The following is a 64024-nucleotide window of genomic DNA, read 5'->3' on the forward strand; positions in this document are numbered from 1 at the left end:
GTACCACTGTCTACCATAGATTAGTAGTCCTATCTCTGCACTGGATGTGATTTGCAAACCCAATAATTCCGATGTAGATTCTGGGCAATCCCCTACCTCTTGTTGTTCCTCTGCAGGTGCCACACATGCTTACCTCCTTCCATTCTGGAAGCACAGCTGAAAAAACACTGACTCAGCAACATGGGTCTGGACAGTAGAATGATAATCATGAATACGAATTAGGAAACCTTAACCTATAAACACTTGATGAAATGCATTCGGGTCTGGGGAAAGTGTGTGTGCAACTTTTGAGAAAAAAATAGTGGTTACAGGTGTTAAGCAGCAGACAATCCATTCTAAGGCTGCAATCCTATATCCACATATATTGGAATGTACCCAACTTAACTCAGTGGAACTTATTTTTGAAAAGACATCTCACTGTAATACCTCTCAAGAATGTACCCTAAAAGAACAGAGGTCAGATCACAAGCAACTAAGCCCAGCCAACTAGTTTAGGGTGCATGGTTTCAATGGGCTCCATAGCACATTTTTGTAGAGTATTGGGTTTAAGATTAAATATTTTGTAATTAGAGTGGCAGACCTTGGGGCCTCAAATTTCAGCCCCACATTTCATTCATCATAGTAGTGGCACCCCTGTGGCTCCGTGCCCAGTACAACGGAATCGGTCGTGCTCCCCTCAATCCACCTCTGTAATTAAGGTTGCCAATTTTTGTTGTTCATGAGTTTCTGCTTTTTTTTTTTTTTTTACTTCAACAGTACCATATTTGAAATTTAGCAGACATGAGAAACGCCACCACTCCCTGGTCCTTATTTCCATGCCCCAAAACCTGGTTTCTGTAGTGTAAATGTGCTGTTGAAAGCACACACGTTGGCCTTTTCTTTTTTGGCGGGTTAGATTTGCAACCAACTATGCAATTATATACTTCATATGTGTTGCATTTGAAGCGCTGGTGTGTGTGATTTACTTTTCAGCGCAATCCTAACCACGTCGACTCAAGAGGTAAATCCTATTGATATCCAATGGGACTTATTCCCGTGTGTGGAGCTAGAATCGCATCCTTAAACTTTTTTAATGTAAATCCTTAAAAAGACACCCTTTACTTTTCATTCCTAAATTTATATTTCAACCCCTTTGCTTTTTAGCGTCCATCAGGGGTGCGCAATCCTTCTGGAACCCCAAAACACAACCGCCTTAGTCCTCCAGTCGCTGAAGGAACAACTACGCATACTTCCCGCTCGGCTCTCTCGTTGCCGCTCTAGCCATTCGCTTCTCCTCATCTCCGAGGCTCGGCATCCTAGGCAACTTCTCTCTATGGTGCGGTGAGGTCATAGAATTGCGCCGGGGCGGATGCGACGCGCGGCGCTGAAACCATGGCGGCGGTGGACATACGAGGTAATGGAGACTGGATTCTTTTGCTTTACTGTATCTGCTTAGGCACCTTGTTTAAGGACAGGCCACTGACTCCCGGCTCCCTTCCCGCCCCGTGTGCCTCTATTTTGCCATCCATGTCCGCCAGGGCCCCTGAGGCAGATGCAGAAAGCAGGGTCGACAGGCGTCTGTCGTCTCCATAGGACTGGAAAGGAGGGAGTGGACGAAACCTTTGTGGGAGTCGCAGAATAAAAGTAATTCCAGTTATTTATTTATTTTTAAAGACTCAGTGGAATCAAGTGTCGTCGTTTTTTTAAATAAGACTCCCAATAAGTCCTGCGCCCAAAGACATTGTAACATTGCGCCGATCTGCGGCTGAGATTAGAAGCGATATTAGTGGCTTTGGGGCTTTTGAAATTATAAACATTATTCTGTTGTCGAGAGAGTAGACAAAAAAAGGAAAGGAAAGGAAAGGAAAGGAAAGACGCTAATAACATTACAACTCGGGATCACCTAATGAAATTGCCAGGAGGTTCAGGAGAAATTCAAAAGAATCAGGTCTTTCATAGCGAATAACGTGACTATTCCACACTGTGGCAATAGTCACCAGGTTCAGATGACTTCAAAAAAAGACTGAAACTGAATCAGAAAGGATTTCTGGGTTTGTACTCTTCTCAGTTTTATTTCATTACATGAGGACTATATATATCCTTGAGATTCTACCTAGAGTGGCATGTTGCCTGCAGTGTTATAAACTCAGATATATAAGTTAATTGCCGAATAGCACCTTAAACCTAGGTTATGGTTGCCGCAACAGAGTGTCTAGGTACCATTCCGCTCCGATGAGATTTATTGTTATTATTAATATCCATTTGCGACTAGTACGGGTCCAATTATGACCATGTGGAGATATCTGGATGCCAAGTTTGCAACTGACATCTCCATTTGACTGCCTCCCCTTTCTTACGCAGGTAATCAAAAGAGCTTATTTATTACATTTATATCCCACCTCCCCCCCCCGCCAAGGAATACATGGTTTCCCCTGCTCCTCAGTTAATACCTACAACAACCCTGTGAGGTAGGTTAAGAGGCTGTGACTGGCCCAAGGTCACCCAGTGAGCTTCATGACTGAGTGGGGCTTTGAACCCTGATCTCCCAGATCCTAGTCTAACACTCTAACCACAACACCACACTGGCTTCCTAGAGTGCTTCTGCTTTGGGGCAGGTATATAAATTAAGTAGGCAAACAAACATGGGGAAAGCAAAATGTCACTTAGAGAAGGATCTGAAATACTTTCCTTGAAGCTTGAATTTGTTTTTGTTCTGGATTTTTAAAAAGTGTTTTAGTGTGTTGTAAACTACTTTGAGATTTTTTTAAAAATATATAAAGCTGTATAGAAATGAATCATCATCATCTCCATGGGGGGCGGGGGATGGCACCTAGACATACCATTGTGGCAGTCGCAACTCGGGTTTAAGGTACCATTTGGCGATTAGCTTATGTATCTGATTTTCTAACACTGGGTGGGACACCAATGCGGTGGGATGGCATGTTCCCATTTTGCATCATTTTTTGTTATAAGAATAACCTGAAGTGCAGACAACTTTGAGGCATTAAGCTTAATGTTTATTTTTGAAATGATTAAAACTGAATTTCTGACACCTCAAAGAAGACGAGAATGATTACATTTGTACCTTGGAAGTCAAACAGAATCTTTTCCAGAAGTCTGTTCAACTTCCAAAATGACTGGAAACCAAGGTGCGGCTTCTGATTGGCTGCAGGAAGCTCCTGCATCCAGTCGGAAGCCATGGCAGACATTTGGGTTCCAAATAACATTTGCAAACCAGAAGATTCACTTCTGGATTTGAAGCGTTTGGGAGCCAAAACGTTCAACTTGCAAGGCGTTCCGGATCCAAGGTACGATTGTATTGATTACGATTTCTTAGTCATTTTGAGTTGGCTATACAGTGGTACCTCTGGATATGAACGGGATCCGTTCCGGAGCCCCGTTCACACCCTGAAGTAAATGTAAGATGCGACTGCGCATGCGCGGCTCACGTTTTTGCCGCCTCCATGCATGCGCGTGACGTCATTTTGAGCGTCTGCGCATACGCGAGTGACGAAATTCCGTTACTTCCGGGTCACCACGGAGCACAACCCGAAAATATTCATCCCGAAGCTACTTCAACCCAAGGTATGACTGTACAGTCATACCTCATGGTACGTTTGCTTCAGGTTGAGCGTTTACAGGTTGTATCCTGCGGCGACCCGGAAGTACTGAAAAGGGTTACTTCCAGGTTTCGGCGCTCGCGCATGCGCATATACGCAAAATGACATCATGCGCAGAAGCGGTGAATCATGACCCGCGTGTGTGCAGACGCGGGTTGCATTCTTTTCAGGTTGTGAACTGGCCTCCGAAATGGATCCCGTTGGCAACCAGAGGTACCACTGTAGTTACTTTAAGAAGTATTTAGAAATAGCAGCCAAAGCTAGTCTTTTCAAGTCATTCTGTTTGACACTGATTTTTGCAGGTGTCATGCTAATATGTTGCTGAACCTCTACTTCTGCGAAATCAGCATATGGCAGTGGCTTTGTGTCGTGCTGTATAGGTGGAGATTTTCCACTGCAGGCAGATTCCTACTTTATTAATTAATTTCACAGGAAAGGTTCCATTGTTTCCACTGATATTCCCTAATGTGGGAATGCTTTCCCCCGTCTTGTATTGCACTTGAAAATAAAGGAGTGACTTTTTGAAGTGTTCCTGTATTTTAGTTTGTACTACAGTGGTACCTCGGGTTACATACGCTTCAGGTTACATACGCTTCAGGTTACAGATTCCGCTAACCCAGAAATAGTGCTTCAGGCTAAGAACTTTGCTTCAGGATGAGAACAGAAATCGTGCTCCGGCGGCGCAGCAGCAGCAGGATTAGCTAAAGTGGTGCTTCAGGTTAAGAACAGTTTCAGGCTAAGTACATACCTCTGGAACGAATTAAGTACTTAACCCCCAGGTACCACTGTATGGGTAGAAGCCCACAGTGAACAGATATACTTAAAAAATATTGAGGATAGCTATTGCTGAATCTGTGGCATCTGTGGTTTCATTAATTCCCACATCTTAATCTGCTTTTATGAAAGAAGGTAAATTGCTGCATTGAGAGAAACCTTTCTCTATAGCAGTAGAATGGAGTAAGGCACATTTACATAATAATAAGACCATCTCTTTGCTTGCCTCTGCTTTATGCAAGAGTTTGAGCAGCACATTGTTGATGCAGCATATATATTATTCATAGCCCTATTTATGCTGCATTAATCATGGTTTCCTAGGCATCTAGATATGCTTTCTTTAAGATTGCTGAAAAAATGTAAAGTGGTACTTCGGTTTTCGAACGTCTCCGTTGACGAACATTTCGGTTTACGAACGCTGTACACCTGGAAGTAAATGCTTCAGTTTTCAAACACACCTCAGAAGTCGAACATGCCACACGGCTTCAGCTGAGTGCAAGATCCTGAGGCCTGGCTGTCAACTGTTGAGTCCTGAGCACCCACGCAACACGGAGGTGATATTTGGGCTTATTTGGTGACTGTGCAATCAATCTGTGCTCATCTCATCTCAGGAGCTCTCTTGCAACGAATTTGTTTTTGTGACTGTGCAATCAATCTGTGTTCACTCAAACTTCCTCTCCAGTCAGACATGCACCTTAGAATAGTTGCAGTGGAAGTCCTGGGTTTGCAAGTAGTATTGGTGGAAACATATTACTGTATGTTCCTGCATCATTTCTGACACTTCTGCATACCCTTTTATCTTGCACTATGGATACATTTCCTGCATTGGAAGCTGTGTTGGAAACTCCCATTGTTCTAGGTGCTTTTTGTGAAAAAGAATTTCATTAGAGCAAGCAGTTTCTGAGCTCTGGGTGCAGTACTGCACCTAATATTTCAGATGAAAACTGCACAGTGGAAGGAAAGAAGGACCTTTTTCTGCTTCCCCACTTGTAGACTACTCTCTGAAGACTGGAGAAGAGACCCTCTTAAGAATATTAGGAGGGCAGGCAGGGGAAGCATAGCTTTGTTTTTTGCAGCCTTCAGATGACACAATCTCTCACACTGATGAAGACTATTGCTATTGGAACTATACTTGTGCTAACCATTCATTTCCCTTTCTCCTCCAGATAACCTCTTGGGAATTTCCTGGGTTGATAGTGCTTGGATTCCAATATTAAACAGTGGAAGTGTGTTGGATTATTTCTCAGAGCGTAGCAACCCATTCTATGATCGAACGTGCAACAATGAAATGGTCAAAATGCAAAGGCTATCGCTGGATCACCTAAAGTAAGTTACTGCTAGACATTGGTAAAGTAATCCTATAAAACAGGAATAGGGAATGTTCAACCTACAGACCTGATTCATCCTAGCAGGTCTCCCTATTTGGTCCTATTTGTTTCAGGGACACCATGGCCAAGTGCTACAGCTCTCTTCATATATATGTTAGTTGGCATTGCCTGCGAGCCCTGATCTCAAGCAGTTTCCAGTTTCCTGACAACCAACTGGCTGATGCGTGATTGGAAACTGCTGTGTGAAGCATTTTGCTAGCTCTTTGCTTGGAGTGTGAGAAATGATGGCAAAGCTCCTAGTGCAGCTCTTTCCAAGTGCCCGACAGCCACCTGGTTGTCACGTGCTTTGGAAGCAGTATGCAAGGGACTTAAACACCCACCAGTCACCTGATGTAGTTATGACACCACATGGTTGACAGAAGGATAGTCCAGCCCACCTTTCACAACTGGCCCGCTGGAGTGGGGAAAGAGGAGGGTCTGGGCTGTTGAGACTAAAATTTTCCTCCTGCAGTTATAAAACAAGGTTTAGAATGGTAGTTGTCACCTGTGAAAAGTAAACACTACCAGCAATTGAAGTACTAAAGCCAGAGATGATAGAACTTTCCCCCTCTCTTTGTCCCTATTTTTCCTATTTTTTTCACCCAATTTGTCTTATGCTATGGATGAAATATGGGTTCAATGATTCTGGCTTATGTAAGATTAGAGAAATGCCTGTTAACTGGTGGTCTACTGAAAGTTTCTTATTCTGTTTTGAAATGGTAGATGTTGAATGACTAGGATACTGTGTGTCAAAAGTGATTAAAGCATTTACATTTGTAATCTATTTTGTTCCATGCATATGAGAAATTGACAACCTTTCTGTTGATTATAGAAAGCTCTGCAACATCCTATGGTGCTGTGGGTTAAACCACAGAGCCTAGGGCTTGCAGATCAGAAGATCGGCTGTTTGAATCCCCGCGACGGGGTGAGCTCCTGTTGCTCGGTCCCTGCTCCTGCCAACCTAGCAGTTCTGAAGCACGAAGTGCAAGTAGATAAATAGGTACCGCTCCGGCGGTAAGGTAAATGGTGTTTCCGTGCGCTGCTCTGGTTCACCAGAAGCGGCTTAGTCATGCTGGCCACATGACCCGGAAGCTGTACACTGGCTCCCTAGGCCAGTTAAGCGAGATGAGCGCCGCAACCCCAGTCATCCGCGACCGGACCTAACGGTCAGGGGTCCCTTTACCTATGGTGATGTTAAGCTATCGGTGAATTTGGTGGGAGTCCAGCTGGTGACAAATTTATTAAGGACAGCAGTATGAAACCCGATAGATTTAGAGCAAATAGATCCTTCAGGTGACTGTCAGAAAATTACTAGGATCTAGGACAAGTTATTACATGATTTGGTCCAAGAGGGGCACACTTGGAAGTGTGCACTAGATGACCCTTTGGGTCTCTCCTAATTCTGTAATACTATGATTCTGTAGGTGTGATCAGTCAGCGGGAGACTTGTACTTTCAGTTGGCTTCTTTAGCCTCTACAATAAATAGTAGTCTTATCTCCTTGTTCAGTCTTGTCTTTATTCTTTCAGTCAAATGGTTGGAGTGGAATATATCCTTTTACATGCACAAGAGCCAATTCTCTTCATTATTCGTAAGCAGCAAAGACAGAGTCCGACGCATGGTAAGGATTTGCACAGTATTTTGTGGAGGACAAGATGGAAACAAATAACAAAAAAAGAAAAAAGGATGGGTACGTTGCTTCCCTGTGCAGATGCAGTGCTCACATACAGAGGAATCTTCACAGGGCTAAGCAAATCTATGTTCTCCAACCTCCCCTCAGTGCACATACAGGAAGTGATTTGCTGTTTTTGAAGAACAAGAGGTCTCTGCATATCCCCATCCAGGCTTTCTGTTCTGCTTGATCAAGTGAAGCTCTCATATCTTGAGCAAATGGGGAGGAATCTGGGCATACAGAAGGTGCATATTCCACCTCCAGTTCCTCATATCAGCTTGTGGCTTTTTTGGGGGGCAGGGGGATGGACAGAAATGAGAATCCTGTGCCCACACAGGAAAGGATCATAGCCTATGCATACTTCCGAATGCTCCGCCTGCTTTTGTTTTCCTGTTCACAGAAGCATAGGTAGAAATGTTAGCTCCCACAATTCATGTTGCGGTTACATTTTCTTCCTGAATTTTGCTTTATGGTCTAATTTCCTTTTTGAAATAGTAAAGGAATGCCCTCTTGTGGCAAAAGGCAAATAGTGCTGGTAAAAACATGCCTATTTGCAGTATTATGTTTTTAGCAGTGTTGATGGCTTGTTATAACTATGCATTGCTTGTCATGTTTAACCTCTGTATGTAAAGAGGAGTAATTCCTCCCCACTGAGCAATAAGCCACTGTATAGTCAATCTTAACAACAAAACCTGCAGTATATAACTCAATATATAATTATAAATAAAAACCAGGTGATGTGACAACAAACAGAACAACTTCTGAATGCAGTTGTAAAATATCATTAATAATTTTTGGAAGAGTAAGTTCTCTTTCACTAATGCATTAGAGTTCTTTGAGCGTGTCAGCAAGCATATAGATAGATGTGATCCAGTTGACACAGTGCATTTGGACTTTCAAAACGTTTTAACAAAATACCTCACCAAAGACTCCTGAGTAGCTTAGCTCCCATGAAATAAGAGGAAAGGACTTCTTGTGGATCAGGAATTGGTTAAGGTGCAGGAAGCAGAGAAGAATGGACAGTTCTCTGAATGAAGACATCTAGAAAGTAGAGTCCCCAAGGATCAGTATTGGAATCTAAACTTCTTAAGTTGTTTATGAATGACCCAGATTTAGGGTGAGGCCAGGTTGCTGATGGTACAAAACAGCTTAAGGTCATTAAAACAAAAAGGGAATTCAGAGAGCTCCAAAAGGACCTCTCCAAGCTGAGCGAATGGGCAGTAAAATGGCAAATGCATTTCAGTGTAAACAAGTGCAGCCTGGAGAGCAGTACAGCAGCAATTTCCCATCTCATATACTGTGACTGAGTGAAAGTAAAAGCCAGATATAAAATAACATTAAAATTCATTTTACAAGTGCACACTCTCAGATATAAACAAACCTGAAGGTCTGTAGTCTGCAGGGATAAGATCCAGACACAGATGCAGGTTTCTTTTCCTTTTCCTAGTGAACATTTGCATGTTTCATTTAAAGACTCCCCAGGTGCTCAGAAAAATGTAAGAAAAGTAACAGGATTTTTTTTTAAAAAAAACTTACAATAAGGACTACATGCACACAAAGCAGTCCTGTAGGAACATAATGTTTGAAACCATTAAGCAGTCATTTCATTTTTTTCTATAGTTTTACAGCTTGTACCTTCTGTTTAAAAATTCTCTTAGGGCAGGGAATAGTGCAATCGCATAATAAAAGAAATAATAAAAATACCCATAAGTAACAAGGATAAAAGAACAAAAGCAAAATGCAGCATGGCAATATTGCCAAGAGCAGACTAAAAAAAGTAGATTTTTTAAAGGTCTAGGGAAAATAAAAAGGTATTTTAATAAAAAGGTAAAGGCATGAAAAGACACCATGTATCTTCACCATGTAGGAGATCTTGGAGACAATATTAACATGGACGGGTATGTGATGAAAGCATAGCAGGGGGCTACCGTAGGTGGATGTTTTCCCTTTTAAAAAATGGGAGGGACACACACACTAAACACAGGGAGGAATACTCCTCTCCCTTGTTCTCGATATACAGCTCAGGTTGAGGCTTGCCTGTACAGTCGTACCTTGTTTTGCAATCAGGATCCATTCCGGAGGCTCTGCCGCTAGCCAAAAAGATGCAAGGCAAAGCGCCGTGCCTGCGCACGTGCACAGAGCAGTTTGCACTTCTGTGCATGCGCAAAGTGTGATTTAGTGCTTCTGCGCATGCGCAAGCTGCAAACCCAGCAGTAACCCGTTCCGGTAATTCTGGGTTTGCCATGGACGTTTGCCAGAATGGACGCTAGACGAGGCGGACATTCATGGAGGTATTACTGTACAGTCTCAAAATGTTTTCTTTCCCATGTTATTTTGCTCAAGTGTTGGGCTGGCAATAAAGCATGAGGATAAAGGCATTCAATCCCGTCCCGTCCCCGCCCCCCTGGCTTTCTTCATGTTTTAATCATGGGTTGAGATTTGCTCTAACCATTGAGTTTTTCTCCCCAATACTTGCTTCAAAAGTAAAAAAAGTGGAAGAAGACTGAGCCCCCACAAACTGAGCCCTACTGGGCCATGTGTGTGTGATCCACATATGAGAGAAATTAGGCACTCTGCTTGATTTTGGATAGTAGGTTTGAATGTCCCATGACCGATGTACCAAATACACTTGCAATGACAGTTGTTCATCTAGTGTTTTGGTAGCTGGACTAATGTTGTGCTTTACTTTTATAGTTACCCCACTGGCTGATTATTATATTATTGCTGGAGTGATTTATCAGGCCCCTGACTTGGGGTCAGTTGTAAACTCCAGAGTGGTAAGTCTCTGTCCTGTATTCTTATAATGAAGGTATTAGCAATGCAAGTGCTTTGGGATTTTTTCCCCTTGTTTGTCCTCAGGTTTGGGGGCAAAATGTGTGAAAAAAGGATCTCCACCTTTTGTGAAAAATGTATGTGTTGTAGGAAGTAAGAAGATTTACCGTTGTTCTGGACTGTTGACTTTTGAATGGTGTCTTGTTCTTAAGTTTAAGGTTGAATATGCCCTGTATCAGAATAGGTTCCCCCCCCTTAGAGGGAGTGTTCCCAAAGTGGGGTACCACATCTCAGAAGGCCCCCTCAATGGTTACCAACTACCTAACTTCAGAAGATGGAGATATTTGATCCCTGAAGATGTATATGTAGTAGAGAAATTACTTCTGAGCATGTGCAGACTACCTTGCATTTACTCCATGTGTTCCCACCTCCTAAGTGAAAGATCTGGCTCAATGGTATTATTCAATCCCCCTCCCAATCTTCCAGCCTCTGTGCATGAAGGTACAGGGAGATTCCACCCCAAACTCAGAGTACTGGACTACCTATGTATAATGGCATTTATTTTGTGAGTTGGCTGGCTAAAATATAGCACAATGTGGGAAATCATGTATCTTGTTACAAACTTATTTTTTTCAAGCTCAGTGCAGTACATGGAATCCAGTCAGCTTTTGAAGAAGCCATGTCCTACTGCCGCTATCACCCTTCGAAAGGCTATTGGTGGCATTTCAAAGATCAAGAGGAACGAGGTAGCATTCTAGGCTTTAAAATACATGCTCTTTCTCCTTTGATAGAAATTGTGGGCTTGGGCTTGGTGTGTTGACTTCTCTGAAATGCCTGTCTGTTCTGCTGGTTTATAAATGAATGAATGTACCACAGGAGTTGGAAAGAGTTAAAACATTCCAGAAAAGTAATGGTGTCAACACAGTGTCATTTTAGGTGTCTGGACATCTAGGATGGGGCACTGTTGGTGGAAGTGAAAGCTTACATTAATTTAATTCTGCAGGGATACCAAATCAATTGAAGGAGCTTAGGGAAGATATAAAGTAAGCAGAAGGGAGAAACCTTTCTGGAAAGTTGTAGAAAATTAAATGTTAACTTCTGCTGCAAAACTAACAAACAAAGGAAGGCAAGAAGCTTTATTTTGTAAATGAAGAATGGACAGATAAAAGAAAGTTAAAAGTTTATGTTCTGATGGGATGCTTCATTATAATCTCTAAATTATTTTCAGATAAAGCCAAACCCAAAGCCAAAAAAAAGGAAGAACCAAGCTCCATTTTCCAGAGACAACGTGTAGATGCATTACTCCTAGATCTGAGGCAAAAATTTCCCCCGAAGTTTGTGCAGGTATTAGTTGGGCTAACACTTTAACTGATAATACAGTGGTACCTCCGGTTACAAACACCTTGGGTTACAAATACTTCGGGTTACAGACTCCGCTAACCTGGAAGTAGTACCTCGGGTTAAGAACTTTGCCTCAGGATGAGAACAAAAATTGTGCGCTGGTGGCAGCAGGAGGCCCCATTAGCTAAAGTGGTACCTCAGGTTAAGAACTGTTTCAGGTTAAGAATGGACCTCCGGAACGAATTAAGTTCGTAACCAGAGGTACCACTGTACATCAATTGGATGTATTAAGGTTATGTACTGTAGGTGTTAGAGCTGTCATTCAAGCCTAAAGGTTGGCATCTGTTATGGTTGGCATCTTCAGCCTATTTATTTATTGAATTTATATACTGCCCTATACCTGGGGGCATCTCGTTAGCTGGTTTCATATGTTACTTGATTTTTTAAAGTGTGATTATTAAAAGTGATATAACTTGATTTTCCTGTGCAAAAATGTAATTTGGAAATCTCTTGTGTAATGAAAGCCATTGCACAAGGCTATAGATTTGGCTTCTGCAAGATTAAGTTCTGCCTCAAAAACCTATTATTTGAGAGTGTCAACAAGCATATACATAGACAGAAGTTGTCTAATTGACATGCTGTACTTGATTTTTTTTAATTAAGAAAATCAACTAAATGTTTTTTTATATAGGGCAGCAGTTCTTAGTAGGACAATAGCAAGATCATGCCAAAGCCAGATGCATGTATTTTTTTTATTAGTGACTGTTTTTCTTTTTCCTCTTCACAGCAAAAGTCTGGAGAAAAACCCATTCCAGGTGAGAATTCAGTCATTGTTTTTAAACAACCAAATCCAAAGACATTGCAGTTTTCTTTTCAGCTGAGGCTTATGAGAATATTGCCACTATCTAAGGTCATGTTCACTATAGAGAATGAGTGGGGGAAGATAGAGTGAGATCCCCTGTGCTGGGACCCTAAAAAATCACCACTTTATTTATAAACATTCTGGGTGCAGGAAACTATGATACTCCAGTATGAATAGAAAATCTGAATGCAGCAATTCAAGTTACTGCTTTATTCTGGCAGTTTTGCATTGGAAAACAATCTTACAGAAGAATCAGATATATAAAGTTGTTAGAATTAGATTTTCTTGGTTTTATTTTTCCAGTGGATCAGATCAAGAAGGAGCCAGAGCCAACCCCTGAAGCTACAAAACAAGAGGAGAAGGACACGGCTAAGATCACCCAACAGAGCACCAGCACCAAAGGACCGCCAGAGAAACGGATGAGACTGCAATGACAGAAGGGAAGATTATACTCTTGGACTGCAATACAGCAAGGAAAGGAATGACAACTGTGTGGTGGACTTTTGACATTTCAAGGCCTTTCCCCTATTTTAATATTGAAGACTGTATTTCATCTAGTGTACCTAACCCCCAGTGTCATGTCTTTGGCTAGAAACCTGTCCTCTTTTAATAAGCTTAGACCTTGGGAAAAGATGCTTCAGGAAAGACCATCAAGAAAAAACAAATGCAAAACTAGCTAATTCCTTAATAATAATAATAATAAATAAATTCCTTGATCATTATCTTCCTTTTACCCCTCTTTTTTACATGTATTACAGAATAACAAATGTGTGGCAGGATTATGTGAAGAAATGAGCAAGTTATGCTTTGGGCTTTGAAGAAAGGTGTTGGCAGTAGATGAAAATATTTTCAAAACTGTTTTACAGAATCCATATAATTGGAAGTGAAATGTAGGCTGAAATTTCAAAATTTTCTTGGTAACTATTTCAGTAAATAACATAATTGGAACAATCACTCTCTTTATAAGCTTTTGAGTCCATAATGCTTTATATATCGATAAAGTTTTACCTTTGTTAATTTTTCGTAACTGTACAGTGTAATGTTGAAATAAACTCAGGTACTCTGGTTTTTGAACATATATATATTGTATTTACTCCTGACTCTACCCCATATTATCCTCTAATTAAAGTTGGTGAGAGAATAAGTTGCATTTAACATCTTGGCCACATAATGAACTTATCATATTGTATTTGCCTTTTGTAATTTGACCTGTTTATTATGGTTAATGTCAGGGCAAGAAATAATATATAAGAAGTTGAGCCTTTTATGTAATTAGCATTGCCCCAGATACTGTATTTTTCGCTCCATAAGACACACTTTTTTCCTCCTAAAAAGTAAGGGGAAATGTCTATGCGTCTTATGGAGCAAATGTGTGGTCCCTGGAGCTGAATCACCTGAGTGCAGTGTGCGCCGTTGCCACACCCACCTGGGTTGCCGACAGCCTCTCCTTTCCCCTGGGAAGGTTTGGGAGTGGTGGGCAAGCTGTGCGCTGTTGCCCCACACTCCTGGGCTGCTCTCTTTGAGAGAAGCTTTGCCAATGGACTCCCCTTTCCCCTGATGGCTCTGGGAATGTTGGCCAGAGGATGGCGAGAAGAGGCAGCTCCCGGATGAGGGGAGGGGAAGAGAACGGAGAGGAGGGGGACCAAGAAGCGGGAAAGGAGGTAGGTTGCCGTGAGTGGAGAGTCATGGTAGAGTTCAAAGGAGAGGCATCAACGAAGGGGAGAAATTGCAGATGTCGGCTGAGGAGTTTGGGCAAAAGGGATAGAGAGGAGGCTGGAAAAGGGGCCTGTGCTGCTTGGGGAGGGAGAGAAGAAAGTGGGGAGAAGGAAAGCCTCCCAAGCCTCCGCGGGAGGAGAGCGATCCCTGCAGAGGCTTAGGATGGAAGCTGTGGCCCACCAACCATATGGCTGACGGGCACGCAGCTTCCCTCCCAAGCCTCTGAGGGGATCGCTCTCCTCCTGAGGAGGCTGTGATTCAGAATATTTTTTTATTGTTTTCCTCTAGAAACTAGGTGCGTCTTATGGTCAGGTGTGTCTTATGGAGTGAAAAATATGGTAATAGGAAGATGGAGTATGAAGAATTACTGGTGAGCTCCTTTTAAGTCAAATGGTGTTCTGATGAAGCCACAAACATCAAGTTGTCCAAATTAATGTTGCCGGCCCTCGTTCTACTGCACAGTATTGATAGCTGCCTGGTTATGCAAATAGGACAAAGACAGTGATCAAAGCAGGTGGCATCTCTAGATGTGCTGTACTACCTTACTGGTGGGACAATTTTTACTAGACAAAAAGTCAGGATAAATTTCTGCTACCTGCCTGCTGCATATCATAGAATTGTAGAGTTGGAAGGGACCACAAGGGTTATCTAGTCCAACCCCCTGCAATGCAAGAATCTCAGCTAAACCATCCTACAATCCTTGGATAAACATCCCGTTGGCTTTCAAAGAAGGAAAAACAGGTTCCATCTTCCAAAGTAGGTGTGCCATCACCTTAATCCAAGGAGATTGGTGAGTTCATGTGTAACATTTGAAACTTTACATTATCTGGAATTTGCTGCTATTGCTACTACTAAGCATGACATGCTAGGTGTCATATATATAGGAAAAAGTCCAAAGAGTCATTCCCACATACATACTTCTGAATAAACTTGGCAGCCATGGAACAGGAGGACAGATTTTCTTCTGGACTGGTAAAATGTTGAAGAACAGGAAAGGTTTCACAAAAAAATGAAACCCCACCCCCAAAAGGATCCTTATTAGAACTGGTGCTATTTAGTTTTCCAAGTTATCTACAATCAGGTGAGCAGTAGGTAGCCAGGCTTGCAGATGACACCAAAGTACAGAGAATGGTGAAAACCAGATTGTAAATGTTTGAGACAATGCCAGGCTGTCTGTGGGTGGGGTGGAGGGTGAGAGGGAAGAGAAATGTGGTTATGGCATTGGAGGAAATCCCTTCTCTCCTTGTCCTTTCTCAACTTGGAAAACAAACAGGCAATTTGAGCACCTTTTAGATTGAAACTGAAGCTAAGCAGCTGGTCAGGAAAGCAGAGCTTATTTTGAAAATAACCAAAGCCTTTTGAGCTAGAAACTGGAAAGTGTTCAATGTGCTTTTTTATATGATAGGGCAGCTAAAATTACATATTAAAACAATTGCCAGAGCAGTAGCTGTGTTAGCAAAAGCAATGAAGAGGGGTTTGGGCATCTTAAAGACTAACACATTTTAAGTGTTCAGCGCATCTCACATGGATGTAAAGAAGAGCACAGTTTAAATGGCTATAAATGATCAGAAAAAAATAGGTGCACCATATTCTGGAATAAGAAAGTGGGTAGATGGCTGACTGTATCTTCTCCTAATTTTCCTGAATTGTTCCGTTTCAGAGATTATCAAAATCTAACTTTCATAGACTGTTAATAGGGAGGTATGAACCTTGTGAGGAGGGAATGAGGAACCTGTTGCCCTCCAGATCTTGCTGGACTGCAATTCCCATTACTCCCTACCAACGCAAACACTGATCAAGGAAGATGGGGGCTGCAATGAAACAACAGTTGCGAGTCCCAGGATCCCCCATGCCTGCAGGCTATTCTTATGATCGTACCCCACAATTGAAATATTTAACTCTACATCCTCTTTGTCCCTCTCTCCTTTTTAGACTCACGATAACACCGAGAGGTAGATGGGTACAGCGCGCGCAAGTGGTTCAGGGGCACTTCCAGCCGCTTCTCTCACGCAAGCATCCTTTCCCTCACACCTTGTCACCCGCCGCGCCGTCGAGAAAGGTAAGCGAGGAGCGAGATGCTCCCCGACCTCGAAGGCGACGGCGTTGCTCTAGCCGTCCAAGATGCTTTCCTCAGCGAAGGGCGCCTGCACACTTGTCGCCGGCGGGAGGCTTCTGGGCGGCCAGGCGAGGTTCCTTTCGCTAACCGTTTCTCCACCCAGGAGCTTAAATCTGTCATGCCCGCCGCCTTGGGAGCCGTTTGGACCCCGGCGGATTACACGCTTCCATTGGCGGCAAAATCACGGCTCCTCCTCCTCAGAGGCGACGACGCTGTTCGAGGAAAGGGCCAGAGGCGCCCTCGTGGGTTGCACCGCCTTCTTGGACCGTCGGCTCCGTGTGCTTCGCCGCCCTCTCGGTTCATGCAGGCGCCACAGAGAGACTTTTGTTATTTTTCGCGCCCACACCCTAAACCCCTGAGGAGAAGGCGGAGAAACGAGGCGCGGGGAGCTTGTTCTTGGCACGGGAAAGCAGCGCGCGCGGGACAAAAAGCACCTGCTGAATTCCTCTCAGGGGAGCCTCGAGGGAGAGCGGCGCGGCGGCGGGAGAAGGGCGGCGGCGAGACCGCAAAATCAGGCCGAGCGCCCCGCCTGGAGGGGAAAAGCCAGGTAAGCCACTGTTTTGTTCTGGAACGGCGTCGTTTTCCCGGCCCCCCCGCCGCCGCCGCGGCTCCCGCGCTCGCCCCTCCCCTCGGGCCGCTCAGTTCCACGGTTGCTGGAGCGCCGGGCGGAGGACACCACCGATGGCTGCTCTCCTCCCCGCAGGGCAGCGGTGGCGCCGGTGGCGTCGGCGGCAGCAGCGGAGGAGCCTCGTCCTTCTTCTTCCCACTCCCTGCCTGGCTGCCGCCTTCCCGCGTGAGGCGAGGCCCTCCGGCCGCCCCCCGGCCCGCGCGCGAGGGGAGATATGGGGCCGGGCGGCGCCGGCGGGGGACTGGCGTGGCTGCTGCTGGCCTCGGGCGTCTTCCTGAGCCAGGCCTCGAGCCAGGCGCCGCCTCAGGGCTTCCGATACGTCTCCTACGAGGTGATCATCCCGAGGAGGATGGCGCCGCGTCGCGGGCGGGAGCCCCAAGACCTCACGTACCTCGTGGAGCTGCAGGGGAAGGGCCGCGTGGTGCACCTCCGGCAGAAGAGAGGCTTCGTGCCTCAGCACTTCCCGGTGTTCACCTACGGCAAGGAGGGAGACCTCCAGGCGGACTACCCTTTCGTCAGGGACGATTGCTTCTACCACGGGTTTGTGCAAGGCCAGCCCTCCTCTCTGGTCGCGGTCAGCACATGCTCAGGAGGCCTTAGGGGCCTCCTGCAGGTGGAAAACAAGACGTACGAAATCGAGCCGGTCCAGGCACCCACGAACTTTCAACATGTGGTTTATCGGCTGGAAGAAAAGGAAGGCGCCGTCCGCATGAGGTGCGGGCTCACTAAGGGAGATCAAAATCTCCAGGAGGCCACGATCCAGATCCCAGAGAATGTAGAGCTCAAAAGTTCCCAGGGAGCACTCTGGCAGACACATGCCAGATATGTGAAGGTTGCAGTTGTAGTGGAACATGAGCTGTTTGTCCATACTGGCAGAAATGAAAGTCTTGCTGCTAGAGAAGTACTGGATATTGTCCATATTGCAGATTCACTCTATAAGCCTCTTGGGATTCATGTAGTCCTAGTTGGACTGGAAATATGGTCACAAAAGAACCTCATGGCAATTGCTAAAAGTTTAGATGAACTGCTTGATGTTTTTAATACTTGGAGAAAAACGACCCTCATCCACCATCTAAGGCATGATGTTGGCCACTTATTTGTATATAAGCATTTTGGAGATAAGCTTGGATTATCATTTGTGGGAACAGTGTGTGATCCCATTTGGGCATCTGCTGTCGAGGCATTTATTACTTCTAGTTTGTTCTCATTCACTATAACTTTTGCTCATCAGTTGGGCCATAACCTTGGCATGCAACATGATGAGAAATACTGCACTTGTAGTCAGCATTCTTGCATTATGGCTTCATTACAGAGCAACACAAGTCAGTTTAGCAATTGCAGTTTTGATAGTTATTCTACCCTAATGAATAGTGGTAGGAAACAATGTCTGTTAATTCCACCAGAGCATGAGAAACTGTATGAGCTCGAAAACTGCGGAAACAAGGTGGTAGAGAGCGGAGAACAGTGTGATTGCGGTTCAGAATTTCATTGTGAATTGGATGCATGTTGCCAGTCGAATTGTATGTTGCGGTCAGGAGCCACTTGTGCTTCTGGAACATGCTGTGCCAACTGTCAGTTTCTTCCAGCTGGAACAGTTTGTAGAGAAAGGACTGACATCTGTGATCTTCCTGAATACTGCACTGGGATTTCAGAGTGGTGTCCTGAAGATGTTTATGTGCAAGATGGAGCTCCATGCTATGATGGTGCCTATTGCTATCACGGGAAATGCTCTACTCACATTCAACAGTGCAAAATGATATTTGGCAAACAAGCAACGGTTGCCCCACTAGATTGCTTCAAAGAAATAAATACGCGAGGTGACCGCTTTGGCAATTGTGGCATTATTCCTGGTGATGTTTATAAGAAATGTGAAACAAGTAGTATCTTGTGTGGAAGAGTCCAGTGCATAAATATCGATAAAGTTTCCAATCTGAATGAGCATAACACCATAATACAAACTCCTGTTAACAACAACTTGTGCTGGGGTACATACTACCCAAGTGGAATGGGCATAGCTGATATTGGAGCAGTGAGAGATGGCACACAATGCGGTGATGGCATGATATGTATTAATAGGTATTGTATCAAGGTATCCCTTCTGAACTATGACTGTAATCAAACAAAGTGCCACAACAGAGGAATGTGCAACTCTCATAAAAATTGTCATTGTGACTATGGTTGGGCCCCTCCATATTGTCTAAATGAAGGTTATGGTGGCAGCATTGACAGTGGACCCCCTCCACCTAAGAGTGGCAATTTAGGTATGACTATAAGCATTGTAATAGTTATTTTTACTGTTGTTATTGGAGCTGGGGTTGGAATCATATAAGGAATTTCACTGATAGAAGGGTTGAAATTACTTACTGTATATTACTCATTGAAGTGTCAGACTCCAGTAAGCTCTCAAAAGACAGCAAGTCCTAAAGTGTCTAATCTGACATTGCAAACACTTAGGAGATGTTGAGCTTATAATGGATTTCACTCAGTACATTATGCTGCAAATAATGTATTTTGTTGCTTGTAAAACAAGTCTGGCCTCTCATAGTAATTTAAAAATCTGACTTGCTATTAATTTTCTAGGCTCATCAGCTTATGAAAATACTTGGGCACCTAGATAGTAATGTTTGAGGATGACTTCCCATGGGGCCTGTTGTAACATAATTACTGTGGAGTATCACATAAACAGAGCACTCTAGTGTGGGTTGGGGCTGACCAGGGCCTGTTTAAATAGTTTAAATGATCTTATTTGTAGGTCATGTGGAGGTAATGCAAATTGTTCATTAGGGAAATAAATTGAAACCTGACCAATTATTCTAATTGGCACCTGTGGTTTTTAAAAACAATGTACCTCTGCTCTCTGAATGGAGAAACTGAAGTTCCATGTTCTTGTTGAAGGCCAAGCATATCAGTAGTTAATTTCCAAAACAAAATGTTGGGTCCACAAGAAAGCTCATGTAACGATTTATGCATGCATTTAATAACATTCCATTGGAAGTGGACATTTACAAAGTTTGCTCAAAGAATTAAACTGGACAGTGTTTTACAGTTGCATCTTCAAGCAAATTATGTATATGCCCATTCTAATAAAATATATTCAAGCCCACAAGAATCTTTCTAAATGCCATTTTGTGGAGGCAAAAGCATACAGTGAAACTAACTTTTGTACGCTGTAAATTAGACAGGATTGGAAGCTTGGAAAAAAATTGAAGTAGCAAGAGAATGCCATCCAGAGACAAACTTAGAAAGATGATACATTCAAAAAGAATTATGAACAATTCTTTTAACTGCAATAATGACAATACAATTGGTTTCTTCACACATCTGAAATGCCTTTAGGAATGAGGTAAAACATCTGACAATTGCACATTCACGAACCTCTTACTCAAGATTTGTGTAGCTCTTTAAATGATATTTAATCATGTGTTAAGTGTGTTGGGAACTGCAGTATCCATTAGTAGTATAACTGACACACTGCTGCTCTATACATAACTCCAGTATGTTATGACTATTCATAAGCTGCCTCACAAGAATAAATGTAAACTCATGCTTTTGATTTGCAATGGCATACAATATAAATTCTGGGAGATTTCATGTATGGTTTTTGCAGAACACAAAAGTGCAAGCCAGCAGAGCTATGTGGTATATGTTCTATAGCAGTATTGTATGCCCTTTGAACAATCAAACATCTGGGGTGAAAACATTATTTATGGGCCTGTGTAATGTAAGAAAATTGCTCTAGTGAAACTGGTTCAATTAAATACAAATTTTGCCTTTCTGTCTCAGTCTGTCTTGCATTCTAATTTAACCGAAAGCATTCGTCTTTGACTTCCTTCTCACAAACCCTTCATCAGGATTGCATTGTTTAACACTTGGATATTTCCTGGAAGAATCAGTTTACAGTTCTTAACAGTGATACTTGCTCAGAACAGAGTTTATATATATATATATATATATATATATATATATATATATATATCCCATCTTTCGTAATTTATCCTTATCATATTGTACAATATACTGTTTTGAATGCCCTTTACTGATGTACAACCATGAAAACTATTGCTTAGAAATTATTTCAGATTACTTAATAAAAATATTTTATGTAAAAGTATTTTTATTTATTACATTTGTATCTCACCTTTCATCCATGGACCTCGAATAAGCATACATAGATCTCATTTCCCCCCTCACAATAGCCTGTGAGGTAGGTAATAGCATCTGGTCTCAGATAGATCTTGGTGACTGTCCCTGCTAATTTCATGGCAGCATGGGAATTTTAACGTAGGTTTCCCTGGTGCTAGTTAAACACTCTGCAATAGTGATGTCTTCATAAAAAGGTGTATATCAGCTTTTCATCAAGAGAACACCAATTTGTTTTGGTATTGTGATTGGTTTTATGAATGCAAATCATTCCTGGAACAGTATAGTTGTCTACAATTACAGCTAATTTTTGCCTTTTATTCAAAGTAATAATAGCCTCTAGACATAAATTACTGTAGATTATTTGGTAGTCATGCCTTCTGCAGCCAGTGCAATATTTTTTATTGGGACACCTCAAGGAATTTAATGAGAGCAAAGCAGATGATATCTATGAAAGTGACAGTTTGAAACACATACAGTGTTAGAGTTGGTACAGTCCTCATTGGGTTTTGCTACTCCAGTGTCATTTATGCTGTCAAATGTTCCTGGCTACTTAGCAGACCTATTTTGACATTTTGCCGGTTGGGACTCCCTCTAGCTCAGGGGCGGGGAACTTCTGGCTCACAGGTCAATCTTGGCCCTATCAGGGGTTCCAATTTAGCCCATGAGGACATTTTCGACAAACCACACCCACCGGTGGCATCAGCTCATGGGCAGGGTTCAATCCTGCTGGGTGCTGCTTCACTAGTGGGGAGTACATTAGCAAAGTAAATCCCTGCAGAGAGCGGAATTGAATCCTCTACTCACCAGTTGGTGAGTGGAGCACTTAATCTTGCTGGGTGCTGCTTTACCACTGCATTTTATGCAAATAATCTCTCCCTTCACCTATAAGTCAACTTTAGCATGTGCTTGGTAATGCACACTTATCAGCTACCTGACATCATTATGTCAAATAATCCAGAATGCGGCAGCTAGACTGGTGACTGGGGGCGGCCGCTGAGACCACATAACACCGGTATTGAAAGACCTACATTGGCTCCCAGGATGTTTCCGAGCACAATTCAAAGTGTTGGTGTTGACCTTTAAAGTCCTAAACAGCCTCGGCCTGGTATACCTGAAGGAGCGTCTCCAATCACATCGTTCTGCCCGGACGCTGAGGTCCAGCGCCAAGGGCCTTCTGGCGGTTCCCTCACTGCGAGAAGCAAAGCTACAGGGAACCAGGCAGAGGACCTTCTCAGTAGTGGCGTCCACCCTGTGGAACACCCTCCCATCAGATATCAAAGAGATAAATAACTACTTGACATTTAGAAGACATCTGAAAGCAACCATGTTCAGGAAAGTTTTAAATGTGTGACATTTTAATGTATTTTTAATCTTTGTTGGAAGCCGCCCAGAGTGGCTGGGGAACCCAGCCAGATGGGCGGGGTACAAATAAATTATTATTATTATTATTATTATTATTATTATTATTATTATTATTATATTGAGAGGTGTGTGGCTACTGCGTACCTGTCGAAGGTGGCTCATGGGGTGGGGGCATTAAAGTTCTTGGCTGTTGAGTCAAAAAGGTTTCCTGTGTGGTGTAGTGGTTGAGAGCCAGTGTGGTGTAGTGGTTGAGAGTGGTAGTCTTGTAATCTGGGGAACCGGGTTCGAGTCTCCGCTACTCCACATGCCGCTGCTGGGTGACCTTGGGCCAGTCACACTTCCTTGAAGTCTCTCAGCCCCACTCACCTCACAGAGTGTTTGTTGTGGGGGAGGAAGGGAAAGGAGAATGTTAGCCGCTTTGAGACTCCTTAAAGGGAGTGAAAGGCGGGATATCAAATCCAAAGTCTTCTTCTTCTGTATCTGCTTCTAGCCAATTGAACAGGCTTACTCACTAGGCTTATCTAAATTTATATGTCTGACTAGCTTCCCCCAGCTGCTAATGCAGTTAGTGAAATCAGGGGGTATGGCTCAAATTCCAGTGAGCAGGAATTTGAAAGGGAAAGGTCAATTTAGCCCCTGGGAATGGGATTGTTTTTGTAACCAAGGGAAAGGAAGGTGGGTGTTAAGAAGGGATAAGGCAATGGGCAGTGAGATAACTGTAGAATTAATGCCCTATGGATGTTTCCTTTTTAAACCAAATGTTTTTAACCAGTCACAAAATGGCTGCCACATCTTAAAGTAGAAAAAGAGACAGGGCCACAAATGGTCAGCCACCTCATCAATGGGGAGAGGGCACCAACAGAATCCACTGCTGTGTTCGCTTGCAGCGAGAATCCATCACTTCTCTGTTTAGAACAGAATGGATGGTGAGTGTCCAGTTCTGGCATTCAGTGAAGGGGTGGGCATGTTTAGGGGGCGAAGGTATTCAGTGTGGTAAAGGCCAAACCAGTTCAAACAAGAACTAAGCAGGAAGAGCAAACATTCTCTAATGCATTGCAGTTTTGAGAGGTTACTTCTTGAGACCTTTCACAGGCATCACAGGAGGCACCATGTTGGGAACCCCCGCCATAGCCCATATCTTATTTAAGTTCACAAATGAACAAAAATGAAATAGAATATTCTATCCTCCTGCTCTTGATCAGTATAAATGGTGTTCAGGGAATCATTTTCTTTCTCTGTTTGCTGTCTAACTCATTTTTATATGTCATCACCCTGCTGAAGGCCCCAGGATTCTGGCCCATAAGCCTGGCTGAGGAACTATGAACTTTATTTTAAAAATGTCAGGAAACCTGGAAATTAAGATATGCTATGGAACTTACATGTTCATTTTCACAACTGGATAGTCTGGAAGTAGCAAAGAGGATGGCCAATGGCATGCACTGATTGCTTGCTTTGTCAGTGCAACTACAATGACAATGTTCTCAAATTTTGAAGAAAATGAAGCAACTTTAAGCAATGTAATATTACAGTAATTTATTTTACATAAATAAAAAATACTTATTTTAACGTCACATTAAATTATCTTCTGTATGAGAATATGCCTTACATGAAGAACTGTGTACCATTAAACAGAAATCATCTGGTTTCTAGTCTTTTATCACTATTTGCTTCCTGTTTCATTGGGTTGCTAATGAGCAAATTCAAACCATCATATCAAAGCCCCCAAAAAGAGGATACAGAGAAACGTGGAAGCAAAAATATTAATGTTATATGGACAAAATATAAAACAATCTTACCAATCAGAAGCATTTATTTATTTATTTAAAAATGCGAAAAAAACAGTGCTTAAGAACTAAAAGCGAAAATGCCTGCATTTTTTATCTGATATAGGTGTAAAGTGGCTCAGAAGTCCATTAAATGAGATTTCTTAATTTTCTGAATAATCTCTTCTGAATAAATCCTCAAGAAAGATAACTGTACTGATAGCTGATGTGGACAAAATAATAATGCATTAAGCCATTTCAACTACATTTAGTCATGGAAATAGGAGAAAAATAACTGTTCAATTGGAAATACATTACAATTTTCAAAATAAAATTGATTTTTAAAAAGGAATGTCAAATTCCCTTGTACTGAAAAGGTGATATAGATACCCCAGTTGTATAAAGTTATTGTGAAGCTCCAAAATTCTGCTGATAGTTTGTCTTACATTGAGGGTGGTCCAAATAGAGTTCGTAACACAGATAGGTGACTGGAATATCTGTCTGTCTGTCTGTCTATCTATCTATCTATCTATCTATCTATCTATCTATCTATCTACAGTGGTGCCTCGCAAGACGAAATTAATTCGTTCCGTGAATTTTGTCGTCTTGCGATATTTTTCGTCTTGCGAAGCACGGTGTCGGGAAAGTTTTGGAAAAGCTTCAAAAATCACCATAGTCTTTAAAAGCCTCAAAAAAGGCTACCACACCACGTTCTATGAGTTGCTCCTCGAAGTCAAGCCGCAACTGTATTAACGGTGTTAAGAAAAAGGAAACAAACTTGCAAGACGTTTCCGTCTTGCGAAGCAAGCCCATAGGGAAAATCGTCTTGCGAAGCAGCTCAAAATACAAAAAACCCTTTTGTCTAGCGAGTTTTTTGTCTTGCAAGGCATTCGTCTTGCGAGGTACCACTGTATCATCTATCTCATTAGAAATAGACCTAAAAGTCTTACAAATATTCCATCCTTTTTCATTGTTGACCAAGACAATTAAATGAATGTACTTGGAAATGAGTTGCCTTTCTGCCGTTGTTCCCCCTATGCTAGCATGGAAGACAGCAAGCAAGCAGGAAGGAAGGAAGATGCATGGGGGCCAGACAGGCAAGTCATTCTATCAGTTATATTTTATTTGCACAATTGGAATTAATTTCAGGAACCAAAGTGCTTTTTTCTGTGCAGCTTGAGCAGGAGCAGTGAACATTGCTATGGTTCATTATTGTCTTCACTTACCTCACAGTTGTGAAGAATATCTCAACATTGTGAATGGTCTGTTTCACCAATAAGAAAAAAAGATTGGAATAGGCCAATATATTTGTGAATTGTACTTGGATAAAGGTGACTTTTCTTCTTTACGTTCTCAAATTTCTTAACCTAGCTCAAGGTAGTCATCTGAACGAGCCAGAAATTTAATGATAATCAATCACAGTCAGTCCATCATTTGAAAAATAAGAATTTAGAACCATCTGATGCTAAAATGGGAACTGGACATTACATTTTGGCGACTGTAACCTTGGTTTAAGGAGCCATTTGGTGCCTGGCTTATATACATGAGTTTCTAACACTGACCACTACAGGTTGTTCCACTAAGCCACCTAGCAGCTGCATTTTGTACTAGCTGCAGCTACCAAACCAAGTGCAAGGGTCGTCTAATTGTAAAGTTATCTTGTCTGTGGTAAGGGGAACTGCAGATTCCAGCAGCAGAACAGCCTTTATACACAGCACATCATGATTTGATTAATCACATTCAAGTATTCAAAACCCCTTTTTAACAGCCCCTATGTTACCACAGTGACCTCCTCCCTACCCTGAAACTTTTGTCAGTTATTAAATAAAAAGCATGATAAATCCTTAGGCTATGACCATTTACTTTGATGTGCAAACTGCCATGATACTAGTCAGGGTTTTCCTGCTGCGAAAACCAGCAGGCAGGATGGAAAAAAACAGTTATCCTGAAGACTCAACGGCAGGAATAGGAACATTGGGACATGCCTTATACTGAGTCTGATAATTGATCCATCTAGCTCTGGAATCTGGGTGGTGGTGGTGCACAGACATAATTCCACTGCCTATAACTTAAGCTTGAACCTTCAGATTCCCACCAAGAGCATAGCTATGGTCCATTAGGTCAGTGTTTCCCAACCTTGTGCCTCCAGCTGTTTTTGAACTACAACTCCCATCATCCCTGACTAGCAAGACCAGTGACAAGGTATGATGGGAATTGTAGTCCAAAAACAGCTGGAGGCACAAGGTTGGGAAACACTGCATTAGGTATTGTCTGAAGAATTGGTCTGCTTTTGAAGACTTGCTCATGAGTTTCCTTTTACTCATGCAGTCTTTATTCACCAGGCGTGCATTTCTGCATCTGGTAGCCAACCAAGCCTGCAACTTTAGGCTCCTGTGGTCCGGAGAACTAGGTGAATGCCTGATGTTTGTCTCAGATTCCGAGAAGAGGTTATCCACATATTAGGAGGAAACATGTACTGCTATCTTCATCAATAACACAGGATCCAATTGATGTGGCTTAATGTTCCTTGACATGGCCCGTCTCGCTATAACATTGTGCTTTGGGGAGCTTAAAATCATCTCTGAAGAGGATCACTCCAGTGAAAGCAAGATAGTAACTACCCCCAAGGAGCCTCTCCTAAATAGAGTTCATATATCTTGTATTAATACGAGGTTAGGTATTTTGGTTATCTTCCACTACCCTAACATCTTGGTCAGAAAATTGTCCACAGAACATCCTGTTCTTCCTGTAACTGCCCTTTTTGCTAACCATCTTCTAGGTTCTCCCCCACCCTTTCCATTCTCTCCCCATTCCGTCTTGTTCATAACCAAGCTCCGCCCACATTCCAAAGGGAAATCTCCTGACGGTTGCTATAGACAGAATCCTTCTCCTCTATCTAACATGCAGCCTTCTTCCTCTCTTGCCTTGCACCCACAAGGAGCTTCCCTACTGAGAAAGACAAGCAAGAGTGGAGTGGTTTAGTGAATTATTTCACTGATCAAGGAAAATGACTAGCAATCTTGCCTGGCTACTGGTGCTGATCTCATGGAACGTGTTATGTGAGAATGCAGGTCAGAAACCACCACAGGGTTTTAGATATGCTTCTTATGAAGTGATCATCCCAAGGAAACTGACTCCCCGATATGGAGAACAGGAAACTCATGATGTCACATACCTGCTGCAGATTGAGGGGAAGGGTCATGTGGTGACACTCAGGAAAAAGAAGAGCGTTGTCCCTAAACACTTCACTGTCATCACATACAGTAAGGATGGAGAGCTCCAGGTGGACTATCCTTTCATCAAAGATGACTGCTTCTACCATGGCTTTGTACAAGACAAGCCTTCTTCTAAGGTCACCCTCAGCACTTGCTCGGGGGGCCTCAGAGGTCTGCTTCACTTAGAAAATTACACCTTTGAAATTGAACCTGTTCAGGCACCTGGTACTTTTCAACATGTGCTGTACAGATTGGAGGGAATCAAAGGTGCTGTTCGCATGAGGTGTGGGTTAACAAAGGAAAAGCAAAGGAGCCAAGAGGCCATGTTCCAAAACAAAAGAAAAGTATTGACTGAAAGTGCTGCTAGAGGAGCCTGGTTGCCACACACCAGGTACCTAGAGGTTGCAATCGTGATAGAACATGAACGATATGTCAGGTTTGACAGAAATGAAAGTCGTGTTGCTAGGCAAGTTATTGATATCATCCATACTGCAAACTCACTGTATGAGCCACTGTCTCTTGAGCTGTCTATAGCTGGCTTGGAAATATGGACAGAAAAAAACCTCATAAATATTGTTAACAGCATAGATGACACTCTTAGTAAGTTCACCCACTTTTTAAAAAATTCACTAAGTAAACGTATACATCTTGATGCTGCTCACTTATTTATATATAAGAGTTACGGAATTACACTTGGATTAGCGTACATAGGAACAGTTTGTAGCCCCCATTGGGCATCTGGTGTTGAATCATATGTGACTCCCAGTTTGTTCCTTATTTCTCACACATTTTCCCATGAATTAGGACACAATCTTGGAATGAAACATGATGAAAAATACTGTACTTGTAATCGAAGTGCTTGCATAATGGCTGCATATCAAACAAACTCTGATAAGTTTAGCAACTGTAGTTATAAAGAATATTTCAACAGAAGAAACAAGCAGTGTTTGCTAATTCCACCAGACTCCACTAAAATATATAAATTTGCATACTGTGGAAATCAACTAGTGGAAGATGGAGAGGAATGTGATTGTGGTTCACCTGATCAATGCAATTTGGATCCATGCTGCCAGTCTAATTGCATGTTGAGTCCAAGTGCTGCTTGTGCTTTTGGACAGTGCTGTGTTCAGTGTCAGTATCTTCCAGTTCATAAGGTTTGCAGAGAACAGGTCAGCAGCAGCTGTGATCTCCCCGAGTATTGCAACGGGACTTCAGAATGGTGTCCTGAAGATGTTTATGTACAAGATGGTGCCCCATGTAGTGATGGGGCATATTGCTATCATGGGAATTGCACAACTCACAATGGGCAGTGCAGAATGATCTTTGGCAAAAAAGCAACCGGTGCATCAAAGGATTGCTTCAGTGAAATGAATGCTCGAGGTGATCGCTTTGGCAACTGTGGGCTTAGACATGACACTTATAAGAAATGTGATACTCAGAACATCTTGTGCGGCCGAATCCAGTGTGAAAATGTTGATACAGTACCTTCTTTGGAGGAACACAGCACCATAATTAATATGCATCTTGGCAGTAGGCATTGCTGGAGTACAGATTACCACGCTGGAATGGAGATACCTGATATTGGAGCAGTGAGAGATGGGACTCCTTGTGGTACAGAAATGATGTGTATTAATGGGGAGTGCAAGGATGTGTCTCTCTTGAAATATGATTGCAATGTCACAAAGTGTCATAATCGAGGAATATGCAACACCTACAAACATTGTCATTGTGATGATGGCTGGGCCCCTCCAGACTGTCTAAACCAAGGTAATGGTGGCAGCATTGACAGTGGACCTCCTCCACCAGGGAACACTTCAAAACGTAGCGTCAACATGACAGGAATTATAGCAGCAATTGTATTTCTTGTTTCTACTATTTTTGCTGTTTTTGGGCTTGGTATTTATTTCAGGAAGCGTCTGAGAGAGCGGTTTGTATAAAAACCAGAAAAAACATATGAAGAAGGTGTAAAAGAGGAAGAAAATCCTGTCCCAACTGAATCACAGAATTGAACAATACACTGAATTTGTCAAATAGATGTGCAGGAAATAATGGACAGTATTATGCAGTGATACATTTATGTTTCTAAAGTTTTTAAAGCCCTTCTTCATTTGTCTACTAGGCACAATAGGACAGAACTCTGCAATGTGTTGATGTTGTCTGCAGTCTCTTAACTCTCAGAAGTATCTCCCTTAAGCCCACTGGGGAAAAGAATGTGGAGGAATGCTAAATACTTTCAGCAAAAGCCAGGCTCTGAATAAAGTCCCATTCTCACAGAAACCAACATAACCACTGAAGTCATTTGAGTAACTGAGGTGATATCCTAAAATATGCCTGCTGTAGAGCAGTAAAAAGGCAACAAAACACTTTAACAGCTGAGCATTACAACGTTACGTAATCTTAGTGATTCCATGTCTTCATATCAAAGCAACTGAAGAATGCAGAGAACCGTGGAAACAAAATGTTAGAATGACAAAATGTTGATTTGTTTATCTAATTTATTCTTCATACTTTAAAGAAGGTAATCCAAAATGATTTATAATATAAAAACAAACCCATACTGTACATTGAAACCAACAGAAAATAAAATAAAAACCAAAGATAAATGTAAAATAAAATCCCATTTTTAAAAGGCGGGATTAAAACATTCCAACCACTGGAGACCACAGATAACTAAAAGCAAAGGTCTAGCAAAAGAGGGGGGAGTTTTTGCTTAGTGCCTAAAGCTATTTCTTCATGATGCCAGGTGAGCCTCCTCAGGGGGAGCATTCCATAAGTAGGGAGCCACCACTGAAAAGCCCCCTTCTTGTGTTGCCACCCCCCAGAACTCCTGAGGAGGAGCCACAAGAAGAAAGGCCTCAGATTATTATTGTAGGGTCTATGCTGGTTTATACGGGGAGAGGTGTTTCTTCAGGTATTTGGGTACTGAGCCACAATAGGCTTTGTAGGTCAAAACCAGCACCTTGAATTGGGCTCAGAAACTGATTGGCAACCAGTGTGTTTGGGCCAGGATTGGTGTTATGTGCTCAGACTGTCTTGCCTCCGTGAGCAACCTGGCTACTGAATTCTGTACCAACTTCTGAATTGCCTTCAAAGACAGCCCCATGTATAACACATTGAGTAATCTAACCCAGAGGTCATCAGAGTATGGCTGGCCACCAGCCAAAGCAGATGGAAGACACTTCATGCTACCAAGGCCACTTGAGCCTCAAGTGACAGCAAAGCGAAGTTTCCAGAAGTATCCCCAAGCTATGTAACTACTCCTTCAGAGGGAGTGTAATCCCATCAAGAGCAGGCCATTTCCCATCCATCCAGTCTAGGGAACCGTTCACTTCAGTTTAATCTGAACTGAGCTTCAGTTTATTGGCTCCCATCCAGTCTATTACTGAGTCAAGACATCAGTCATGCACATCCACTGCTACACTTGTAGATGTTAAGAAATCCAGATGTGCCATCAACATATTGCTGTCAACATACTGCAAGACTCTGGATGACTCCACCCAGCAGTTTCCTGTAGATTAACATGTTTAACAGCATGGGGGACATGCTTGATCCCTAAGGAGCCCTGCATTGAAGACTTTGTGAAGCTGAAAAGCACTCCCCAAGCATCATCCTGTGGAAATGACTATCCAAGTAGGACCAGAACCACCGCAAAGCAGTGCTGCCCACCCTCACACTGGGACAACTGCTCCAGAAGGATACCATAGTGAATAGTATTGAAAGCCACTGAGAGATCAATAGGATTAACAGGAAATTAACACATTCTCCCATCCCTCTCCTGACTGAGGTCATCATACAGCATAACAAAAGCAGTTTCCATGCCCAAACAGACTTAAACCTTGATTAAAATGGATGCAGAAAATTCGTTTCATTGAAGAGAGCCTGGCTCTGGCTCACAACCAGTCACTCAAAATATACAAGTAAGCGTTTATTTCTTTGTTTTAAAAGACAAAAAGCAGTGATTAAAAACACTGAAAGTGCAAATGCTAACATTTTTTTATCAAAATAGGTGTAAAATGGTTGAGAAGTCCTAATGTTATGAATAATTTCTTCTGAATAAACCCTAAAGGGAGATTACTGAACGTTGCTATGGACAAAAGAGGGATGCTTTAATCCTTAAGTTCCAAAGTTCTGCTAATAGCAGACATATCTTATATAGGGACCAACTTCAGTGTTGCACATAAAGGTGACTGGATCTCATCACATCTCTCTCTCTCTCTCTCTCTCTCTCTCTCTCTCTCTCTCTCTCTCTCTCTCTCACACACACACACACACACACACACACGGAGTTGCAAATATTGGCCACAGATACTGCAGCTGAGGGAGGAAGGAGCTTCAATGCTCTATTCCACAGCATCCCAGCTCTTCCCTTTTCAGTACAGTTGAAGGTGAAGAAGCCTGCAGAGGAAAAAGGGGAAGGCAGAAGCAGTATTATGCCCTTGTTAGACCTTCCTCTTTCCAGACTAGAAATGGGAATGTGGGGCTGAGCTGCTCTTTTACTCTCCAAAATTTCATAGGTGAAGTAGGCACACTTATTTGAAACAATAGGAAACTAAAGCCCTGGGAACGACGCTGCTAGTCACCGAGACAGCTACAGTGGTACCTCGCAAGACGAATGCCTCGCAAGACGGAAAACTCGCAAGATGAAAGGGTTTTTTGTTTTTTGAGCTGCTTCGCAAGACGATTTTCTTTATCGGCTTGCTTTGCAAGACGGAAACATCTTGCAAATTTGTTTCCTTTTTCTTAACACCGTTAATACAGTTGCGACTTGACTTCGAGGAGCAACTCATAGCACGCGGTGTGGTAGCCTTTTTTTGAGGTTTTTGAAGACTTTGGTGATTTTTGAAGCTTTTCCAAAACTTTTCCGACACCGTGCTTCGCAAGACGAAAAAAATCGCAAGACGACAAAACTTGCGAAACGAATTAATTTCGTCTTGCGAGGCACCACTGTAATCTTACACAGTGGCATCTGGCTTTTTGCTTATTGTACTGGGATAAGGGGTTGCTTGTGCGTAAGCGCTTAAACGCTCCCAGTTTTGTGGTTAGTTTTAAACTCTCTCTAACCGGACAGCCATGAGTGCGTGGCTGCCTTAATCACTGGCAGAATCCGTCAGTGGGCGTTTCCTGAATTTCTTCCAACATAAAAGTTCTTTGACAGAAAGTCTCCTCCTTGATTCTCTGCGCGACAGCTTTCTGCGCAGAGTGGGCGTCCCAAGGGGAGGTCCCGAGCTCTCTCCACTGGTCTCGCTTGAAGCGTCTCTGCGCCTCACCTACAACACTGTCTCCTCCTCCCCTCCTTCTTCAGCGGAAACTCTCCCTCTCCCCCTGCTGGTTCCCTCCTCAGCATCCGAGGGTCTCCCAGCATCCGAGAGCCTCTCCACCACCCTGAGCTCCGATGGCAGTTCCCTGACACTTATAGTCTGAGGTCTGCACTTGCTCAGAGTCCAGGCTGGCACTGTTTTGAGCCTGGTCCTCAGCTATCCATCTCTCCACTGTAAATGGAGAAAACCACCTTTCTTTGTTTCTACAGAGGTTCCTTACAAATAAAAGGCAAGTGTAGAAAACCAGGACGTATCTCTGTAAAAAAACACACACCCTCATTTCAGAGATAACATGTTTTTCTGCCAGAAAAAGTATTAGAAAAAGTCTGTTAAAGCCTATAAAACAATTTGTTCTACCAAGACACTGCTGATTTACTACAAATTCATATTATCCCAAAGATGTATTTAAATCAGTTTGGATGTGTGTGTTGTATAATGTTGTAACTCTTTGTGACATATTTCAATTACATATTACTTTTCAAAACTGTTTTGAGGTTTTCCCCCCCTACAAACATTTGCAGTTGCCGTCATCTTTTATAAAATCAAAATTACATTTAAAAAGAACTAGATTAAGTCAGTAGGGCAGAGACTCTTAATCTCAGAGTTGTGGATTCGAGCCCATGTTGGGCAAAAGATTCTTGGATTGCAGGGGGCTGGAGTAGAAGGCCTTCACGATCCCTTCAAACTCTACAATTCTATGATTTTATGATAAGAGAGTATTTTAATTTCTTTATAAAAATGTATTCTGCTTAATATATATATTTTTAATATATATATTTTAATATATATTTCCGCTGTTTGACAGTGGAATTTGCTGCCAAGGAGTGTGGTGGAGTCTCCTTCTTTGGAGGTCTTTAAGCAGAGGCTTGACAACCATATGTCAGGAGTTCTCTGATGGTGTTTCCTGCTTGGCTGGGGGTTGGACTCGATGGCCCTTCTGGTCTATTCCAACTCTATGATTCTATGATTCTATGATTTAGGGTGTGACCCGTAACACTCAGTAAATAAAAATTTGTCTCAGTAAATTTGTCACAAATAAAATTGATTTTGTCATGAAAATAAAAGAAAAAAATATTCTGGAAATCCATTATTATGTTCTAAATGCAATGGAATTTTAAAAAGCCATGTCAGGTTTCTGGTGTTGAAAGCTTCAAAAATAAGTCATGCCAGACTAATCTGATTTCTTTTTTTTTTGATGGAATTACAAACTTGGTGAATGAGGGAAATGCTGTGGATATAGTCTATCTTGATTCAGTAAGGCGGTACCTGTTTATCTACTTGCACTGGTATGCAAACAATACTGCCAATGGTAGTTCATGAGGAAGCTCAGGCTCGATTACCTGGGTCTGCACTAAGAGACAGCCAAGATGGTCTCTGGCCTCTTCAGCAGCCTCAGTTTTGTAGCTGGACTTATAACTACAACATAACTAAAGTAGTCATAAGCAATAAAGAAAACATAAAAAATATACAACCAAACTGAACAATTTCCACATAAATCACAAGATCTATAATAAAGATACAAAAAACCACCAACAGCAGCAACCACCAACCCTCCCAACAAAATCCGGCAAACAACACCCCAGCCCAAGGGTGTGTTCAGCAGTCTCAGCTTTTGTAGCTGTAGTCAGTCAGGGCACCTCCTCCTAGGTCAGGTGGGAAAAGGCTGCAAGGCAGAGAGCAGGTCTTCCAGGACTCGCAGCCAAGAGTCACAGCCAAGATGCCCTTGGGATGAGGGGAAGCTGCCCTGTATGCCCTGCATGTGTGTTGGTGGAAGAAGGAGTGAGCCACCTCAAAATGAGTAGACACATTGGAGAATTTTGAATGTGAGCCTTTTCATCAAAAGGACCACATATGCAACAGCTACAGTGTGACTCTGTGAACCAGATGGACAAGTAAAGACTTCCTATAATTTGTTTTAAAAACACCTTCATATAAAATTTATAACATTTGATACAAACTACTCCAACCTGTGGGTGGCGCTGTGGGTAAAACCTCAGTGCCTAGGACTTGCCGATCACATGGTCGGCAGTTTGAATCCCCGCGGCGAGGTGAGCTCCCGTCTTTCGGTCCCAGCTCCTAGCAGTTCGAAAGCACCCTTAAGTGCAAGTAGATAAATAGGTACCGCTTTCTAGCGGGAAGGTAAACGGCGTATCCATGTGCTGCGCTGGTGCTGGCTCGCCAGAGCAGCTTCGTCACGCTGGCCACGTGACCTGGAAGTGTCTCCGGACAGCGCTGGCCCCCGGCCTCTTAAGTGAGATGGGCGCACAACCCTAGAGTCGGACACGACTGGCCCGTACAGGCAGGGGTACCTTTACCTTTACCTTTACTCCAACCTGCATCTAATATCATATTGTAAATTTATGAGATCTATGGATTTAGGGCGTTATACAAATTTAATAAAATAATAATAATTAAAAACTCCCCCTTTGCCTTACCTGCTATTGCTGCATATTGCTGGCCAAATCTCTGTAGGGCAGGCAACCTGCTGTTCACATATCCTGCTTCCAGCCCTTCAGTGGTACAAGAAATACTATATCTATACCAAATTTGTTCATGACAAGGCCATAGGAACTCCTACTAGCGCATAGCTGTCAACGTTTCCCTTTTTCTAAGGGAAATTCCCTTATTCCAAATAGGATTCCTCACAAGAAAAGGGAAAAGTTGACAGCTATGTGACTAGGTATTCTTCCATTGCCCTGCACTCAGTTCCCATGATTACCTGACACTATGGCCCTCAGCCTATCAGCACTCCTTTCTGTTCTTCCTGTTAAATCCCCTGTCAGGCACTCTGACCCGCTTCCCGCTCGCCCAGTCTCTGCATTCTATTCTGTCCCTAATCACCAAGGCCCGCCCACATTCCAAAGGTAAATCTACAGACGGTTGCTATCATCAGAATCCTTCTCTCTCTGTAGGAGTCTCCTTCAAATTTTGCTTTGGGCCCACAACAGGCCATCCCATGGGATGCCTTAGTGCATTCTTTCACCTGTCAGGGAAGATGACAAGCAGTCTTCCCTGGCTGCTGGTGCAGATCTCATGGAATGTGTTGAGTGAGACTGTAGGTCAGAACCCTCCACAGGGCTATAGGTATGCCTCCTATGAGATGATTGTCCCAAGGAAATTAACCCCCCGATATGGACAAAACCCCCACACTATCACTTACTTGCTGCAAATTGAGGGGAAGGGCCACATCGTGAAGCTCAGGAAAATGAAGCCTAAACATTTCCCTGTCTTCACTTACAGTAGGGAAGCGGACCTTCAGATGGACTATCCTTTCATCAGAGATTACTTCTTCTACCGCGAAGAAGCCTCTCGAGTCACCCTCAGACTTGCTCAGGGGTCTGTTGCATTTAGAAAACCGCACCTATGAAATCGAACCTGTTCAGACATCTGCTACTTCTCAATATGTGTTGTATAGATTGGAGGAAATGGTGGGTGCTGTACGAATGAGGTGCGGGCTAACAGAGGAAGAGCAAAGACGCCAAGAGGCCATGATCCAAAGCACAAATAATGTAACAGTTCAAATTGATGCGAAAGGAGCCTTGTGGACACACACCAGATACTTGGAGCTTGCCATTGTGATAGAACATGAACGATATGTCAGGTTTGACAGAAATGAAGGTCGTATTGCTTTGCAAGTTCTAGATATTATTCCAGCGTGGTAGTCTGTACTCCAGCAATGCCTATTGCCAAGGGGCGTATTAATTATGGTGCTGTGTTCCTCCAAAGAAGGTAGTTTATAAACATTTTCACACTAGATTCGGCCGCACAAGATATGCTGAGTGTTGAATAGTGGGTAGACATGGCAGACGTCACAACGATTTCTCCAAAGCAGCTCTTTATTTTGTAAGCTGGAACAGAACTGAACAGCAAACAGCTCAGCCGGCCTGCTTTTATAGGCAGCCGGCTGTCAACATTGTAGCAACAACAACCCAGGGTTTCCCGCCTAAAATAACTGACATGGACCTGAGTGAAAACTATCTGCAGTATCCCCCTGCTGGCCCAGGGTGAGAACTTCAGTACATAACACTGAGTATCACATTTCTTAAAAGTGTCATGTCTAAGCCCACAGTTGCCAAAGCGATCCCCTCAAGCATTTATTTCAGACTGCAGGTCAGAACCCTCCACAGGGATTCTGGGATTTACAAAATTCTGGGAGATTTCATGTATGGTTTTTGCAGAACACAAAAGTGCAAGCCAGCAGAGCTATGTGGTATATGTTCTATAGCAGTATTGTATGCCCTTTAACAATCAAACATCTGGGGTGAAAACATTATTTATGGGCCTGTGTAATGTAAGAAAATTGCTCTAGTGAAACTGGTTCAATTAAATACAAATTTTGCCTTTCTGACTCAGTCTGTCTTGCATTCTAATTTAACCGAAAGCATTCGTCTTTTACTTCCCTCTCACAAACCCTTCATCAGGACTGCATTGTTTAACACTTGGATATTTCCTGGAAGAATCAGTTTACAGTTCTTAACAGTGATACTTGCTCAAAACAGTGAGAGTTTATATATATATATAATCACCCATCTTTCGTAATTTATCTTTATCATATTGTACAATATACTGTTTTGAATGCCCTTTACTGATGTACAACCATGAAAACTATTGCTTAGAAATTATTTCAGATTACTTAATAAAAATATTTTATGTAAAAGTATTTTTATTTATTACATTTGTATCTCACCTTTCATCCATGGACCTCGAATAAGCATACAAAGATCTCATTTCCCCCCTCACAATAGCCTGTGAGGTAGGTAATAGCATCTGGTCTCAGATAGATCTTGGTGACTGTCCCTGCTAATTTCATGGCAGCATGGGAATTTTAACGTAGGTTTCCCTGGTGCTAGTTAAACACTCTGCAATAGTGATGTCTTCATAAAAAGGTGTATATCAGCTTTTCATCAAGAGAACACCAATTTGTTTTGGTATTGTGATTGGTTTTATGAATGCAAATCATTCCTGGAACAGTATAGTTGTCTACAATTACAGCTAATTTTTGCCTTTTATTCAAAGTAATAATAGCCTCTAGACATAAATTACTGTAGATTATTTGGTAGTCATGCCTTCTGCAGCCAGTGCAATATTTTTTATTGGGACACCTCAAGGAATTTAATGAGAGCAAAGCAGATGATATCTATGAAAGTGACAGTTTGAAACACATACAGTGTTAGAGTTGGTACAGTCCTCATTGGGTTTTGCCACTCCAGTGTCATTTATGCTGTCAAATGTTCCTGGCTACTTAGCAGACCTATTTTGACATTTTGCCGGTTGGGACTCCCTCTAGCTCAGGGGCGGGGAACTTCTGGCTCACAGGTCAATCTTGGCCCTATCAGGGGTTCCAATTTAGCCCATGAGGACATTTTCCACAAACCACACCCACCGGTGGCATCAGCTCATGGGCAGGGTTCAATCCTGCTGGGTGCTGCTTCACTAGTGGGGAGTACATTAGCAAAGTAAATTCCTGCGGAGAGCGGAATTGAATCCTCTACTCACCAGTTGGTGAGTGGAGCACTTAATCTTGCTGGGTGCTGCTTTACCACTGCATTTTATGCAAATAATCTCTCCCTTCACCCTATAAGTCAACTTTAGCATGTGCATGGTAATGCACACTTATCAGCTACCTGACATCATTATGTCAAATAATCCAGAATGCGGCAGCTAGACTGGTGACTGGGGGCGGCCGCTGAGACCACATAACACCGGTATTGAAAGACCTACATTGGCTCCCAGGATGTTTCCGAGCACAATTCAAAGTGTTGGTGTTGACCTTTAAAGTCCTAAACAGCCTCGGCCTGGTATACCTGAAGGAGCGTCTCCAATCACATCGTTCTGCCCGGACGCTGAGGTCCAGCGCCAAGGGCCTTCTGGCGGTTCCCTCACTGCGAGAAGCAAAGCTACAGGGAACCAGGCAGAGGGCCTTCTCGGTAGTGGCGTCCGCCCTGTGGAACGCCCTCCCATCAGATATCAAAGAGATAAATAACTAATTGACATTTAGAAGACATCTGAAAGCAACCATGTTCAGGAAAGTTTTTAATGTGTGACATTTTAATGTATTTTTAATCTTTGTTGGAAGCCGCCCAGAGTGGCTGGGGGAACCCAGCCAGATGGGCGGGGTAGAAATAAATTATTATTATTATTATTATTATTATTATTATTATTATTATTATTACTGACAGGTGTGTGGCTACTGTGTACCTGTTGAAGGTGGCCCATGGGGTGGTGGGCATTAAAGATCTTGGCTGTTGAGTCAAAAAGGTTTCCTGTATCTGCTTCTAGCCAATTGAACAGGCTTACTCACTAGGCTTATCTAAATTTATATGCCTGACTAGCTTCCCCCAGCTGCTGGATGGTGAGTGTCCAGTTCTGGCATTCAGTGAAGGGGTGGGCATGTTTAGGGGGCGAAGGTATTCAGTGTGGTAAAGGCCAAGCCAGTTCAAACAAGAACTAAGCAGGAAGAGCAAACATTCTCTAATACATTGCAGTTTTGAGAGGTTACTTCTTGAGACCTTTCACAGGCATCACAGGAGGCACCATATTGGGAACCCCCGCCATAGCCGATATCTTATATAAGTTCACAAATGAACAAAAATGAAATAGAATATTCTATCCTCCTGCTCTTGATCTGTATAAATGGTGTTCAGGGAATCATTTTCTTTCTCTGTTTGCTGTCTAACTCATTTTTATATGTCATCACCCTGCTGAAGGCCCCAGGATTCTGGCCCATAAGCCTGGCTGAGGAACTATGAACTTTATTTTAAAAATGTCAGGAAACCTGGAAATTAAGATATGCTATGGAATTTACATGTTCATTTTCACAACTGGATAGTCTGGAAGTAGCAAAGAGAATGGCATGCAATGATTGCTTGCTTTGTCACTGCAACTACAATGACAATGTTCTCAAATTTTGAAGAAAATGAAGCAACTTTAAGCAATGTAATATTACAGTAATTTATTTTACATAAATAAAAAATACTTATTTTAACGTCACATTAAATTATCTTCTGTATGAGAATATGCCTTACATGAAGAACTGTGTACCATTAAACAGAAATCATTTGGTTTCTAGTCTTTTATCACTATTTGCTTCCTGTTTCATTGGGTTGCTAATGAGCAAATTCAAACCATCATATCAAAGCCACCTAAAAAGAGGATACAGAGAAACGTGGAAGCAAAAATATTAATGTTATATGGACAAAATATAAAACAATCTTACCAATCAGAAGCATTTATTTATTTATTTAAAAATGCGGAAAAAAACAGTGCTTAAGAACTAAAAACAAAATGCCTGCATTTTTTATCTGATATAGGTGTAAAATAGCTCAGAAGTCCATTAAATGAGATTTCTTAATTTTCTGAATAATCTCTTCTGAATAAATCCTCAAGAAAGATAACTGTACTGACAGCTGATGTGGACAAAATAATAATGCATTAAGCCATTTCAACTACATTTAGTCATGGAAATAGGAGAAAAATAAATAACTGTCCAACTGGAATTACATTATAATTTTCAAAATAAAATTGATTTTTAAAAAGGAATGTCAAATTCCCTTGTACTGAAAAAGTGATATAGATACCCCAGTTGTATAAAGTTATTGTGAAGCTCCAAAATTCTGCTGATAGTTTGTCTTACATTGAGGGTGGTCCATATAGAGTTTGTAACACAGATAGGTGACTGGAATATCTATCTGTCTGTCTATCTATCTATCTATCTATCTATCATCTATCTATCTATCTATCTATCTATCTATCTATCTATCTATCTACAGTGGTGCCTCGCAAGACGAAATTAATTCGTTCCGTGAATTGTGTCGTCTTGCGATTTTTTTCGTCTTGCGAAGCACGGTGTCGGGAAAGTTTTGGAAAAGCTTCAAAAATCACCATAGTCTTAAAAAACCTCAAAAAGGCTACCACACCGCGTTCTATGAGTTGCTCCTCGAAGTCAAGTCGCAACTGTATTAACGGTGTTAAGAAAAAGGAAACAAACTTGCAAGACGTTTCCGTCTTGCGAAGCAAGCCCATAGGGAAAATCGTCTTGCGAAGCAGCTCAAAAAACAAAAAACCCTTTTGTCTAGCGAGTTTTTTTGTCTTGCAAGGACAATTGGAATTAATTTCAGGAACCAAAGTGCTTTTTTCTGTGCAGCTTGAGCAGGAGCAGTGAACATTGCTATGGTTCATTATTGTCTTCACTTACCTCACAGTTGTGAAGAATATCTCAACATTATGAATGGTCTGTTTCACCAATAAGAAAAAAAGATTGGAATAGGCCAATATATTTGTGAATTGTACTTGGATAAAGGTGACTTTTCTTCTTTAAGTTCTCAAATTTCTTAACCTAGCTCAAGGTAGTCATCTGAACGAGCCAGAAATTTAACTGATAATCAATCACAGTCAGTCCATCATTTGAAAAATAAGAATTTAGAACCATCTGATGCTAAAATGGGAACTGGGCCATTTACTTTGATGTGCAAACTGCCATGATACTAGTCAGGGTTTTCCTGCTGCGAAAACCAGCAGGCAGGATGGAAAAAAACAGTTATCCTGAAGACTCAACAGCAGGAATAGGAACATTGGGACATGCCTTATACTGAGTCTGATAATTGATCCATCTAGCTCTGGAATCTGGGTGGTGGTGCACAGACATAATTCCACTGCCTTTAACTTAAGCTTGAACCTTCATATTCCCACCAAGAGCATAGCTATGGTCCATTAAGTATTGTCTGAGGAATTGGTCTGCTTTTGAAGACTTGCTCATGAGTTTCCTTTTACTTCACCAGGCGTGCATTTCTGCATCTGGTAGCCAACCAAGCCTGCAACTTTAGGCTCCTGTGGTCCGGAGAACTAGGTGAATGCCTGATGTTTGTCTCAGATTCCGAGAGGAGGTTATCCACATAGTAGGAGGAAACATGTACTGCTATCTCCATCAATAACACAGGATCCAATTGATGTGGCTTAATGTTCCTTGACATGGCCCGTCTCCCTATAACATTGTGCTTGGGGAGCTTAAAATAATCTCTGAAGAGGATCACTCCAGTGAAAGCAAGATATTAACAACCCCCAAGGAGCCTCTCCTAAATAGAGTTCATATATCTTGTATTAATATGAGGTTAGTGATTTTGGTTATCTTCCACTACCCTAACATCTTGGTCAGAAAATTGTCCACAGAACATCCTGTTCTTCCTGTAACTGCCCTTTTTGCTAACCATCTTCTAGGTTCTCCCCCACCCTTTCCATTCTCTCCCCATTCCGTCTTGTTCATAACCAAGCTCCGCCCACATTCCAAAGGGAAATCTCCTGACGGTTGCTATAGACAGAATCCTTCTCCTCTATCTAACATGCAGCCTTCTTCCTCTCTTGCCTTGCACCCACAAGGAGCTTCTCTACTGAGAAAGACAAGCAAGAGTGGAGTGGTCTAGTGAATTATTTCACTGATCAAGGAAAATGACTAGCAATCTTGCCTGGCTACTGGTGCTGATCTCATGGAACGTGTTATGTGAGAATGCAGGTCAGAAACCACCACAGGGTTTTAGATATGCTTCTTATGAAGTGATCATCCCAAGGAAACTGACTCCCCGATATGGAGAACAGGAAACTCATGATGTCACATACCTGCTGCAGATTGAGGGGAAGGGTCATGTGGTGACACTCAGGAAAAAGAAGAGCGTTGTCCCTAAATACTTCACTGTCATCACATACAGTAAGGATGGAGAGCTCCAGGTGGACTATCCTTTCATCAAAGATGACTGCTTCTACCATGGCTTTGTACAAGACAAGCCTTCTTCTAAGGTCACCCTCAGCACTTGCTCGGGGGGCCTCAGAGGTCTGCTTCACTTAGAAAATTACACCTTTGAAATTGAACCTGTTCAGGCACCTGGTACTTTTCAACATGTGCTGTACAGATTGGAGGGAATCGAAGGTGCTGTTCGCATGAGGTGTGGGTTAACAAAGGAAAAGCAAAGGAGCCAAGAGGCCATGTTCCAAAACAAAAGAAAAGTATTGACTGAAAGTGCTGCTAGAGGAGCCTGGTTGCCACACACCAGGTACCTAGAGGTTGCAATCGTGATAGAACATGAACGATATGTCAGGTTTGACAGAAATGAAAGTCGTGTTGCTAGGCAAGTTATTGATATCATCCATACTGCAAACTCACTGTATGAGCCACTGTCTCTTGAGCTGTCTATAGCTGGCTTGGAAATATGGACAGAAAAAAACCTCATAGAAATTGTTAACAGCATAGATGACACTCATAATATGTTCACCCACTTTTTAAAAAGTTCACTAAGTAAACGTATACATCTTGATGCTGCTCACTTGTTTATATATAAGAGTTTTGGAAGTACACTTGGATTAGCGTATACAGGAACAGTTTGTAACCTCCATTGGGCATCTGCTGTTGAATCATATGTGACTCCCAGTTTGTTTCTTATTTCTCACACATTTTCCCATGAATTAGGACACAATCTTGGAATGGAACATGATGAAAAATACTGTACTTGTAATCGAAGTTCTTGCATAATGGCTGCATATCAAACAAACTCTGATAAGTTTAGCAACTGTAGTTATAAAGAATATTTCAACAGAAGAAACATGCAGTGTTTGCTAATTCCACCAGACTCCACTAAAATATATAAATTTGCATACTGTGGAAATGAAGTAGTGGAAGATGGAGAGGAATGTGATTGTGGTTCACCTGATCAATGCAAGTTGGATCCATGCTGCCAGTCTAATTGCATGTTGAGTCCAGATGCCACTTGTGCTTTTGGACGGTGTTGTGCTGAGTGTCAGTATCTTCCAGTTCATAAGGTTTGCAGAGAACAGGTCAGCAGCTGTGATCTCCCCGAGTATTGCAACGGGACTTCAGAATGGTGTCCTGAAGATGTTTATGTACAAGATGGTGCCCCATGTAGTGATGGGGCATATTGCTATCATGGGAATTGCACAACTCACAATGGGCAGTGCAGAATGATCTTTGGCAACAAAGCAACCGGCGCATCAGAGGATTGCTTCAGTGAAATGAATGCTCGAGGTGATCGCTTTGGCAACTGTGGGCTTAGACATGACACTTATAAGAAATGTGATACTCAGAACATCTTGTGCGGCCGAATCCAGTGTGAAAATGTTGATACAGTACCTTCTTTGGAGGAACACAGCACCATAATTAATACGCCCCTTGGCAATAGGCATTGCTGGAGTACAGATTACCACGCTGGAATGGAGATACCCGATATTGGAGCAGTGAGAGATGGGACTCCTTGTGGCACAGAAATGATGTGTATTAATAGGGAGTGCAAGAAAGTGTCTCTCTTGAAATATGATTGCAATGTCACAAAGTGTCATAATCGAGGAATATGCAACACTTACAAACATTGTCATTGTGATGATGGCTGGGCCCCTCCAGACTGTCTAAACCAAGGTAATGGTGGCAGCATTGACAGTGGACCTCCTCCACCAGGGAACACTTCAAAACGTAGTGTCAACATGACAGGAATTATAGCAGCAATTGTATTTCTTGTTTCTACTATTTTTGCTGTTTTGGGGCTTGGTATTTATTTCAGGAAGCGTCTGAGAGAGCGGTTTGTAAAAAAACGAGATAAAACATATGAAGAAGGTGTAAAAGAGGAAGAAAATCCTGTCCCAACTGAATCAGAGAATTGAACAATACACTGAATGTGTCAAATAGATGTGCAGGAAATAATGGACAGTATTATGCAGTGATACATTTAAGTTTCTAAAGCTTTTTAAGCCCTTCTTCATTTGTCTACTAGGCACAATAGGACAGAGCTCTGCAATGTGTTGATGTTGTCTGCAGTCTCTAACTCTCAGAAGTATCTCCCTTAAGCCCACTGGGGAAAAGAATGTGGAGGAATGCTAAATACTTTCAGCAAAAGCCAGGCTCTGAATAAAGTCCCATTCTCACAGAAACCAACATAACCACTAATGTCATTTGAGTAACTGAGGTGATATCCTAAAATATGCCTGCTGTAGAGCAGTAAAAAGGCAACAAAACACTTTAACAGCTGAGCATCACAACGTTACGTAATCTTAGTGATTCCATGTCTTCATATCAAAGCAACTGAAGAATGCAGAGAACCGTGGAAACAAAATGTTAGAATGACAAAATGTTGATTTGTTTATCTAATTTATTCTTCATACTTTAAAGAAGGTAATCCAAAGTGATTTATAATATAAAAACAAACCCATACTGTACATTGAAACCAGCAGAAAATAAAATAAAAACCAAAGATAAATGTAAAATAAAATCCCATTTTTAAAAGGCGGGATTAAAACATTCCAACCACTGGAGACCACAGATAACTAAAAGCAAAGGTCTAGCAAAAGAGGGGGGAGTTTTTGCTTAGTGCCTAAAGCTATTTCTTCATGATGCCAGGTGAGCCTCCTCAGGGGGAGCATTCCATAAGTAGGGAGCCACCACTGAAAAGCCCCCTTCTTGTGTTGCCACCCCCAGAACTCCTGAGGAGGAGGCACAAGAAGAAAGGCCTCAGATTATTATTGTAGGGTCTATGCTGGTTTATACGGGGAGAGGTGTGAAGTAGGCACACTTATTTGAAACAAAAGGAAACTAAAGCCCAGGGAATGAGGCTGCTAGTCACCGAGACAGCTAATCTTACACAGTGGCATCTGGCTTTTTGCTTATAGTCTGAGGTCTGCACTTGCTCAGAGTCCAGGCTGGCACTGTTTTGAGCCTGGTCCTCAGCTATCCATCTCTCCACTGTAAATGGAGAAAACCACCTTTCTTTGTTTCTACAGAGATTCCTTACAAATAAAAGGCAAGTGTAGAAAACCAGGACGTACCTCTGTAAAAAAACACACACCCTCATTTCAGAGATAACATGTTTTTCTGCCAGAAAAAGTATTAGAAAAAGTTAGTCTGTTAAAGCCTATAAAACAATTTGTTCTACCAAGACACTCTGCTGATTTACTACAAATTCATATTATCCCAAAGATGTATTTAAATCAGTTTGTATGTGTGTGTTGTATAATGTTGTAACTCTTTGTGACATATTTCAATTACATATTACTTTTCAAAACTGCTTTGAGGTTTCCCCCCCTACAATCAAGTGGTATATAAATTTTATTAAATAAACAAACAAACAAACATTTGCAGTTGCCGTCATCTTTTATAAAATCAAAATTACATTTAAAAAGAACTAGATTAAGTCAGTAGGGCAGAGACTCTTAATCTCAGAGTTGTGGATTCGAGCCCATGTTGGGCAAAAGATTCTTGGATTGCAGGGGGCTGGAGTAGAAGACCTTCACGATCCCTTCAAACGCTACAATTCTATGACTTTATGATAAGAGAGTATTTTAATTTCTTTATAAAAATGTATTCTGCTTAATATATATTTAGAGTGTGACCCGTAACACTCAGTAAATCAAAATAAAACTATTTGTCACAAATAAAATTGATTTTAAAACAAAAAAAATTCCTTTCAGTAGCACCTTAAAGACCAACTAAGTTAGTTCTTGGTATGAGCTTTCGTGTGCATGCACACTTCTTCAGATACACTGTGCATGCACACGAAAGCTCATACCAAGAACTAACTTAGTTGGTCTTTAAGGTGCTACTGGAAGGAATTTTTTTTGTTTTGACTATGACAGACCAACACGGCTACCTATCTGTAACTAAAATTGATTTTGTCGTGAAAATAAAAGAAAAAAATATTCTGGAAATCCATTATCATGTTTTAAATGCAATGGAATTTTTAAAAGCCATGTCAGATTTCTGGTGTTGAAAGTGCCTTAAAAGCTTCAAAAATAAGTCATGCCAGACCAATCTTTTTTTTTGATGGAATTACAAACTTGGTGAATGAGGGAAATGCTGTGGATATAGTCTATCTTGATTCAGTAAGGCGGTACCTGTTTATCTACTTGCACTGGTATGCAAACAATACTGCCAATGGTAGTTCATGAGGAAGCTCAGGCTCGATGACCTGGGTCTGCACTAAGAGACAGCCAAGATGGTCTCTGGCCTCTTCAGCAGCCTCAGCTTTTGTAGCTGGACTCATAACTACAACATAACTAAAGTAGTCAAAAGCAATAAAGAAAACATAAAAAATATACAACCAAACTGAACAATTTCCACATACAGTAAATCACAAGATCTATAATAAAGATACAAAAAACCACCAACAGCAGCAACCACCAACCCTCCCAACAAAATCCGGCAAACAACAACACCCCAGCCCAAGGGTGTGTTCAGCAGTCTCAGCTTTTGTAGCTGTAGTCAGTCAGGGCCCCTCCCTCCTAGGTCAGGTGGGAAAAGGCTGCAAGGCAGAGAGCAGGTCTTCCAGGACTCGCAGCCAAGAGTCACAGCCAAGATGCCCTTGGGATGAGGGGCAGCTGCCCTGTATGCCCTGCATATGTGTTGGTGGAGGAAGGAGTGAGCCACCTCAAAATGAGTAGACACATTGGAGAATTTTGAATGTGAGCCTTTTCATCAAAAGGACCACATATGCAACAGCTACAGTGTGACTCTGTGGACCAGATGGACAAGTAAAGACTTCCTATAATTTGTTTTAAAAACACCTTCATATAAAATTTATAACATTTGATACAAACTACTCCAACCTGCGGGTGGCGCTGTGGGTAAAACCTCAGTGCCTAGGACTTGCCGATCACATGGTCGGCAGTTTGAATCCCCGCGGCAGGGTGAGCTCCCGTCTTTCGGTCCCAACTCCTAGCAGTTCGAAAGCACCCTTAAGTGCAAGTAGATAAATAGGTACCGCTTTCTAGCGGGAAGGTAAACGGCGTTTCCGTGTGCTGTGCTGGTGCAGGCTCGCCAGAGCAGCTTCATCACGCTGGCCAAGTGACCCGGAAGTGTCTCCAGACTGCGCTGGCTCCTGGCCTCTTAAGTGAGATGGGCGCACAACCCTAGAGTCGGACACGACTGGCCCGTACAGGCAGGGGTACCTTTACCTTTACTCCAACCTGCATCTAATATCATATTGTAAATTTATGAGATTTATGGATTTAGGGCGTTATACAAATATAATAAAATAATAATCATTAAAAATTCCCCCTTTGCATTACCTGCTATTGCTGCATATTGCTGGCCAAATCTCTGTAGAGCAGGCAACTTGCTGTTCACATATCCTGCTTCCAGCCCTTCAGTGGCACAAGAAATAATATATCTATACCAAATTTGTTCATGACAAGGCCATAGGAACTCCTGCTAGCGTATAGCTGTCAACGTTTCCCTTTTTCTAAGGGAAATTCCCTTATTCCAAATAGGATTCCTCACAAGAAAAGGGAAAAGTTGACAGCTATGCGACTAGGTATTCTTCCATTGCCTTGCACTCAGTTCCCATGATTACCTGACACTATGGTCCTCAGCCTATCAGCACTCCTTTCTGTTCTTCCTGTTAAGTCCCCTGTCAGGCACTCTGACCCGCTTCCCGCTCGCCCAGTCTCTGCATTCTATTCTGTCCCTAATCACCAAGGCCCGCCCACATTCCAAAGGTAAATCTACAGACGGTTGCTATCATCAGAATCCTTCTCTCTCTGTAGGAGTCTCCTTCCCATTTTGCTTTGGGCCCACAATAGGCCATCCCATGGGGTGCCTTAGTGCATTCTTTCACCTGTCAGGGAAGATGACAAGCAGTCTTCCCTGGCTGCTGGTGCAGATCTCATGGAATGTGTTGAGTGAGACTGTAGGTCAGAACCCTCCACAGGGCTATAGGTATGCCTCCTATGAGATGATTGTCCCAAGGAAATTAACCCCCCGATATGGACAAAACCCCCACACTATCACTTACTTGCTGCAAATTGAGGGGAAGGGCCACATCGTGAAGCTCAGGAAAAAGAAGAGCTTTGTGCCTAAACATTTCCCTGTCTTCACTTACAGTAGGGAGGGGGACCTTCAGATGGACTATCCTTTCATCAGAGATGACTGCTTCTACCGCGGCTTGGTAAAAGGCCATCCTGCCTCTCGAGTCACCCTCAGCACTTGCTCAGGGGGACTCAGGGGTCTGTTGCACTTAGAAAACCGCACCTATGAAATCGAACCTGTTCAGGCACCTTCTACTTCTCAACATGTGTTGTATAGATTGGAGGAAACTGTGGATGCTGTACGAATGAGATGCGGGCTAACAGAGGAAGAGCAAAGACACCAAGAGGCCATGATCCAAAGCACAAATAATGTAACAGTTCAAATTGATGCGAGAGTACCCTGGTGGACACACACCAGATACTTGGAGCTTGCCATTGTGATAGAACATGAACGATATGTCAGGTTTGACAGAAATGAAAGTCGTATTGCTTTGCAAGTTCTAGATATTATCCATGCTGCAAACTCAATATATGAGCCACTTGCTGTTGAGTTGTCTATAGCTGGCCTGGAGATTTGGTCAGAAAAGAACCTCATAAAAATCGAAGACACAATAGAACAAACACTGCTCAATTTTGCCACGTTTGTAAGAGAGTCACTAAGTAAACATATAGATCTTGATGCTGCTCACTTATTTGTATATAAAAGTTTTGGACCTACAGTTGGATTAGCGTACGTAAGAACAATTTGTCTTGCCCACTGGGCAACTGGTGTTGAGTCATATATGACTTACAGTTTGTTTGATTTTACAGTTATATTTGCCCATGAATTAGGACATAATCTTGGAATGAAACATGATGAAAAATACTGCACGTGTGATCGACATGCTTGCGTTATGGCTGCATATGGAGTAAGCACAGATAAGTTTAGCAATTGCAGTTACAAGGATTACTTCTCAGTAAGGAACAGACAGTGTTTGTTAGTTCCACTAGACCCTGATCTAATGTATAAACTTGCATACTGTGGAAACAAAGTAGTGGAAGATAAAGAGGAATGTGATTGTGGCTCAACAGAGCAATGCAAGTTGGATCCATGTTGCCAGTCTAATTGCATGTTGAGTCCAGATGCCACTTGTGCTTTTGGAGAGTGCTGTGTTGAGTGTCAGTATCTTCCAGTTCATAAGGTTTGCAGAGAACAGGTCAGCAGCTGTGATCTCCCCGAGTATTGCAACGGGACTTCAGAATGGTGTCCTGAAGATGTTTATGTACAAGATGGTGCCCCGTGTAGTGATGGGGCATATTGCTATCATGGGAATTGCACAACTCACAATGGGCAATGCAAAATGATCTTTGGCAACAAAGCAACCAGTGCATCAAAGGATTGCTTCAGTGAAATGAATGCTCGAGGTGATCGCTTTGGCAACTGTGGGCTTAGACATGACACTTATAAGAAATGTGATACTCAGAACATCTTGTGCGGCCGAATCCAGTGTGAAAATGTTGATACAGTACCTTCTTTGGAGGAACACAGCACCATAATTAATACACCTCTAGGCAATAAGAAATGCTGGAGTACAGATTACCATGCTGGAATGGAGATACCTGATATTGGAGCAGTGAGAGATGGGACTCCTTGTGGCACAGAAATGATGTGTATTAATGGGGAGTGCAAGAATGTGTCCCTCTTGAAATATGATTGCAATGTCACAAAGTGTCATAATCGAGGAATATGCAACACTTACAAACATTGTCATTGTGATGATGGCTGGGCTCCTCCAGATTGTCTCAATGAAGGCTATGGCGGCAGCATTGACAGTGGACCTCCACCACCAGGGAAGGCTTCACAGCATATTGGCATCATTATAGGAATTATAGCAGCAATTGTATTTCTTGTTTTTACTGTTGTTGCTATACTTGGGCTGGGTAATTATTTCAGGAAGCACCCAAGAAAGCGGTTTGTAAAAAACCCAGAAAGAACATATGAAGAAGATATAAAAAAAGGAAGAAAATCCTGTCCCAACTGAATCAGAGAATTGAACAATACACTGAATGTGTCAAATAGATGCACAGGAAATAATGGACAGTATTATGCAGAGATACATTTAAGTTTCTAAAGTTTTTAAAGCCCTTCTTCATTATATCTGTCTACTAGGCACAACAGGGCGGAACTCTGCAATATGATGAAAAATACTGCACTTGTGATTGACATGCTTGCGTTATTGTTGCATACCAAGCAAGCACAGATAAGTTTAGCAATTGTAGTTATAAGGATTACTTCTCAGTAAGGAACTTTCAATGTTTGTTAGTTCCACCAGTCTCTGATCTAATGTATAAATTCGCATCCTATGGAAACAAAATAGTAGAAGATAAAGAGGAATGTGACTGTGGCTCACCAGAGCAATGCAGATTGGATCCATGTTGCCAGTCTAAGTGCATGTTGAGTCCAGATGCCACTTGTGCTTTTGGACAGTCCTGTGTTAATTGTCAATTTCTTCCAGCTCAGTCTGTTTGCAAAGAGAAAGTTCATGCCTGTGACCTTCCTGATTACTGCAATGGGACTTCAGAGTTGTGTCCTGAAGATATTTACGTACAAGATGCTGCCCCGTGCAGTGATGGTGCATATTGCTATTATGGAAATTGCACAACTCACAATGGACAATGCAAAATGATATTTGGCAACAAAGCAACCGGTGCATCAAAGGATTGCTTCAGTGAAATAAATGCTTGAGGGGATCGCTTTGGCAACTGTGGGCTTACACATGACACTTATATTTCCGAAGGACTTGGCTGGAGGAAAATGAGCTTTATAAGCTTGGCCGAGCGGAGATCCCGACAGGGCCCTACATGGTTGGCACCTATGGAAATAGAAAAACTAGAAATATCCTTTTTGAAATCAATTACAATACAATTGAATTTTGAAAAGCAGTGTTGAATTGCCTGGTATTGAATGTGATTTGCATACATTAATAGTATATAGTTATTGTGAACCTTCAAAGTTGGATCAAACTCAATGTGACACATGAAGGTGACTGGATCTTATGAGATTATTCATTGTTAAAAAGCAGAAATATGGCACACCAGATTAGTCATAGATAGTGACATTGAAGGAAGAAGGAATTTAAATATTTTGTCCTATACCTTTTCCTTGTTGACTAAGGCAATTGAGTGCATTTCTCTGGAAATGAGCTGCGTGCCTGCCAGTTGTTCCCTTTTGATGTTGCTTGTGTGAGCATGCAAGGGAGCCAGGCTGGTGGTCCCTGGGTTGAGCCAGGCAGGTCAACCTGATTTGGACAGCTGGGCTGTGGGGTGTGCACGGCTCTATTAAATACAACCTATGAAATCAGCTCTCGGTAATTAGCCTACCTCTTCACAAAATACACCCTACTTTCAGAAGTCATCATTTTTTTAAAAAAAGCAGAAAAATATATGGTATAGGGCTTTTTAAATGTGATTCTTTGGTTGAATGATTGCAAATCCATTTTACCTTCAAATGGCATTTAAATCACCGTACACCGATCTGGGGGCAATGTGCACTTATATTTCATTACTGGTGACTTATTTCAATTAAATATTAGTTTTGAACATTTGCAAATGACCTTTAAGTTTTGTTTTCTAAAGTGGAATAAAGCGATAATTACATTAAGAGAATATATATACAGTGGTACCTCAGGTTAAGAACTTAATTTGTTCTGGAAATCCATTCTTAACTTGATACTGTTCTTAACTTGTAGTACCACTTTAGCTAATGGGGACTCCCGCTGCTGCCACGCCACTGCCACACGATTTCTGTTCTCATCCTGAAGCAAAGTTCTTAATCCGAGGTACTATTTCTGGGTTAGCGGAGTCTGTAACCTGAGGCGTCTGTAACCCGAAGTACCACTGTAAAACATTAAACATTAAAAAAACCTTCTATATATAAGGCTGCCTTTATATTTCTTCTAAAAGTTGTATAGTTATTTATCTTCTTGACAACTGATGGGAGGGCATTCCACAAGGCAGGCGCCACTACCAAAAAGGCCCTCTGCCTGGTTCCCTATAGTTACGATAATGAAGCATTGCAGCTGCAAAGTCCTAGCTTGAAGTGTAAACATGATGGGAATGTTGGGACTGCTGTGGAAACAGGGGCAGTCATTTCACAGTGCGCAGCACCGGAATTACCTCAGAGTGTAATATGAGCTGTACAGGATGTACAGGGAGTGTTTGTCACAACACTGCTGGAGTATGGATAGAGCAGTCACGTTTTTTGTATTGCTGCCAAGACAGAAATAAAAGCATGTAAATACGTTTCTGTCTATCTCTTTCCCCTGCCTGGGGGAGGCAGGAATAAGGGGTGTGTTCTTCTCACGTTTGAGAAGAATCGCCGATCGAGACCTTGCCTGCGTCTGCTGGGGAATGCAGCCAGGGAGGTCTGCTGGGGAATCAAGCCGGGTGCCTGGACTGCTGCCAGCTTCTCACGAGAAGGGCTTGAATTTCCCAACAACTTCACTTTCTTCGGTGAAGGAACTTCTAGAAGGCTCTCAGGCCTTGTGGGCGGCGGGGGGGGGGGGTTGCAGTGATTTTTAGGAAGTCATTAGTTTGCACCAGGCGTCCTGTTGGGAAGACCCAGTTCTCTGAGTGCATGTTCTGAAAGTTGGGTAATAGGGGCAGTACAGGATTCCTTTTGGTGTACCGACCTCCCTGCTGCACCAAGGATTCCCTGCCCAAGCTGCTTCAGGTCATGGCAGATGTTCTCCTGGAGACACCTAGGGGATTTTAACATCCATGCTGACACAACCTTACAAGGGGCCACTAAGGACTTTGTGGAAACCATGGCCTCCATGGGGCTATCCCTGAATAAGTCTGGCCCAACTCATAGCCGCAGACATGCCTTAGACCTAGTGTTCACCTCTATGGATGTTGGTGACCTGACACCAAGTAAAACCGAAACTAAAGAAGTGCCATGGTCAGATCACTTCCCGGTGCAACTGGACTTCTCTTTGACCCTTCCCCTCTGCAGGGAGGTGGGACCGATTCGGATGGTCCACCCCCACCACTTAATGGATCCAAATGGTTTCCAGAGAGTGGTAGGGGATGCTTTATCCCATGTTGATGGCCTTTCAGCTGATTCCCTGGTGGCCCACTGGAATGTGGAGTTAACCAGGGCTATTGACTGTTTGGCTCTGAAGCGCCCTCTCTGATTGCATGGAGCCCAGACAGCCCCGTGGTTTTCCACAGATCTGGGGGCAATGAAACAATCGCTGAGATGGCTAGAGCGCCGGTGGCAGATAACTCATTCTGAAGCTGACCTGACACGGGTTAGACCTCAATGTCGAGCCTACCAAGTGGCGGTAGCGACAGCAAAGAAGACTTTCTTCGCCGCCTCTATTGCTTCTGTAGAAAACAGCAGCAGGAGACTCTTTCAGGTGGTTCGCAATTTAGCGGAACCACCTGTTCCATCAGGGCCCAGTACAGGCCACATGATCTCCTGCAATGATTTTGCAAAGTTTTTGCAGATAAATTTGCTCAGATTCAGGAAGAGGTAGACTCCACCGTGGGAGCAGGACTGGGGCAGGAGAGTGCTAGAGTTCCGTCTAGACATATTGTGTGCAATCAATTCCAACCTGTTACCTCTGAGGATGTGGACAGGCTGCTTGGACGAGTGAAACCAACCACCTGTCTCCTTGATCCTTATCCATCCTGGCTTATAAAAGCTTTGTGGGGTGGTGAATGCTTCTCTCTGTGAGGGAGCCTTCCCAGACCTGCTAAAAGAGGCGGTTATCAAAGTGCTCCTTAATAAACTATCTTTAGATGTGGCCAAAATGGCCTACTATTACCCAGTCTCAAATCTTCCATTCTTGGGCAAGGTGATTGAGCGAGTGGTTGCTGAACAACTCCAGGCACAACAGAAGAAGCGGACCATTTGGATCCCTTCCAGTCAGGATTCAGGCCTCATCATGGGACTGAAATTGCCTTGGTCACACTGGTTGATGATCTCCGGCGGGCTAGGGACAAAGGTGAGAGTTGTTTCCTAGTTCTGCTGGATCTCTCAGTGGCTTTTGACACCATCGACCATAACATCCTTCTGGACCGTCTAGAGGGGCTGGGAGCTGGGGGCACTGTCATACAGTGGTTCCGCTCCTTCCTCCTGGGCCGTGTTCAGAAAGTGGGGGGGGGATGAGTGTTCAGACCCCTGGGCTCTCACTTGTGGGGTGCCTCAGGGTTCTGTCCTCTCCCCCATGCTTTTCATCATCTACATGCAGCTGCTGGGAGAGATCATCAGGGGGTTTGGGCTGGGTTTCATCAGTATGGGGATGATACCCAGCTCTATCTCTCAAATCAGAACCAGTGAAGGCGGTGAAGGTCTTGTGTGAGTGTCTGGAGGCGGTTGGAGGATGGATGGCGGCTAACAGATGGAGGTTGAATCCTGACAAGACAGAAGTACTGTTTTGGGGGACAGGAGGCGGGCAGGTGTGGAGGACTCCCTGGTCCTGAATGGGGTAACTGTGCCCCTGAAGGACTAGGTGCGCAGCCTGGGAGACATTTTGGACTCACAGCTGTCCATGGAGGCACAGGTCAAATCTGTGTCCAGGGCAGCTGTTTACCAGCTCTATCTGGTTCGCAGGCTGAGACCCTATCTGCCTGCGGACTGCCTCGTCAGAGTGGTGCATGCTCTGGTTATCTCCAGCTTGGACTACTGCAATACGCTCTACGTGGGGCTACCTTTGAAGCTGACCTGGAAACTACAACTAATCCAGAATGCAGCAGCTAGACTGGTGACTGGGAGCGGCCGCCGAGACAACATAACACCGGTGTTGAAAGACCTACATTGGCTCCCAGTATGTTTCCGAGCACAATTCAAAGTGTTGGTGCTGACCTTTAAAGCCCTAAACGGCCTCGGTCCAGTATACCTGAAGGAGTGTTTCCACCCCCATCGTTCTGCCCGGACACTGAGGTCCAGTGCCGAGGGCCTTCTGGTAGTTCCCTCGCTGCAAAAAGCCAAGTTACAGGGAACCAGGCAGAGGGCCTTCTCGGTAGTGGCACCCGCCCTGTGGAACGCCCTCCCACCAGATGTCAAAGAGAAAACTACCAGACTTTTAGAAGACATCTGAAGGCAGCCCTGTTTAGGGAGGCTTTTAATGTTTAATAGACCATTGTATTTTAATATTTTGTTGGAAGCCACCCAGAGTGGCTGGGGAAACCTAGCCAGATGGGCAGGGTATAAATAATAAACCATTATTATTATTATTATTATTATTATTATTATTATTATTATTATTAGCTTCAAAATAAACAGAAGGGGATCATCTGCAAATAAAAACAATTTATATTCGACTGAATTGTGAATTGTTCCATGAATCTCACAATGTTGTCTGATTGCGCAAGCCAGGGGTTTTAAACATATTGTTACAGAACGGGGGGGGGGGTGTTCCCCTAAACACTGAAATTAATAAATGCTAGGATGTGGGGTTATTTGTGATATGAGGTGATATGAGGGGAGAATATAAACTGCAAAGGAATTCCTGGGTAGCCTGGCCAAACTAAGTCCCTTAAGAAAGCCATTGTGAGTTGTTAAAAAGAGAATGGCACTTCTGGCCCCAAGCCTGATCGGAGACTGTAGATTTGGAAGGTTACCAGGGTAACTGCTCTGGGGAAGGGCAAAGGGTTTCTGGGAAGAAGAAGGGGGGAGATCCATTTTGGCAATGCTTTGGGCCATGCTGTAAGATCTGGACCCCCTCCATGCAAACTGAGGGTGTAAATAGGTGAATAGACCCTATTTCTTAAAGCACAACAGCCTCCACCATGTCTTCTATTCTCCAAAGGGACACAGACCCTGTGTGGGCACCTGAGATCCCATGCGCTCTTGCCATGGCTTTTGTCACAATATATGAAAGAGTAAAGGTGAAAGTGGACATCCTTTTCTGTTTCCTCAGGCCAGTGGAAAGAGAGCAGACATAATCTTGTTCACTTTAACTCTATATACAGGTGAAACATATAATACCTTAATCCAGCATGAATAGCTCAATTGGTTAAAGCGTGGTGCTGATAACGCCAAGGCTGCAAGTTAGATCCCCATATGGGACAGCTGCATATTCCTGGGGTTGAGCTAGATCACGCATGTCCAACTGTGATCTACTATCCAGTATCAAAAACTGGAAATGATCTACCACACTCTCCCATTGTCATTCTTCAACTTAAACATATTATATTTGACTGGGGAAACCCAGCCAGATGGGCGGGGTATAAATAATAAATTATGATGGTGATAAAAATAATAACAAATTATTACCCCCACACCAGGCCCCTCCCAGGGCCCTTGGTGCACGTGGGAAGCCAACACGCCCCAAAATGTTCAACTTCCCCTTTTCCAGATGAAGAGCTCCGTGGGAAGAGGGGGTGGTGGCTTACATTCATGTAAACACAGCTAGGCTGGAGCTGGAAAGGTGGGGAAAGTTCAGCACCCGCGCAGAACTAAGATGGAGAATGGAGGGGCGTGGGACCTGGCATTTTCTTTCCACAGGAACCAGTAGAAGGGGTGTCATTTTCTCTCTTGTGCGCTGCACTTCCCTTGGCTCATTCTGCAGCACTGCAGCCCTTGCGGAGCATGTGTGCCTCATTGTCGACCCCACCTCCTTGCCCCGGGACTGTGGCTTGCAGGGGGCAGAGGCAGGCACCTCACATTTTTCTGGGGCCGGCTAGCTGACTGGGCGTCGGAAAAGCCGGCAGCCAGAGCAGGGTGCTTGAGGCGGCCACAAGGAGGCGGAGGCAGCACCTGCGCCAGCCAGAGCTCTTGCTGCGGCGGTGGTGAGCAAGTCTAGCTAAGTACAGGGCAGCTGCTGGGAGAGGGCGGTGGGCAGAGGTGACGAGGCCTTGGTCATGCTCGACCAAAATCCATCCCGCGGTTGACACATTGGACATGTCTGGGCTACATGATCCTAAGGGTCCCTACCAATTCTATGATTCTATGATTTTGTAAAATCCAGTGGAAATCCAATGTTTCTGAATACCAGTTGATAGGAATCAGAAAAAGGGAAAGCACCTAAGTCTTAACAGTAGGCTTCCCAGTTTGGCCACTTTGGGAAGAAGATGCTGAACTAGATTGGCCTTTCACCTGACATAGCAGGGCTTTTAAAGTTCTGATGCTCTGTAATTACACTTTCATGCATTCCCACCCTCCATCTTCCTTCTCCATTCTGTTCCATCAATCAACTAAGCTCCACCCACATTCTAAAGGTAAATCTACGGAGTGTTGCTATGGTCAGAATCATCCTCCTGCTCTAGTTAGCATGCAGCTTTATTTCCACCACCATTCCAGACCAAAAGGGATTGTCATGAATGACAGGCATTAGTACAGCGCTCTAGTGAATTCTTTCACCTCTCAGGGAAAATGACTAACCGCCACACATGGCAACTGGTGCTGATCTCATGGAATGTTTTGTGTGAGACTACAGGTCAGAAGCCACCACAAGGCTTTATGTATGCCTCTTACGAGGTTACCATCCCAAGAAAACTAGTCCCTAGGTATGGACAAGAACATCATGATGTCACCTACCTATTGCAGATTGAGGGGAAAGGCCATGTAGTGCATCTCAAGCAGAACAGGGGCTTTGTCCCTAAACACCTCCCTGTCTTCACTTACAGTAAGGAGGGAGACCTTCAGGTGGACTATCCTTTCATCAGAGATGACTGCTTCTACCGTGGCTTTGTACAAGACAAGCCTTCCTCATGGGTCACCCTCAGCACTTGTTCAGGGGGCCTCAGGGGTCTGCTGCATTTAGAAAATGACACCTATGAAATTCAGCCTGTGCGGAAATCTACTTCTCAACATGTGATGTATAGGTTGGAAGAAATAGAGGGTGCTGCACGTATGACATGTGGGTTAACAGAAGAAGAGCAAAGGCATCAAGAGACCATGATCCAAAAAACAGAGAATATGGTGGCTAGGGGTGCTCCAGAAGGAGGTTGGTGGACACACACCCGTTACGCAGAGGTTGCAATTGTTGTGGATTACGAAAGATATGTGAGAATTGATAGAAATGAAACTGTTGCTGCTATGCGAGTTCTAGATGTCATTCATGTTGCTAATTCATTATATGAGCCACTTGGTGTCGTTGTGACTCTTGTTGGATTGGAGATTTGGTCAGAAAAGAACCTCATTGTGATTGATAACAACATTTACACCCTGCTTTCCAATTTCAATGACTGGAGAACAAACACCCTAAATAAACATCTAGAGAATGATGCTGCTCATTTATTTGTATATAAGGGCTTTGGACGTACGCGAGGATTATCATATTTAGGAACAATCTGTTGGACTGATCGGGCATGTGGTGTTGAATCATATGTTGGTTATAGTTTGTCTGATTTTTCTAATACATTTACTCATGAATTAGGCCATAATCTTGGCATGCAGCATGATTCAAAATACTGTACTTGTGAACGACATGCCTGCATTATGGCTGCAGCTCAGGCAAACACTGATAAGTTTAGCAACTGCAGTTATCAGAATTATTTTGAGCTAAGGAACACTCCATGTTTGTTAATCCCACCAGAGCCTGATAAAATGTATAAACTCAAACACTGTGGTAACAAAGTAGTGGAAGATGGAGAGCAATGTGACTGCGGTTCACCAGATCAATGCAAGTTGGATCCATGTTGCCAGTCTAACTGCATGCTGCGCCCAGGTGCCACTTGTGCTTTTGGACAGTGTTGTGCTGAGTGTCAGTATCTTCCAGCTCATTATGTCTGCAGACAAGAGGTTAGCAGCTGTGATCTTCCTGAGTACTGCAATGGGACTTCTGAGTGGTGTCCTAAAGATGTTTATGTACAAGATGGCACCCCGTGTAGTGATGGTGTATACTGCTATCATGGAAATTGCACAACTCACAGTGAGCAGTGCAAAATGATCTTTGGCAAGAAAGCAACAGCTGCTTCAAAGGCTTGCTTCAATGAACTGAATGGTCGAGGGGATCGCTTTGGCAACTGCGGCCTTAGAGATGGAACCTATAAGAAATGCAGTGCTAAGAATATCCTATGTGGAAAAATCCACTGTGAAAATGTTTATAAACTACCTTCTTTGGAGGAACACAGCACCCTAGTTAATACACCCATTGGCAATAGGAAATGCTGGAGTACAGACTACCACAGTGGAATGGAGATACCTGATATTGGAGCAGTGAGAGATGGGACTCCTTGTGGCACTGACATGATATGCATTAATAGGCAGTGCAAGAGTGTATCCCTCTTGAACTATGATTGTAATTTCACAAAGTGCCACTATAGGGGTATATGCAATACTCGTAAACATTGTCATTGTGATTATGGCTGGGCCCCTCCAAACTGCCTCTCTAAAGGCTTTGGTGGCAGCATTGATAGCGGGCCTCCACCACGAGGTAACATTCTGGATCGTAGCAATCTCAGTGCAGGATTAACAGAAGTAATTGGATTTGTTGTTCTGCTACTATTGTTGTTGTTGGTCTGGATATTTATTTCAGGAACGGACTGAGACTGAAGTTCTTACATTTAAGTAGAAGAGTTTGTCAAGCACAAAAAAGAAGAAATTCTGAAATGGATCACAGAAATGAACAATTGGCAGTGTGCCAGATACAGAACAAACAATAGATTGTACTATGTAGATATACATTCAATTTGCCACATTTTTGATTATTTAAAAAAATCTTTTCATTAAATTTTCCTCCTAGGCACTCTAGGTTGTGAAAATCTTGGTTTTCTCAACAGGGGAGAATTACGTTATATGTTGAGCCTCACTACATCCTCTGTCTTCCAGAAAGTATTCCCTCTACCCAGGGCTTTTTTTTTCTATCTGCAACTCACCGAAACTTAGTTCTGGCACCTGTCAGGTGGGTGCCATTGCCATTCTTAGAGAATGAGAGAGACATTCATAGTGAGTTCTGGCACCTCTTTTTCTAGAAAAAACAGCACTGCCTGTACCTCATGGATTTAGAAGCTGTGATAGTCTAAGTATTGTTGGATAACAACCCCTATTAGCCCCAGTCAGCACTGACAATGTTCAGGGATGACGGGAACCATTTCCAACAACATCTAGAGGGCCACAGGTTTTTTAATTGGGTGTAGGTGTGTTAAACACTGAGCAGAATTCTAGTTCCCAAATAAGAACCCATTCTTAAGAAAGTGTGTGGATTTTTAAAGCAGCCAGGGGGTCCCACCACTGAGGGAGGAAAACCTTTAAATATTTTAATCATGCTATGTCCATATTTACCAAGGCAACTGAGTGACTTTCTCTGGAAATCATCTGCCTGCCTGTCAGCTGTTTCCCCTCATTGCCTGTATGAGCAGGAAGGAGGATGGGAGCCAGTCAGGCAAGTGTGTGTCTCTTGTGGCTGAGTTCCATCCCTTTCCACCAATAGCAGGCCCACCATTTCACTGCATTCCAGATCTTCTTTCCCTTCCAGGCCAATTAGAAGGGGATGAGGAGGGTGGGGACGGAGCAGCCTGCAGGGGGAACAGGCCAAGGAAAATGAAGCAGTGTTATCAACTTACCTTGTCTTCCTTCTCCTCTCTGGTCCAAAGATTGGAGTGAGTAGCCAAGCTGCTCTCCTACCCATCAACATTTCTCAGACAGAAGTATGGATGCTTCTGTGAAACCGTAGGAAATTGAGCCCATAAGTGCAGGAGGCAGGATTAATACAACAACCTCCTGCTTTTTCGCCTGAAAAACATTTGAAGTCTAAACTTTGCACATGGAAAGTGGTAATTTATCAATTATACAACTTCTGCTACTTGTTTTGAAAGGAATGTTAAGCTCTTATGAGCTTCAACTATCTGTCTCTTCATTGTAAATTCAAACAAGCACATTTCTTTGCTTCTGATGAAGTTACCTAAAAAAACAATTAAACCATTAAAATTAAGTCTATGAAATCAGCTTTCTGTAACCAGAACTTACCTCCTCACAAAACATACACTTCTCCTCCCTAGCAGTTTTTAAAGCACAATAGCCATCCATCTATAGGCTGCTAGTTTGTTTTATAATGACTCAGGTTAAATTATTGCAAGTTCATGTTACCTCCAAAGGTGTTCTGACACATTTTGGAGTGATTTTACCGTCTTGAATTTGCTTTTCAGCTTCCTTTTTACCAGCCTCCTCTGTGGTGGACCCTACACCTTTCCCCCTACTTGAGGCGTATTTTACTGCCAGTACAGTGGTAACATGAGTTAAGAACTTAATTTGTTCCGGAGGTCCGTTCTTAACCTGAAACCTGAGGTACCACTTTAGCTAATGGGGCCTCCCGTTGCCGGTGTGCAGCCGCTGCGTGATTTCTGTTCTCATCCTGAAGTAAAGTTCTTAACCCAAGGTACTATTTCTGGGCTAGCAGAATCTGTAACCTGAAGCATAATTTGCCCCCACAAGGTACAATGATGGCCATCAACTCGTGTGACTTTAAAACAGAGTTAGACAAAATCTATGAAGGATAAGGCATCAAAGGCTACTTGCCAAAATGGCTGGCACGCCTCAATTATTAGAGGCAGTATGTGACTCAATAGCACTTCCTATCACAAGTGGGGTAAACATAGAGTTCCTGATTGTGGGCTTCCTAGTGGCATCTGCTTGGCCACTGAAGAAACAATATGTTGCATCAGATGGACCTTTGGCCTGATCCAGCAGGGTTTTTATTATGTTCTGTAAGTGCCTGTTCAGCTAAACCTCTCTTCCATCCATTTTCTCTACAGTGGTACCTCAGGTTACATACGCTTCAGGTTACATACGCTTCAGGTTACATACGCTTCAGGTTACAGACTTCGCTAACCCAGAAATAGTGCTTCAGGTTAAGAACTTTGCTTCAGGATGAGAACAGAAATTGTGCTCCGGCGGCGTGGCAGCAGCAGGAGGCCCCATTAGCTAAAGTGGTGCTTCAGGTTAAGAACAGTTTCAGGTTAACCTCCGGAACGAATTAAGTACTTAACCTGAGGTACCACTGTACTAAGGGATGCGGGTGGCGCTGTGGGTAAAACCTCAGCGCCTAGGACTTGCCGATCGTCAGGTCGGCGGTTCGAATCCCCATGGCAGGGTAAGCTCCCGCCTTTCGGTCCCAGCGCCTGCCAACCTAGCAGTTCAAAAGCACCCTCGGGTGCAAGTAGATAAATAGGGACCGCTTACTAGCGGGAAGGTAAACGGCATTTCCGTGTGGTGCGCTGGCTCACCAGATGCAGCTTGTCACGCTGGCCACGTGACCCGGAAGTGTCTTCGGACAGCGCTGGCCCCCGGCCTCTTAAGCAAGATGGGTGTGCAACCCCAGAGTCGGACACGATTGGCCCGTATGGGCAGTGGTAACTTTACCTTTATCTTTACCACTGTACTAAGTTCTGTGCTCAACTAAACTCCGTCCAAATTCCAAAGGTGAATATACTGACTGTTGCTACAGACATAATTCTCTTGCTTCCCAACTTTCTTGAGGTTCAAAAGAAGCTTCCCTGTGTTGAATGACATGCAAGAGTGGAGTGCTCTAGTGCAGTGTTTCCCAACCGGTGTTCCGCGGCACACTAGTGTGCCGCGAGACATTGCCTGGTGTGCCGTGGGCGGGAGGCGGGCGAGTCGGGCGGCGGGAGCGCAAGGCTTGCGGGCGGCAGCCGGCAGCACGGAGCATGGGGCGCCCTTCGGAGGCCGCCCTGTGCTCCGCGCTGGTGTTGGCCAGCCTTGCGCACCCGGGGGATCTCCCCCCGAGAGCGCAAGGCTTGCGGGCGGAAGCCGGCAGCACGGATCACGGGGCACCCTTTGGAGGACGCCCCGTGCTCCCCGCTGGTGTTGGCCAGCCTTGCGCACCCGGGGGATCTCCCCCCGAGAGCGCAAGGCTTGCGGGCGGAAGCTGGCAGCACGGAGCACGGGGCGCCCTTTGGAGGACGCCCCGTGCTCCGCGCTGGTGTTGGCCAGCCTTGCGCACCTGGGGGATCTCCCCCCGAGAGCGCAAGGCTTGCGGGCGGCAGCTGGCAGCACAGAGCACGGGGCGCCCTTTGGAGGACGCCCCGTGCTCCCCGCTGGTGTTGGCCAGCCTTGCGCACCCGGGGGATCTCCCCCCGAGAGCGCAAGGCTTGCGGGCGGCAGCTGGCAGCGCGGAGCACGGGGCGCCCTTCGGAGGACGCCCCGTGCTCCGCGCTGGTGTCGGCAAGCCTTGCGCACCCGGGGGATCTCCCCCCGAGAGCGCAAGGCTTGCGGGCGGCAGCTGGCAGCGCGGAGCACGGGGCGCCCTTCGGAGGACGCCCCGTGCTCCGCGCTGGTGTCGGCAAGCCTTGCGCACCCAGGGGATCTCCCCCCGAGAGCGCAAGGCTTGCGGGCGGCAGCTGGCAGCGCGGCGCATGGGGCGCCCTTTGGAGGACGCCCCGTGCTCCGCGCTGGTGTTGGCCAGCCTTGCGCACCCGGGGGATCTCCCCCCAGGAGCGCAAGGCTTGCGGGCGGCAACTGGGAGCACGGGGCGCCCTTTGGAGGACGCCCCGTGCTCCGCGCTGGTGTTGGCCAGCCTTGCGCACCCGGGGGATCTCCCCCCAGGAGCGCAAGGCTTGTGGGCGGCAGCTGGCAGCGCGGAGCACGGGGCGCCCTTCGGAGGACGCCCCGTGCTCCGCGCTCGTGTTGGCAAGCCTTGC

The 64024-nt window shown here is 43.5% G+C and overlaps 2 protein-coding genes and 4 pseudogenes across 10 annotated transcripts; all 6 read left to right on the plus strand.

The window, feature by feature from the left end:
• Positions 1-1244: 1244 nt before the first annotated feature.
• On the plus strand, positions 1245-12900 carry MED6 (mediator complex subunit 6). 2 transcript variants are annotated; one of them, XM_081890652.1, is made up of 8 exons: positions 1245-1393; positions 5540-5699; positions 7269-7360; positions 10106-10188; positions 10821-10929; positions 11412-11527; positions 12312-12339; positions 12690-12900. In XM_081890652.1, exons 1-8 carry the CDS (start codon positions 1372-1374, stop codon positions 12818-12820), a joined length of 741 nt encoding a protein of 246 aa, XP_081746778.1. In that variant the 5' UTR covers positions 1245-1371; the 3' UTR covers positions 12821-12900. The 2 variants fall into 2 exon arrangements, with proteins under 2 accessions (XP_081746778.1, XP_081746779.1); XM_081890653.1 differs by lacking the exon at positions 1245-1393 and adding an exon at positions 1423-1623.
• Positions 12901-15610: 2710 nt separating this feature from the next.
• On the plus strand, positions 15611-51198 carry LOC309357736 (disintegrin and metalloproteinase domain-containing protein 20-like). 4 transcript variants are annotated; one of them, XM_081890093.1, is made up of 3 exons: positions 15611-16765; positions 31114-31246; positions 48513-51198. In XM_081890093.1, exons 2-3 carry the CDS (start codon positions 31179-31181, stop codon positions 50455-50457), a joined length of 2013 nt encoding a protein of 670 aa, XP_081746219.1. In that variant the 5' UTR covers positions 15611-16765; positions 31114-31178; the 3' UTR covers positions 50458-51198. The 4 variants fall into 4 exon arrangements, with proteins under 4 accessions (XP_081746219.1, XP_081746220.1, XP_081746218.1 ...); XM_081890094.1 differs by lacking the exon at positions 15611-16765 and adding an exon at positions 27074-27185; XM_081890092.1 differs by lacking the exon at positions 15611-16765 and having other exon boundaries at positions 29557-31246.
• Positions 16772-20621, plus strand: LOC309357765 (disintegrin and metalloproteinase domain-containing protein 20 pseudogene; annotated as a pseudogene). The gene has a single exon. The product of its transcript is annotated as a disintegrin and metalloproteinase domain-containing protein 20 pseudogene (transcript).
• Positions 27122-29400, plus strand: LOC309357756 (disintegrin and metalloproteinase domain-containing protein 20 pseudogene; annotated as a pseudogene). Its single transcript has one exon. The product of its transcript is annotated as a disintegrin and metalloproteinase domain-containing protein 20 pseudogene (transcript).
• Positions 33711-37304, plus strand: LOC309357960 (disintegrin and metalloproteinase domain-containing protein 21-like; annotated as a pseudogene). Its single transcript has one exon. The product of its transcript is annotated as a disintegrin and metalloproteinase domain-containing protein 21-like (transcript).
• Positions 51199-56115: 4917 nt separating the features above from the next.
• LOC309357761 (disintegrin and metalloproteinase domain-containing protein 20 pseudogene) lies at positions 56116-61641 on the plus strand (annotated as a pseudogene). Its single transcript has one exon. The product of its transcript is annotated as a disintegrin and metalloproteinase domain-containing protein 20 pseudogene (transcript).
• Positions 61642-64024: the final 2383 nt, after the last annotated feature.

Source organism: Podarcis melisellensis (assembly GCF_964234715.1).
Source record: "Podarcis melisellensis genome assembly, chromosome: 1".
Taxonomy (NCBI): Eukaryota; Metazoa; Chordata; class Lepidosauria; order Squamata; family Lacertidae; genus Podarcis; species Podarcis melisellensis.

What these genes read in the sequence shown, in the direction of transcription:
- MED6 (XM_081890652.1), top strand. Translation starts at nt 1,372, where the DNA reads ATGGCGGCGGTGGACATACGAG. An exon ending in CTATCGCTGGATCACCTAAA is followed by an intron (nt 5,700 to 7,268) that starts GTAAGTTACTGC and finishes TTATTCTTTCAG; the next exon opens with TCAAATGGTTGGAGTGGAAT. An exon ending in AAGACAGAGTCCGACGCATG is followed by an intron (nt 7,361 to 10,105) that starts GTAAGGATTTGC and finishes TTACTTTTATAG; the next exon opens with TTACCCCACTGGCTGATTAT.
- LOC309357736 (XM_081890095.1), top strand. Translation starts at nt 42,089, where the DNA reads ATGACTAGCAATCTTGCCTGGCTACTGGTGCTGATCTCATGGAACGTG. An exon ending in TTGAAATTGAACCTGTTCAG is followed by an intron (nt 42,515 to 48,681) that starts GCACCTGGTACT and finishes GAACCTGTTCAG; the next exon opens with GCACCTTCTACTTCTCAACA.